Genomic DNA, 72,089 nt, shown 5'->3' on the forward strand with positions numbered 1-72,089 from the left:
GGGTTTTAAAATACTATTTTCTTATTACGGTTTACCATTAAGTACTAATCCATCTCAGCTATTTTCATAATTCACTCATGGCGAAAAACCGCGTCAATAATATGGTTGAGACATTTAAATTTTTTATTTATCTTATTTAGTGAACAAAACTAAATATTCAAATGTGTGATAATAATATAATACAATTAGTGTTTAAAATAATATTTAAAATTAGTGTTAATTATAAAGCGGGATAATGAACAACTTATTAGCGAGATCATGAACAATTGAAAATGACTCGCAACATCTATTTTGACTCTATAACATATGCTATAATAAACAAGCATAGATATAAACACACTTAACATCACCACATTAATACTATGCTAAAGAAGCAGTGAAAATCCAATTACGCCTTTCGAAGAAAAAAAAAAAGATACATGCGGATACCTGAATCAAAAAGATAAAAATGTAATTACAAAAGTCTATTTGTATTTTTTTTTTCTTATTCTAAAGCATACTTTTACTAAGTTATTTTAATTTCATTAAAAAAAAAAAGTGTTCTTTCTATACATATATTTTCTTCATTATATAATTTACCTGAAAAAAAAAGAGGCATACGCCCCAATAGATTCACACTAATATATCTTCAGTATTTTCTGTTTTTGTAGGAAATTTTCATCACATATATATGAAAGGAATGTATGTAACTAGTCTCAATTATATAATTTAAAATGATATGATTACATTCATAAAATTAATTACATATTGTTTTGTGTAAATATTTGGTATAAATTTTTGTATGCATTCATATTTTTTTTACACATAATAAGTTTTTGTGACATTATATTAATATTGTTATGCAATCAAAATAGTGTTGTTATTTGGTACATTAAAGTGCTTAAGAGCACATAAGTGGTACTCTATTAGCGATATTCTATAATATTTATTAAATTTAAATATGTGAAACTAAATATTGAATTGCGCTGCTAAGAATAAGCTACCACCTTATATTATATTGGTTGGCTCGTTACCAATTCTGAAAAAAAAGCTACCACCTTATATTATATTGGTTGGCTCGTTACCAATTCTAAAAAAAGAATTTGCAAAAACAGCAGACCATAAGTTGGTAATTATCTCGAAAAGTAAGGGCAATTTGGAATTCCCATCTCTATAAAAGCAGCCACCTTCCCATTTATCCAATCCCCCAATTTTCCACTCATTAGTCAAATACACATATTACCCAAAACGGCAACCTTACCGTAAAACGTTTTTCGACGAAAGCTTCTCTTCTCTTTCGATTTCGAAATGACGACTACCGGATTCGCCAAATGCAGCAAAATCCGCCACATTGTCCGGCTCAGGCAAATGCTACGGCGGTGGCGCAACAAGGCCAGGATATCAGCCAACAAGACACCGTCCGATGTTCCGGCGGGACACGTGGCGGTTTGCGTGGGCAGCAGCTGCAGGAGATTTGTGGTACGCGCTTCGTACCTGAACCACCCGGTGTTCAAGAAGCTCTTGCACCAGGCCGAGGAAGTGTACGGGTTCGGCCAGCACGGCCCGCTCGCCATCCCCTGCGACGAGTCGCTCTTCGAAGATGTGCTCCGATACATTTCCCGATCTGAGTCGGGGAACGCTCCTAACTCGACTCGGTTTCTGAATCTCGAGGACTTTCAGAGATATTGCCACGTCGGCATCAGGTCAAACATCGATTACTGTGCCGATTCTCGGCCGTTGCTTCAGGGATTGACGGAGAAAACTATTTGGTGAGAGACCAGTTAATAAAATATTAATAATAATAATAATAAAGCCAACCCAATCTTAACTCAGTTGAGTTGGTTTTATTATATATAAATTGGTACCAAACACAAAACTTAAAAAAAAAAAAAAAAAAAGAATGATCTTGTTCTGACCCGGGTGACTCAGTCCGAGTTTGCTCGCTCGACGAATATGAAGGCCTCCTCCACCTCCATTACGGGATCAAAATCGAGTTCAGTTCAGGTGAACACACGCGACGGTTGATGAGCATATTTCCTTTACCAGTTTATATGTATTGGTAAAAGTGAATTATGGTTTTCTTTTTCAAATTTTATTATACATACAAATATTATTTGTTTCGGTTCTGGGCTGTGAGTTACTGAGCCGAGTGACCGAGTTACTAATAATAAGCTTCGACGAATGCTATGGAGATGGCAAAGCGAGTGGGGAAGTTATCCACCGAGTCGTCCCGGGTTCGAAGAAACGGAGATGAGGATGCGATCGGACCTTTTTTTTTTTTTTCTTCAGAGAAGTACATTACAAAGTACAAACAAGAAAGAGAAAGAAAATAATAATAATAATGACCCTTCTGTGTCATTTTTCTTTTTCTTTTTCTTTTTGTAAATCATGTAATTTATTGATTAATCAAGGAAAAAATATTGTAGAGAAAAAAAAACTATTCTTGTTTATTTTAACCAAAAATATATATATTTAAACAGGTAATATATGTATATTTTAATGCATTTTGAGTCCAGTATGTACTTTTATTTTTATTTTGATTTAATTTTTATGCATATCAATCCTTGAAGCCGTTGTGGGAAGTTATAACCCATGTGAACCAGTCAGTTTATACCAACTTGCTCAGTTTCACCAGTTTCGGTTTTGTCCTTTTACATGTTTATAACTATATTATTTAGAGAATTGTTAGGGGCAGTACATCCCCAATATGTGATGGATAAATTATCCCTCAAAATTTTGAAGAATCGTTACCCAAAGCATGCTCCATTGAATGTTATAAAATAGCTCTATAATTTAATTATGCTACAGTACATTTCTACATTTTAGAGATGAATTTTACTACCCTTCAAACATTTTTAACTATTTTTTTTTACTTTGCTTTTTGGTCTATCTCTTTCTCTCTCATTTTTTTATATTTAAATAATATTTTAAAATATAATATTTAAATATTGTTAAGAAAAAATATAAAGAATCGGATGTATGATGTAATGTAAAAATTTGAGTTAAAATAGAAAAAGTAGATTTTTTGTGAGATATTTTGAAAAATAGAGTAGAGTACCTATTGAGAGTGCTCAAGAATATAATTTTATTGGTGTAATCTAATATCGGGTTACACTTATTTGAATTTAATAAATATTATAGTGTATTATTAATCAATCATTAGTGTCACCTCACGTGGTATTAGATACCTTAAGTAGTGTTACCTCATGTGGTGTTGGACACCTTAAGCTTAAGCTGCCAGATATCAATGCTCTATTATTTATATGTGTGAGCTTATTTATACTTGGTCATCACTATTCCATCATTCATTCTTTATATTTGTGTGTAACTAAATTAACGATCAACATTAGTTTTAAACTAAAAAGAGGATTAAAAAAATGTTCATTAAGCAAGTATTGAAGCTTATTTTTTATTGGTACACTTGAGTTCAAGGAGTGGGTGAAAAATAATTGTAACTTGGAATATAAGGGGTGCAATTATCAGTATTGGGAATAATTAAAATATTCCTAGAAAGTTTGATAATTAAGCTGGTGGGTAACAACTTTTAGATGGGCCACACTTAAAAAAAGAGGTCAATCATAGCCGTTGACGTTTGACCATCCGCCTCTGGTTTTGTTGATCAGAATTCAGTACACCAAAATCAATCAATGGGGGGTTTTGTTTTGGCCACTCTTTCTAGTAAAATGCTTCAATATTGATTCTACAATATGAGTACAGTAAGATTTTTTCTCAGTACATTTAACCCAACCATTGTCTGATTGTCTCACCTTTATCTTTTTCCAATTATAGTAAATATAGATGGATTTGCTACGTGTGTCTGTTAATTTTATATTAAACATAATTATAATTATAATTATTATTATGATTATGGCTTGGCTTACTTATGAGTCAATTGAGATTTTAGTAAGTTTTACGATTTATGTGAATTTTGGTGAGCCTAAGGGTTATGCCAATTTAATATGGAATCTCATAAGAAGAAAAAGAAGCAAAACACAATTTCACACACATCAAGAAACTTACCTAATAAGGCTGGTCCCTTTGATGGAGATGGATTTTTCATTTAAATGAAACAGTTACTCATTTATTATTAGATTGCTCCATTCTCCCAATGATAATCGTGTAATTATTTCTGAATATTTGGTTACCTTCACTCATAAAAATTGGCCCCAAACACACTCCATTCGACTGCCATTTAAGGATCATATTGCAATATTTTCATTTCAAAAACAATTACTAATGAGTGGAGTGACTCACTATAATCATCTTCAAAATTTAATTTATAAAGAAATTTTCTTATTATACTTTGATGAAATTTTGATTTTGTGATCTTAATTCTTTTTTTGCATATAATCATTTTAATAATTTAATTTATTATTTTAAAATATATATATATAAGTAAACTAGTAAATGTTAACGCAAGAAAATCGTTTGCTAGATTTAGTGTATATAAAAATAGATATGATTAAACGACAAGTAGGATTTGTAAGAGAAGAGCAAGGTTAGATGACAAACCTTCCAACTTAAATAAACCACTCAAACCTAATAAAAAAATACAAAAAATGCAACTCGAATAACTTGATAAAAATTCAATAATTGGGCGGATTAAGAATTATATCAACCCGTCCAAATAACCCGAATAAACAAATTAAGAGTTTTTTTTCTTCCATTTATACATACATATATTACGTATATTATTACATATATTATATTTAATGTTAAATATTGTTTTTAAATTTTTAATAATGAATTCAGAATAATATTTTAAAATTTCAATTTAGAATAGTATATTTAAGTTTTGAAGATGAATACTATATTTTTAGTTTGTAGAATCTAATTAATTATTTGAACATTTAAAAAAAAACTTAAAATTGGCTACATTGTGTTAGAATGTGGAAAGTAGTCTGAAAGTAGAAAGTAGTACATGGTAAAAAACATGAGGTTCAATCTCAAAACTAATTAGTGATGAGTGGAGTAACACATGTTCTTATAAATTGTTGAATATACTCACATATTTCCATGTGGGATATTTTTTCTAACATCCTCTCTCAAGATGGTTGCTATTTTTGCTCACCAATCTTGGACGACTCGATCGTAAGTGGCTTTTTGGCTCACTATCCCCAAATCACAATGGCTCTTTGTGGCTATCTTTTTGGACCGATTTTGGATTTGGATCGTGTTTACTCGTTAGATTTTTCTTTGGCTCATGATGCCATAAAAGAATACGATCCCCTCCCTTTTTGTCTTTATTCGTTGATAATATATACATAGTATATACAACTATTATGCCTACAAGTTAGGCTAAGAAAGAGGAAATAGTTTGACTTTACAACATAATGATCTCGTAAATTAAATATACAATATTATATATATTTTATCAGTTGGAGTACATGGTAAGAAGCATGAGGTTCTTTATCAAAATCCATTGATGATGAGTGGAGTAACTCATGCTCTTATAAATTATTGAATATACTTACATACTTTCCATGTGGGATATTTTCTTTAACACATTGGACGACTATTTTTTTTTCTTAGTTAGATGAGTTATAATTGAACTTTTGCAACTCGATTTCTACATTGGGTTGATTAAAATATGTTATAACCCAACCAATAAACATTCCCTAGTTTGACATTGTCTTGCAAGGTAGCTAGCGTAGTAGTAACAGTGGTTGTATAATGAGAACAATGTTAGTAGAATCTTAAAGATTTGACACGTGTATGGTTGTGCATTTTCTTAAGGGAACACTTCTATTTTTGTAGGTAGGGATGTCAATTTAACCTGCAAGGTAGGATACCCTTAAAAAGGTGGGGGCAAAGGACATGAACTCCGTCCTGAACACGCCCTATTTACTTGATGCCCCTTGCTCTTCTCGCGAGTCATCGATCATTCCTATAGATAAACGAAGGCGGGAACGCTTGCAGAGATACTCTTCTCACAAATATTGTTTTACTTATGACGACATGTGGCTTTACTCGATTTTTTTTATTTATTATTTTATCAGAAACAACAAAATGGCCTTAGTCGAATTACTGCCCAAGAGTAAACTTTCCTATATTTTTAATACACTCTTATCATAAAACTCAATATTTCACTTTTTCTTTTTATCTTCTGTATTTTTAAGAATTGCAGATGAATTAATTTGGACTTCCATCATTTGTCTAATTTAACTATCTTTTTATTTATCTGTTCAAATAGTTTTAGACATTAATTATAAAATTGTAACATTTAACATACAATTTCTTCAATATGTTACATATATATTTTCTATATAAAAATTGTGTAGAAAATAAATTTTTTTAGTCTTAACGGTTTGTTTTTTTAAGGGTTTATACATTTTTTGACCCTGTGTTTTTTCCCATTACTTGTTTGGACCCTGTGTTTTGACAAATTACTTTTTGGACCCTATGTTTTGTAAAATGGTTAAAATAGAACCTTAAACTCGATTTTGGTCAATGTTTTCTCAACTAAAATTACAAATAATTTACCAAACTAACAATTCAGAATAAAAATAAAATCATTCTGCTTAAAAACTGTGTTGTTATATTCAATCTTTTCTTCATCAAAATTGAGTTTAGGGTTCTATTTTAACCATTTTACAAAACATAGGGTCCAAAAAGTAATTTGTCAAAACACAGGGTCCAAACAGGTAATGAGACAAAACACAGGGTCCAAAAATGTATAAACCTTTTTTTTAACTTTAACAAAATATTCTAAATGTTTAACTAAATATAATTTTAAAACTAATTAAAAATAAATATTTATTAATTATATTAATATAAATACAAACATTATAAAATATCATTATTCAGATGTTATAAAATATTATTATTATAATAATATATAATACAAGACAAGATATTTCATAATTATATTAATATAAATTTAAATGTTATAAAATATTATTATGATAATAATATATAATCCTAATTTTTTATTAATTATATTAATATGAATTCAAATATTATAAAATATTTTTATTATAATAATATTTGATACAAAATTATATAGTTAATACTTATATTATTATTAATATAAATTTAAATATTATTATTATAATAATATACAATATATATTCTTAATTTTTATTAAAATTATTATAATTTATGTTTAAAAATGTTATCATATTTTATATATATTTTAAAATTTATAAACAATGTTTTTGTTTAATTTTCTATTTAATATATTTATGTCATTCTTTTATATATAATATTATTTATTTATTTGAAATTTATATGACAATAATACAAATTTAATAAAAATAATTACAAAATTTATAAATAAAATTAAGTAAACATACTTTGCCGTTGCTTGTATTTAGTATATATATATATATATATATTGAATATGTTATAACTAAGTTGATCTTGTTATCTTGAACTAGTTGTTTCATACTTATCTTTTCTAATTATTATGGTTAGGAAGAAAAATTAGTTATTGAAATACTATTTGAGCACTAAACACAGTACCGTGCGATAAATCTTCGTTGAAAACGATAGGCCCAACTGATGCTAGTATAAATGGGTGTCACAATCAAAATTTGAAAACCTAATGCTTTGAATAAATATTATGAGATTTTTATTCATAGATAAATATTAATCAAAGATAATATATAAAAGACCTAAAAAGCTGGTTCAAGGATGGAGGAGAAAAGTTTGTGAACCAATATTTGTGGATGGTTGTCACTTTCTCTGGAAAAGAAACCAGACTTTTTGTTTGGGATATAAAATTGGAGGTCAATTTTTGGTTCATAAGTCAGGGAATGGAGATTTGGTCATTTGTTGAGTGAAATGAAATTATATGAATTAGGGAATGTGGGTGATGATGTTTCATTATATGAATTTGGTTGGAATCAGAAGAAGATTAGATTAGGGAGGATTTACCTTTATTATTATTTTCATTTGAGATTTTGATAAAGATGGGTTGGACGGTATGACAACAAGGACAGGTGTGGAACGTGTTCGTTGTTGTAAGTAAGTATGTATGTATAGTCATAGTCTAACTCACTCATTATTTCTCATTTCAGTGACCGAAGGAATAGACCCATCAATAAGGCCCAAATTCCTTCTTTATCAATGGGCTCTTGTCCCCAACTAGCGAAGTATAAGTGTAGGACTTGATGCTGACATTGCTGGGGAATTGATCTTCTTTATTGGGATTCTTTTTTTTTTATTTCTTTCTTTCAATAATATGGGAAAATTATTAATTTTTATATAAAAAATCAAATATACAAGAATTTGGAGAAAAATATGGAATGGTATTTTGAAACTAGTTGCTAGTTTTTTTTTTTTTTTTAAATAAATTAGTTACTATGTTACTAATATTTTTGCTAGGTTCCAAAGTTTTTACAAAAATAGTTACTTAGTTTTTTTAAAAAAAAAAACATGGTTAACATATTTATGATTGTTCGAAACTGATTAAGGAGTTTATGTGAGACCAATTATTAAAATTTAAAACAATGAATTACTAAATTTTGTGAAATTGGTTACTAGAATTTTGTAAAATTATTTACTATGGTTTTGTAAAATCAGTTACTAATAAGATTGTAGTTATACCGTGTACTCAAATCCTTCAATCGTCGCAACAACAATTAGAATCAAACACGTGAAATGATCTCCGTGTTTGGATTCGAAACCTTGAGCAATGACAATTATGAAAAAGAGAGAAGTCAAATTCATAAGACCTAAAAACACAGCGAACAAGAAAAGAGACCCCAAAGATGTCAATTTCTCAAAAACCTTTCCTAAGAAAAGACCACAGAGATGGAGAGAGTATGATCCACTTGTATTCCCACCCATTAGCTTATTCTTGTGATTCTTTTCAAACCTATGCATGCCAAGGTTTTGTGTCATCAAAATGCAACCTTCATTTCGAATGCACAGGCTCCTTGGCCCACATTTGGACCAACCAAACACCCAAAATGACAACAGTAATCATAACAAGAAGCAGAATCATGCAGACGTATGACACCTAGAAAATCCAAAATCCCATTTGATTCAGCCATGCAATGATGCCATGGGTGAAGGCAGTAATCACTGTATCCATAGAGACAACGATTTTCTATGCTAGGCGGTATGAGTTAGAGACGAAGGACATGAGGAAAATAGCAAGAAAAAAAAGAGAAATGATAATGAGCCGTGGATCAAATCGACTTGGAAAAACACAAACTTTGTAAGCTAATCCTATTAAGACGAAGAAGCAGGCATAGGCGAAAAATTGAACTATCTGAGAATGTTATTGACGCTGTGATTGAAGCTAGAGGAGAGAGATCGTGGTTGGTCTGGCAGGGAGGATGGTGTGCTCACAACTCGATTATAATTCGAATTCGAATTCGAATTTCGACTTGAACTCAAATGTGATTCTACTTTTCCTCTTTAGTTTGCATACATGTCATTGGGCGAAGCAGCAGATCTGCTTCGACGATGATCCGCGCTAATGAAATTGATGACGCTCTCTCACTATAAATTTTCATTGTTAGAATGTCGTACATGGAAAATGTATGGACATATTTAATCATTTATAAGAACATACTCTACTTCACTCGTTAATTTTAAAACTAAGCCAAACTACCACAGAGGGGGCAGCTCTCCTAGCGCAAAGATACTAGGATCTTTGAGCAACGCGACCACTTGGCTATAGAGTCACTAGACCATTACAAGCTCTAGCAGTATAAACAAACTAACAAAGAGTAAACAACCTTTAATAACATCCAGGACCAGCCCGTGAGCATTGGTGGCCCAAGAAATTTTTTTGTATTTTTACAATATTTATATATAAAATGATATTTTTGTAAAATTATGAGGTCGTTTTGTATAGAAAATATCTTTTTATTTGGAGGCCCTAGGCACAGACCTGACCTGACCTGACTATGCCAGTCGGCCTTGATAACATCTAAAAGCAAAAACAAGTATATATTTCATTCTCAATATCAAGGCTTGATGTAATTTTTTTTTTAATATGTGGATTTACTATTATTTAGTAATGTGAATTTACTCATTTAGTATTAAGTATTTTTTCAAAGTATCGTTTTGGTATTCTTTTTTTTCAATAATGCTCATATAGATCTTATATTTTAAAATCATACATATTTGATATCCTAGATTCAGATTTGATATATAAAATTTTATCAATATGGCAAAACTGTCATCGTAATTAAGTAATTAAATTTGAATTTGGAATTCATATAATTGAGAATAGTTTAATTCAATTTACAAAATTTTATTAATTAAATTTGAATTTATGGTATAATTATGTATGATTTCAAAATATAAGATATCAAATATGTATGATTTTAAAATATAAGGTACAAAATAAGTATTATTATAAACACAAGGTCCTAAAACAATACTTTAAAAAAACAAAAGACACAAAATGGTTACCTATTCTTTAATTGCAGTGATTTTTCAGTTTTATTCTTTACATATAAGAATTCATCAGCAAACACATGTTAGATCTCCTATCTATATGTACTGGAATGAGAAAATTCTTCTCTATGTTGTTCATTTTATGTGTTTCAATTTATTGGTTTTGTCCCGTATTATCGTACAGGATTATATTACAGGCAAGATTAAATTTGAAGCTAATTGCATGATTATATTATAGGCAAGATTAAATTTGAAGCAAATTCAAACAATACATTTATAGATATTTAATGGTGTCGCTGCAAAATGTTATTAAAATTATTAATTAAATCAGTCACTGAAAATGATAAAGATTATTATATCTACCATGTAATTTGCTGAATTGTTATATTATTATTATTTTCTTCAAAATATGGTATAAGGAGTCAATGTGATTAAATACTTGAAAACTATCAAGAGCCGAGGGGGAGCATCAATAGCAATACTTTTTGTTTTCGTTAGATGCTTTAACAAAACGACATGTCTCTTATATAACATTCATTTTATTTGGGAAATTTAACTTTTAATGTATTAAGTCGTACAACAAAATGATACCAAGCTAAAAAAACATCACATTTTTATTATAGTATTCTTTGGATTCCCAAAAATGCTCCTATCATAAATTCCCCACTCTTTTTCTCCCATTGTCTTCTCCCTCTCTATCTCTCACGTTTTCCTTCTCTATCTCTCAAGTTCTCGTACAAAAAAAAAATAATAATAAGGCAGCTTAATCTATACACATTTTCAAGCTTGGATTTCAGGGGCAAGTTGTGAATCATTTCAAGGCAAGAACTTCATTTTGGATTTCGGATAAAAATCATATGGTTAAGTATATATTTGTTATATGTAGGGAGGAAACTTGTTTATCAACATTGGTTTTGCTATTTCTAGCAGATCTGTGTATGCCTTCATGTTTTATTGTAATTTTTCACTGTCGGAATGGATTTCATTCCTTTCTTGGTTTTTTTCTGGGTTTTTTGTCTGTCTCAATAGGACTTGATGGTCCTCGATGGACCTCGATAAACCCTTATATGTTTATATTATTTGTCTACCTCGATATGCCTCAATGAGACTCGATGGTCCTCAATAGACCTTGTTAAAACCCTCACACATTAGGGAAAATTACTACCTCGATAAGACTCGATGGACCTCGATAAAACCCTCATATTAGGGGGGTTAATGTCTTCCTTGATGAGACTCGATGGTCCTCGATGGACTTCGATAAAAACCTCAGACTTTTAGGAACAATGGGTACCTCGATGAGACTCGATGGTCCTCGATGGACCTCGATAGAGGCATAGAACTTAATTTATGTAGTGTATGCCTCGATGAGACTTGATGGGCCTTGATGGGTTGACCTCGATAGTTTGATAGTTTGACCTCGATAGGTTGACCTCGATATGAATCAATCTTTTGCTGTTTGATGTTATAGGTTTAATTTTTGACCTATTTTTTTTGTTTTTTTGATACAGATTCATCTGTTTCCATATTTGTTGCATTCAATGGTGTTTGGGAATTGGAAAATAAGGATTGGATTTTAAGGGATGCTGTAAATCAAGTTCTGCTTTTGGAGAAGGGTGTGATGTATGAGCAACTGCTTGACATTCTGTACGATGAGCTTAAAGTGGATAAATGTGTGCATGACTTGAAAATTGAGGTCTCGTACACATGTCTATCACAATCCGTCAAACCTACCGTTATAAAAAATGATAGGCATGTGCATGCATTCATTGGGTTAGCATCGAAATCTATAGAGAAGCTGATTCCTCTATGTGTGACATTGGTTAAGAAGGGAGGTATAAGAAATGCATCGGCCTCTCCCAACGTTAATAAAGAAGTTCGATTTGAAGAGAACATTTCTCCCCCATGTCATGGTTTCAAAGGAACTCAAAGTGAGGTTGGAACATTTGTTCCCGAGACAAATCCAGACGTCATAGTCCATGATGATATCCCGATTAGAGATCCGCCATATTTGCATGACACAGCAGGTATGATCCCTATGGCTACGATCCTTATGTCAACGACGATCCTGTTGCTAATGCAACAGATCTTGGTGGACTAGATATTAGGGCAGATTTGCCAACACAGAGTTCAAATGTTATGGTAGCTGAGGAGCGCAAAATAGAAGATCGACAAACACCTGGGACCAGCAGTAGTCGTCTAGGTCCAAGTAGAACCGATAGTAGTTTTAGATGGAGTTCTCCATTGAACTTAGGTGAAGAGTGTAGAATTCAGCCCAAAATTCTTCGAGGTGTTCCCAAAATTCAGCCCGGTGACAAGGGCAAACTCTGCAATCCCAAATTTGCAAAGAATGTTGCCCAAGTAGAAGTGGCCCTCTTCAGCCTTCTTGCTTTCCACCTTCCGCAACATAAGCTGATGTAGCAGAACCCCAGAAAAACTAAACGACTTCGCCTTGAAGAACTATCCCAATGGGCATGCCTGTGTCCGTTCAATTAGCCCGTGCCTCTTAAATTGCTCTATAAGGGTTTCCAAGTAAGCACTACCTCTATAGGTGACACGACTAGGACAGTGCTTCTCCAATGGCACAATCAATTCAGGCATCTGAAGAAAAAAAGTTAAAAAATGTTAAAAATGTAAAAAAATCTAGTAACTATCAAGTCCTATCGAGGCATATTGAGACAGGTGTTAAAATCAGCCATATGCCTAAATATCATCGAGGCCTATCGAGTCCTATCGAAGCATCTCGAGGCAGATGCTAAAATCAGCCATATACCTAATATAATCGAGTCCTATCGAGGCAGAGGCAGATGCTAAAAATCATTCATATGCCTAATATCACCGAGTCCTATCGAGACCTATCGTGGCAGATGCTAAATCAGTCATATGCCAAATATCATCGAGTCCTATCAAGGTAGATGCTAAAATCAGTCATTAGTCTAATATCATCGAGCCTTATCGAGGCCTATCGAGGTAGATGCTAAAATAAGCTATATGCCTAAAATATCATTGAGTTCTATCGAATCCCATCGAGACCTATCGAGGCACAATCAAATCCAAAACCTAACATATATTATTGAGTCTTATCGAGTCATCTCGATTTCTATCGAGGTGCATAAAAAATCTAGAACAAAAAACCCAGATTTCTTCATTCCCTAGCCCCGATCTATCCTATGAACAAAAATCAACAGAAAAACCAGGCACATACACATATTGCAGATTAAAAAGGAAATCCCTCACCTTCGCTTTCTTTGGGGTTGTTTCCTCAAAGCTTTTTATGTTTGCTCGACGTTCTTCTCCTTTGCCTTCTCCGAACGTTAAATCCGAAAATATCCGAGCAACAGATGCTTGGTCGCGGTCGTGGAAGACAATGCTTCTCTAATTTGCTTGGGTTCTGACGGATTAAATTGGCTTTGAGGGTTTTTTTCCTTCGGAACTAAGAAAGTGAGAGAGAGACTGTGGGAAACAAATGTCAAGGGTATTTTGGGTACTAAGGTAAATAGTAGGACCAAAATGAGACTCATATAGTGATAGGTTATTTTTTAAATACAATCCCCTTATATGCATTAAAAGTCAAATTCCCTTTTATTTTCATAGGGCGACACTTAAAATACCGAGAAACATAAACAATCGATGAGGATCATATAAGTGAGAGGGAGGTACATTTTTTCTATGGGGAGCCCTTAATGAGGTGGGGGAATCTCCATTTAAATGGGGAACAAGACAGAGACAGGGATAATTTTCAATACCCGAATATTGAATGGGGCAGGGGTGGGATGGAACTCCCTGTCCCGACGTGCCCGTTTAAATTTTTATATATTTTTGTAATATTTTATATCCATATTTATGTGTTATTGTAATATATTAGTAACTTTTTAATATTTTAAATTATAAATATTGTGCAATATTTTAATTTAGATATAATTTACGATTTTTTATTTTAGAATTTATTTTTTTAAATAAATGGGTGTCCCGTGGGAACTCTTCACCCACCCTGTCCTATACAGAAAATAAGTGGGGATGGGACGGGGATGGAGATTAAAATTATAAATGGGAACAGAGATTGGGGGGCACTTCCCGCCAATTACCCGCCCCGTGTGCATCACTATGTGAGCGCAAGGTTGTTTGTGCTTGTTAGGATCATTTTAGGTTTAATTTTGAGATTGAACCTACGTTATGTTTTAGGAGTAATGATATGTGCACCAAAATTATATATCAAAATATTACACCAACTGACGTGACAGTTTCATTTAACTAATCAAATTTATTTCAGGCGGGACACACTATTTTAAAAAACAGTGCCACGTCAGTTGGTGTAATGTTTTGGTGCATAATTTTAGTGCACGTATCATTATTATTTAGGATCGTTTTGTGCAGATTTATGCTTGTTTGTTTCGTGTTTCAGGAGTAAATGGTAAAGAAGATGAGTTGGAGTGAAATGAGAAGAAATAGATTTGAAAAATGATAAAATTGGCAATTTTCAAGTGATCACATTCATGGGAGAGTTTACGAGTGTTTTTGAAAATTTTGAGTTGTTGTCTGTATTTTTATCATCAGACACGTGGCAACTAGGAGTAATTAACAAAGGAAAGACATGATGTCCTCGATGTGTGGATGTCTCCAGGTGAAGCCACTGTTAGGATTGATGCCCTAAAATCATGTAAAGACATTTTATTGGTTTTAAATAAAAGTACAATTTTATTATATTTGAATATTATAATTATTGTTTGAATTAATTATATAATAATATCAAGAAAATTCTCCATTCATTTATGAGATTATGATCTTGTATTAGTACGAGAGAATTAAGATCGTGTATAATGAATAAAATTGTCAGTAGCATATTAAAGTATGGAATCTTTAATGAATGGTTACTAGTACGGTTTGCTAAGCATACGAGATGCGAGTAATCTAGATTCAGATTATTGATTTGGATAGACATCTTAGTAAATGTGTTGTATATAATAGAGATTATACATGACAGGACCGATGAGAATTAATTATCTTTATAAACTTGTCGTTTAACATAAAGATTTAATTCTTATCATAATAGATGATCATTTATAGATCAGTCTAAATCCTGAGTATTCATGAACTCTTGTTTATGTTTATTGGATCTTTTGATTCACTTGTTAATGTCTCTTAGAATAATGAGGCTAAAGACTTTTGTTTTGGAAATTCAATATCATGAATGGCTAGGAACATGAATTACAATAATGGAATCCATGCTTTCCTAACATATCAAATATTGGTTCCCTTAAGGGTTAATTATAGAATTAAATAGTTATTGAGCTCAAATCTATAATTAGATTATAGATTAATTATTCGCTAGTGAATTAATGGTACTTAAGGATCAAGAGGTAATTAAAAGGGTAAAACGGTAATTTTGACCAGTTCTAATTAACGAACCAATAATGGAGGACAGAACTACATGTATTGATTATATTAATGGACTATAAGAGAAAACTCTGTAAACATAATTCTATAAATACTTAGAGTGCAATTCCATATTTATAGTGGAGTAATTATTGGGAGAGAGTGAGATAACACCACCATAAGAAATAGAATCTACATGAAATTTGGATTAACAGAGACTTAAAAAAGATTGAGAAAGAACTTGGAAACCCAACTAAAACAATGGTGTTCTTGAACTTTGATGAAGCTTCAAAACCTTAGGCAAGATCACCACTTTGAGTCAATCCTTTGAACAAACCAAACACAAACCAAGGCTTATACACGTTGCATAACTCTATCTTAATACTCTATTTCCCAGCCACCATTGATGCTTGAGGCCTTCTCTTGAGGAAATGAGGATTGAGATTGAACAAGCCTTCAACTCTCAAAGTCAAGCACTTTCTTGGAGAGTTATTGGAGAAAACTTATAAATTCTTGGAGCTAGAAAGAGAGGGGGTAGAGTGATCAGGTCTCCTAAAACACTATTTTTTATCCTTATATACAGCAGGCACCGTCATTATGTCTAACCAATAGAATTAGACTTGAAAAACACGTCATTTAGAGAATTTACGATATTTCATGTAATAGAGCAGACGACGCGTTGCCTGCTAGGGTTTCTGGAAAACCTAGCTTTTAGGCGATGTCTCACCTCTTGGGTGGCGACGTATCACCACCCTCTCTGACTTTGGACACTTCCAAAGGTCCCAAAATTGCTCTAAATGCCACCAAAATTTTTGGGAACCCTTAGATACTCCCATGTATCACTCTGGACCCAAATTTGCATTTTATAAGTGCCTACAATTGAAGATCAAATTCACATCTTCATTATGTGAACTCTACTAAGTGTTTATAACTTGCTTGTATTTTAACACTTATCATTTGTATTTAACCCATCATAACAGTAATGATGGAATTAATAAATAAGATTATTAGATTAAAGAGTTTAATTAATAATATGGTTTATTGGAGCTTCGTATTATAGGTCTATGGTCCCCAGATCTCATCTGTTCTACACTGTCAAAGGTAAGGATGTCAAAAGAAAGATTTGTAAAGAGACATGACTAAATTGAAAATGAATTAATTTTCCAAGGCAAGGAAATAATTATGTGATAATTATAGGTAATTGATTAATTGTGAATTAATTAATTATATAGTTTTTTAAAATTAATATTAATCTTATTTCAATTAATATGAAGAGAGAGAATAATAAATATATTATTTACAATATGAAATTTATTTATTTATTTTAAAACTGATATTTATGTTGGGATAAATATATTATCTTAAAGATTGATTAAACAAACAAATGAGAAAATTAATGAAACCTTGATTAGGTTGGGTGACACACACTGTGCAACACAATGTGTGGCGCCTAACTCAGGGGTTTTTATCCCTGTGATTTGAGTTTTAAATTTGAAATAATTTTGTTTAATCAGTTATTTAATTATTCTTTTTAAATATGATTTAAATAAATGTAAAAATTTGATCAGTTTTAATTTGAATTATATTTTTAATAAAATAAAGATTATTTAATTAGATTAAATATATTTATATAAGTCTAATAATATGTGACTTTTAGAATAAGCTTTATTATTATTTTTGAGAAAAAAAATATAAACTTTCTCTCTCTCTAAAGCGATAGTTTTCTTAAAACCTGAAAATTATTTTAAACCTTCTCTCTGTCAAACCTCTCTGGATCTCATGTGTTGAGTATATCTAGAGAGTCACATAAATCAACATTTTGAATCCTACGTGCCCACACACGTCTTTGTGTGTTTGAGAATTGGTTTGGAAGATCAGGGAGCTTTTAGATTGCTGGATTGGAAGATTGTTGATTTTATACAAAAAGATTTAAGGACACTTGATAGGCTACAAGAGGTAATCACTGATCTGTTTTATAAGTGATTTAATATTTATATATATATGATCATGACTGGTATTAATATTTGTTAAAATGAGTCTATATATTCTGCTGCGTACCTTTGATTTGATCATTTAATACCAACAGCCATTCCCTAAGGTGCGTCCTCGAGGTGTGGATGTCTCAAAGTGAGGTCACGCCTCGATGACCATTTTAGAGGTCCTCACACCTTCTTCAGTTAGTTGTCCTCCAGGTCTAGGATTTGCTCCTCAAGCGCTAGAAGAGCTGTTAGGTGTCAGTCACTGCGAATATGAATCACTAGAAGATAATCTAAAAGCATTTTGGAGAGTCTCGAGTAATGGTTTCGAGCCGTGCACTCAACAATCGGCATTTCCCACTACGCCGCCTGACACGGAGAAGCATGCAACCGCACCCTAACATTGTCAGAGGCATGTTCCCCATAAAGCTGGTAAACAACTTTCTGCAATGGGCCCCGTGCAATCTGCCTGGGCCGAAGTCTCTATTTAGTGCAACATTTTTTGTATTAATTCAGCATTTATACCCCAATAAGGGGGGAATTTGTATTAATAATACATGATTGATATTAATGACCTCAGTCTCTATAAATAGGGCTGTGGTATCTCCTTGTAAAATGTCTGAATTTTAGAGAGAGAAACTCTGTAACTTAGTTCAATATATATACTGTTTGAGAACCACCATTGAAGCTGGCTCAAACAAGCTTCAAGCTCACTAAATACCAGAGACTCGTGGACTATGACTCATTTATAGCCTAAACCACGTAAAATCCTTATGTTCTTTTCCATTATTTTCTTTAAACTTCCGGATTAAGTTGATAGCGAAAAAGACAGTCAACAAGAGCATTTTCATAGTCAAATTGAAGAACTTAGAGAAATAGAATTAGCGCCCCAGTGCTTGTTATTAGCGCTGCAACACTATTACAAACAGAGAGGAAATGTGCAGAATTAGCGCCCTAGTGCTATTTAGGGGGCGTTGCAACGCCATCAGTTCGTACAGTGCAAGAAATCTGATTTCATTAAGGGCAAGAAAGTCTTTTCACATAGAATCGTTAGGACTACTATAAAAGTGTAATTATGTGAGATTTTCTGGAGGACTTTTGGCGGCCGGTGGGACAAGAGAAACACATTGAAGCACTTTGAGATCAAGATTAGAGACTTCTACAAGAGTTTTTCTTCTCTTTTTCTTTGATTTCTTCTTTCTAGGTTATTATTATTATTATTATTATTATTATTATTATTATTATTCGATGGATGTTGTGGATATGAATATGAACTAATTTTACTTTCTAGGGCTTTAATGGAGTCTGTTGAAATTCTTTATTGATTTAATGCAATTTCTATGAATTCTTCTATATTGTGATTTGTTCAAGTTTATGCTTAATGTTTGTGATTGACCGAACATCTATTACATGTTTTATATTATTTTAATTCGAAATGTGAGAAGTGAGAGTTAATTATGTTGTAATTGAATAAACACAAATTTCGATATTGGACGAAAGTACGTGTATGATTTGTGTAGCTTTAAGATTATTGTGCTTAATACTTACTATGTGTTTGAATTTATCACAAAGTTTTAGAAAGTTCGCAAATAGGTTGAGATTTATATATCTTAGTAAGAATATAAATTCATTTCGTTAATCTGCTATCACAATAGAGAGAAGATTAGTAGAAATTGTATTGATGAAATATTAGAGTGAATAAAAGATGAAATTAATTGTCCTGGTTTTATATTCATCGAATTAATTCCTAAAAGTTATTTCTTGAGTTTACTAGTGTGAATCTCAGTTTTCGTTACTATTTTAATCAATTATTATAAGTCAACTAGAAATAAATATTAATCATTGGTAATGGGTAAACAATATTTGTGGGGATGATCTTAATCATCATTATTATTACTTGTCTACAATTGCGTATACTTGCGCACATAAATCTTATTTTATTCATTTCATCATTAAAATTGCTAAAATATTATTTGCTCGTACCTCCATAACCATTATTACTCTTTTTTTTTTCCACTTCAAATACTGTTTTACATTTTTATTTTATTTTATTGTAGAACTCTCACACTCCCATCTTACGTGAAGAAGGTGCGACCATCTTACAAAAAAACAAGCGATTCAGAAACGTAGGGCCTGATTGGTATACAATAAGGATTCTATTTTATGAATTTGGAAACAGAAATTCAGTGGCCCAACAAAAATATATGATTGGTTCAATGATTTCAAAAATTATTTTCAAATTTGAATCCAAAAATTAGGCCAAAAACTGAAAACGATAATATCACGTTTTCATTTTATCCAATCTCAAAATCCAAAAAACCCAAAATACCGTGTTTTCTTGCTTTTCTTCTTCTTCAGTACAACTTCATCAATGGAGATTCACAGTGCAAATGGATCGCAACACTAAAAGCAAAGAGCGAAAATTGTCTTTCGATTCCTCAGTCTTACTCTTGGGTTGTCCTAACCCTCCAATAGCTGGGTATCATTGTTATTTTTATTTTTGGGTGATTCTTTCACTAAATGGTCTCTTTTGAATTTGTCTATGGCTCATTCCGAATTTTTAATCACTAATTAAATGAATAAAAGCATTTTTTGGAACTTAAATTCAATGTTAAAGTAATTTTATAATTATTTATTAATTATAAAATAATATATTTGATTATAAATTAAAAAGATACAAAAAAAAAAATTTAGAGTTCGATGTGTAGATAATGTAAATTTTAAAAGATATAGGGATATTATTGATAATTAAAAGTAAGAATTTGAAAAGAATAATATATATATATAATTATTATTATATTTAAATGATATAAAGAAAATTTAGTTTGATAAATTAAAATTTAATATCATACAATATTTCTTTATAATTATTAAATTAGTTTTCAGATTAAACTGAACCAATCACATATTCTGATATTGTTATATTTTCAGATTTTCTATCAATCACAGATTCAACCTTTAAAAAATTAAAAATAATTTACGGGTTGTGAACCAATCATATATTCAGAAATATGTTTTCAGTCACATTATTTAGATTTTCATTTCAGAATAACAATTTTTAAAACTATTATTTTTCAATCACGAACCAATCAAACTCTTAAATATTTATCGGTAATCAATATTAACAGTAGAACAATCGTTAGGATATTGTTGGAGCATTACTTGTGGCGAAGTAATTGCCTTAATTATATATTTACATATTTATAACATTCTTCGTAAAGGTCACTTAATAACCTTTGTAACAATCATTAAATAATAATAATAATAATAATCAACAATTTTGAGTATCTACTATGAGTGGAGGGACGGAGTTATAAAAGTTAGAGGAGGGTGGCCTTGGCTCCCATAATTTTGAAAAGATAAAAAAAAAAATTATCCCTAATCTCTTTACAAATTGTATTTTTAGCCCCTCTTAAAATAATTAATATTTTTTGGCCCCCTAAAAAACATTCATGCCTCCTCCGTCCAGTCCATATTTGAATGCTCGTGGAATTATTATCTTGGCAAAAAATGTGTCAAAAACAATTAAAAGGTGTAAGAACTATGAATTAAAATAAGTTGGTAAATGGTAATTAATTTCATCCAACTTAAAAGAACCAAGTTGATAAGGTGTTTAATTGATCCATATGTTTTTCTTGTTACCAGAAAGTTTTGAGAAAAAAGGGGTGCTCTTGATGTGTCAATTATGGGTCTCTATTATTTTCTCCGAAAGAAGAGAAAGTTAACCAATGAAGAGCTCACATACCAAACCCAAACTAAATCTCAGTTTGGGCCCTTGCATTGGGCTTTAGAGACATAAATATATATATATATATATATTTATGGGAATTTTACACAATTTATTATAATTTTTTTTAATTACTATATTAATATCAATCAATATATTTTCATTTATATTTACAAATCTTAATAAATTTCTTATTTTAATTACTAAAATTTTCTTTATTATTTCTTATATTAATTTTGCCTAATTAAATGAGTTGTGTGATTTGGATATATATTTAAAACTTTCATTTTCAAAATATTTTCTCATTTTATTTTATTCAAAAACTTTTATGATCATATGTCATAATTAGTCTGCCATATACTAGTAGCTATTTATGTTTTCTCAAACCCAGCTTTTTTCTCCAATTTAAAAAACAAAAGCTCAAACATTTTCCTCTTTCCATTCCCAACTGAAAACCCATACCCATTTTTTTTCATCTTCCATTTCGATGGTCTCAACGAGGAGCACCGGTGACACTCTGTCCATTGATTCACCGGAGAAGGAAGAAGTGATGGAGGATGAGTCTAAAACCGAGGCCACTGACGATGAAAGAGAGTCACCACTGAGTGCGAAGATGCACGCTTCTCAGAAAAAGAGGAAAACTAGATCGCCCCCCTCTGTTAAATGGCGAACTAACAAGAATATGAAAATCATTGATGAGGCCGAGCTTGTTCAAGAATCGATGTCTGATTCCGACCCAATCCCCGAATCCCCATTGATAAAGGTTTGCTTTTTTTTTTTTTTTATATATAGCTTTTATTTGTTTTTCTGAAATAAACACCTTAAATTTTTTTTCAAATTTTGTATCATGTTTATTTTTTTTAGTTTTTGAACAACTAATTATTGTTTCTGTTTTTTTTTCCTTTATTTAAGAATTTGATGATCATAGAAAGTGATAGTGTTGAAAAAGAAAAATCCATTGCTGCTATTTGTACGCCCTAAATATCCACGGGTCATTAGCGAGCTGGAAAATGACATAATTCTATCAGCCACGTGGAAGCCACCCACCCGGAGCTTCTATTACAAGCCTCTACCTCTTTAGCTCGAGATAGCCAAAGGTTTAGCGAGATTACTAAGGCATCAGATCAGTAGTATGGACACCACGAGCTGAGACTACATTAAGCTCGGGGTACGAGCTGAAGCTGACACCTCCGACCCTTTATAAAGTCAACCACGCAATGTAAACGTGCATGTATCAGACATCACGTGTCTACCCCATTCCTTAATTCTCGGACACGCAGCATAAACGTGCGTGTTCAGGCACCCCACGACTGGTTTGGGCCATGCGGCCCATTATCCCCCTTACCTATTGATTAGACTACACTTCATTGTCAGGTTTTATGAATTAATTATGAACGTCACAGAAGTGATATGATGGATAAGAAGGTCACGGGATGACCTCCTTTGTCAACACCCAGGCATCCTCTCCCTATAAATATGGAGACCCTGAGAGTTGCAAAGGGTTGGCTTCTAATTTGTAAAGAAATACCCTGTAAAGAATATCAGAGATATATCAATAATATTGACTGGTGGACTAAAAAGATTTTAACCTTCGAACAACCTAAAAAAGATCTATTACGGTTCATCATGTAGCACTAATCCCTCTCCTTATTCATATAATTATCTGTTGCCGAAGAACCGCGTTAACACTATTAATACAGGTTTCAGTCATATTATTGGTATTATTTTGGTATAGTTCTTACAGACGGTTTTGTTTTGTATTTTTTTGCATTTGTTTATTATTTCATTTGTTAATAATTTCATTTATTTTTTAATTTTTAAATTTTGATTTAGTTTTATCTTTTGGGTTTTTAAATGTTGTTCATAGCAACCTTTTTTTTTATTAAATCATCTTTTTATGTTTTGTTTTATTTCTGAAATGTTTTTTTTTCTTATTTGATCTATGGTTTTTTTTTTTTTTTTCAGGATTTGAAACTTTTTTTCAAGCCTGAGAATAGACCATTCCCCCACACTTTGTGTGATTTGTAGTTGGGTATTGTTGAAACTTACCAGCAAAGGGTATATTGTTTCATCAAAATGCTTCTTATGTAGTTCCATGAAAAAGTTTACTGTGTCATCATCATCTATTATCATCGGTGGTAATACTAGATTTGGTTGAAATTTAATTTTACAGCAGTATTTTTACTTTGTACATTCATCTTTTTAGTGATCATTGTACTCAATTGTTGAAAAGTACAACGATTTATAAGTACACTGGGAAATCTTAACTAGTCACTAGGAATTAAGATGCCACTTACCTCAAAATTTTTATAAGTACAACGATTTTCCCAAATACCGTTGTAGTAAATGTAAACAGTTGTCATGTGTATCCTATTTTCATAAAATAAACAGTAAGACATATGTTAGACAATAACCCTTGTATTATTGACTCTTTTCATTTTTTTTTTCACACGATGTCGAAAAATAAACAAATGTATTTAACTTACACAGATGTGTTATAATTTTACATATTTTTTTATACAAAAATTTCTAAATAAATAAATAAAAAAGAATATAAGCACAATAGCAGTTTATTTGTTGTATAAAAATTTTTGTTAATTTTTTTATCAAAGATTTCTTTTATATAAAATACTTTTATGTTAAGATTTACAAAAGCATTGTTTATTTTTTTTCCTTAACATAGTTATATACTCTGTTGTCATATTTATGTATCATGTTTTCAAAAAATAAACAGTAACCTATATGTTAGATAATATCCCTTTAATAGCTGACCGATTTCATTTTCTTTCATCATGATATCGAAAATAAACAAGAGTTTTTAATTTACACTGATGTGTTATAATTTCACATATTCTTTTTTTTTAAAAAAAAACGTCTCTAAATAAATAAATGAAAATGAAAATATATCAATAGCAGGTTATAGTTATATAAAATTAAAAGTTTTTGTTAATTGTGTGCTCAAAGAGTCCTTTTATATTTAATAATTTTATGTTGAGATTTACAATAACACTATTGATTTTCTTTCTACATCATTGTTTATTTTCTTTTGTGTTTTGTTTAAATCGTTTTTTAAGTTCATATATTTATTCCTAACAATGCAACAAAGCATAATTGTTTGTTCATTTGAATGTCTTACTAAATAAACATATCAGTTTATTTTTTTAAAACGAATTAAATTGATAATTATATCTAAATGTGCTAATTGTACCCATTATTATTCAAATATTTCAGTTTTAAATTTAGTCGATTCTACAACAAAAGTACATAAACATATGTTATGCACATGACAATGTTAAATCAAACATATATATTTATATACACTTTGAAACAAAAATGAGATATAAATCATGTGAAAAGCTTACCTTGCCGAAAGAAATGGTGTCTCAAAATGGCAGATTCCTCTATCAAATTATAAACATTATACTTTAGATCAACACCCCCAATTCCTCTATCAAATTATAAATATATTATACATTTTTTTTTACGTTACTCACCACATTGTCAACAAATGCAGATTTGTTGAAAATATATATTAAAATTTTTTTGAAAATGGCGTCTGGTTATATATTATGATTAATTATTTCACATATTTATTGTGTATATTACTTTTTAATGGTTTGATTTATTCATTTATTTCTAAAAATACGTTTATGTTTATGTCTTTTATTTATGGAAAGTTACAAATTTCAAAATCCAAACATAGAAGGAAAGTGACTGAAGTTATGAGATTGCATTTTCATAATTTTATATATTAAAATGGTATAGATTATATATATTTCTGTAAATAGTTTAAGTGATGTTATTACAGTAATACTTTCAATCTTGTTGTATTTAAGTGAAAATTGCCCAATATAGATTTAAGAATGGAAATTTGAGTTATACTAAATAAATAAAAAAATGCTACCCTTTTAATCATTTTTAAAAAATGACAAATCTTTTAATAATACCCAAAATAATTTACCCATAATTTTTCCCATGAACTTCCTCTTCTCTCTTCCCTCTCTCTCCCTCAACCCATTCCTCTCAACTCTCTCTCTAGAAACAAAAATTCATGAGTAAGGTAAAATATAATAAAACTCAATGTAATGACAACTATTCCTCACTTAGGACACTAAAATATTACATTTCGAATAGATATGAGCATGATTTTTTGGTTTTTTTAGCAATTTTTTTTTAAATCTGAAACTTTGAAATCTGTAGAAAATTGACGTGGTTCGGTAGTGCTCGATGTCAGCTCGATTGGGTCTTCAAAATCAAGATTTTCATGAAAAAAATCGATATTGCTCGATAATGGTTCGATGTTGGTTCGATACGATTCTTGCAAGATACGTAATTTTTCACTCAGGTGTTTGTTTGGGGTGATATTTTTTTTTATTTAGGGAATTTTTTCAAAATCTACACGTTTGAGAAGTGTATATATACATTTGGGAAATGTAAATCTTGAAAAAAATGCAAAATGCAAAACATACCTCGTGTTCAAGATATATTTTGGTATGTTTTCAAGTTCTAGAGTTTGAAAATGTGTATGTGAACATCTAAAACGTGTACATATCGAAAAAATACCCAAAATCAAAAAACAAATCACTCCAAACGAACACCCGTGTGAAAAATTATGTCTCTTACAATAATTGCGTCGAACCACCATCAAACCACTATCGAGCAACTATCGAACCACCATCGAGCAACGTTGATTTTTTCATGAAAATCTTGATTTTAAAGGCCCCATCGAGCTAGTATCGAGCAATAATCGAGCAAAGTCAATTTTCTACAGATTTCAGAGTTTCAAATCTGAAAAATAACTCAAAAATCATGTCCAACTCGATGGTTGCTCGATGGTGTTCGATGCCAACTCAATGGGGTCTTCAAAATCAAGATTTTCATGAAAAAAATCGACGTTGCTTGATGGTTGTTCGATGTCGGTACGATACAATTATTATAAGATACATAATTTTTCACTCGGGTGTCTGTTTTGAATGATATTTTTTTTGGTATTTTTTGAGATATACACGTTTTAGATATTCACATACACATTTTCAAAGTTTAGAACTTGAAAACATACCAAAACATATGAGAAATTATAGGAAATGACCCAAAATAAAGCCATCAAGAAGTTAATGTCTTCATTTTTAAAATTGTAGATAAATGACCATTTTACATTGTTAATTACCTAAATTGTCATTTTTTACAATTTATTTATTTATTTAGGACTGTATGACTTTCATATAGTGGTATATGTATATTAGTTTTGTTTAATTAGTTTTTATTTTAAAGTTATATTGATTTTTTAAGTTTTTTATAGGTTGTTGGTATATTATTTTCCAATTAGTGTATATGTTTTTTGTGGTATGGTATATAATTTTTTTTTGTGATATTTAATTTCTCTTTTATTATACATAGTGGTAGTATATAATTTTGTATCATGGTATATACATTTTAATGGTAGTATATAACTTTGTTAGCATAGTATATACATTTTTTAGTAATAATTTTGTAAGTTTTGATGGTATATTATTTTTCAACTCAGTATATATATTTTGTGGTATGGTATATCATTCAACAACCCATAAAAAACGAAAAAAAATCAAAATAACTTTAAAATAAAAACTAATTAAACAAAACTAATATACATATACCATAATATTAAAATATTTAGAATAAAATAGTAATTTGTTAAAGGGTGTATTTGGTAATATGTGATATTAAATATATGATTAGGCTATTTTACTACAAAATTAAAAACATGGACATTTATTTACTTTCACACAACATTAAGGGTCATTTTGCACCATGTCCCCAAAACATATCTTGAACATGATGTATGTTTTGCATTTTGCATTTTTTTTCAAGATTTACATTTCTCAAATGTGTATATGCACATCTCAAACGTGTAGATCTTGAAAAAATAAAAAATAAAAAAATCATCCCAAACGGATACCAGAGTGAAAAATAATGTATCTTGCAAGAATCGCATTGAACTACCATCGAGCAACATCGATTTTTTTCATGAAAATCTTGATTTTAAAGGCCCCATCGAGCTGGCATCGAGCACCATCGAACCACATCGATTTTTTGCAGATTTCAAAGTTTCAGATTTAAAAAAAAATCGCAAAAGAAACTAAAAAATTATATCCAGATCTGTTCAAAATGCATTATTTTAGTATCCTAAGTGAAAAATATTTATTATTACATTGAGCTCTCTTATATTTTATCTTACCATGAATTTTTTTTCTAGAGAGAGTTGAGAGACATAAGTTGATGGAGAAAGAGGGAAGAGAGAAGGGGAAGTGGATGAGAAAAATTAGATATTATCAAAAGAATTGATGTTTTTTTGAAATGATCTAAATAACTATCATTTTTTGTTTGAGTATGAACCCTTAAGCATAAAAACTCAAATTTCGTTTTAAGAATAATAAGATGAATGAAGACGAAAAAAACGTCGGTCGTGGCAAAGAAAAACAAAAGAAAGAAAATGGCATTTGTGATGTGATTGCATGGGAGGGACATCATTAATCAACTCTGCCGGTTGTTGAGGATTTATGTTCACTTAATCATCAAACCTGCTGCCTCTTCTCTAGTTATTTATATCTTTAGTTTCGAGGATCCAATTCTATTTTGACCATACATTTTTTTTAAGCAGGTAGAATTTGTTTGAGAAAAAAGAAAGAAAGAGAAGTTGATATTCAGTTTAATTATTTAAGATATTGTTTAACTTAAATAAACTTTTTTGTTTTAAAAAAAATTTAATTAAAGTTGATCTCAATAATTCTTCAAACTGATTGATAAAATATTTTATTTCATTTTTATATTATTGAAATTATAAAATGTTTAGTGAATGTTTTAGCACAATAAAATAAAATAGCATATTCTCATCTAAGTGAGTATCCTAAAAAAGTTCTAAAATCTAAATTTTAGAGTAGTGTATAGATAATTATTTATTTATAAAATCACAATATATATTAATAAAATAATAATAATGATTATGCATGTAATAATTGTTAGATAATTAATCTTCATACCAAACAAGACAAATTTGCCAATATTTTTCATTCTTCTTCGTCCACCCATTTTTATCCTGGTGGCCAAACATAATCCTATATGGCACTGAGTAGTTGAGGTTGAGGGAGGCTCAGTCAGAGAGACCATGATCCAATCCAAAAGCAAAACAACAACAAAGAAGAGCCAAGTTATAGATATATAGGCGCATGCATGCTTATTTATTATGACAGCAGCGCTGGCCTTATTGGCTTGGATTTACATTATCAACTCTATAACCCAATCAGATTTTTGCATCAGACATGGACCACTGCCTTTTTTCATCTCATGCTTCTAAATGATTACCTATATTTGGGTTTTTATATATCTGCAAATTTTTATGGTATTATTCATTTCTACCCTCTTCTCTTCATCATCTTTCTCTTAATTTCACTGGAAAAGAAAAATGTCTTCATATATAGTAACGTTTGTATCCACACATTTATATATATATATATATATACACACACACATAGGTAGAAAATAATTAGATTAAAATAATAATAGTTTGTAAAATCATTCCTCGGAGGTGTGATATGATGAGTGGTGGTGATAAGGTGATTTGTGCTTAAAGCTACATATAAATTAAAGAATGTTTTCCTTATGTTCATTGGTTTTTGCTTTATTTAAGTTTATTGAGTCCTATCAACAACCAAATCTCCAACTAAAGTTAAAAGAATAATAGTTTATAGGTTCTTTTCAACATTTCCATGATCTTATTCTCTCTTTATGCCTAATTATTTGATTTTGGTTTTGTCTTAACACTTTTTGGTGGAGGAATATCGCTTTCATTCTATAGAGTAAAATTAGAGATACATAACATTTATATATAAGTACATTTATTAATTTAATATCAATTCGACATGATTTTTTTCTTCTTTCTAAACCACTCAGAAATATTTTGTAATTATAAGTGTTCATGACATATATATATTAATTATTGTGAATAAATATAAACAAAATCGAGAGTTTGGGTGCGAACAAGTTATGATTTGAGTTAATAATGAATATATATGACTAGGATCTATTTATTTATGAAATTAGCTATCTTTACATGGTTCTCCTTCTCCACCACTAGAAATTACACTTTAGAATTGGCTTTTGCACTAGTCAAAATCAGATAAAGAATGATTCTCTATGTCACTTGAAAGGTTGGTTTCTATTCTATTACTAATTTTTTTTTAGAGATTTAAAACTAATTTTAATTAATCGAACAAATTTATTTCCAAGAAGATAAAATTTCACTAACTTGGAAAAGAGACCTATGACCTTGTTCTTTGAATCAGCATTCTGAATTTGGACTTTTAAACTTAATCAGCGACTGACACGTAGATTTTTTTTCTTGTGTTTTTCTTTTTTTTATTTCATTAGGAATGTTTTACGTTACTAATAATAAATCAGAACCGTACTATTAAAAGAAAAATAAAAAAAATAAACTTTTTCTTTATCAAAGAAAGGGAGTTAAAGGATGACCTGAACGCTTGGTTTACACGTCATGGTAAGAGAACCACTATCTGCACCTAAGAATATGTCATAATGGGCCCTCATTTGTGTTAGAAGCAAAAACTCTGGGCCCAGTTTGTATCAAGATCAGATCGAAACCTTACATTACACAAGCAATATTATCCAAATGGATATCACAATTGGGCTCTGCCATTTTTTTAATCTTTACTTGGGCCCATTTCATTATGCAACAAATGAAGATAGTAATTAAATGGTCCCCCAATCCATCTCAATTACAGCTTTCTTTCGTCCCTCTTAATCATTCTAATTTCATTTCATTTTCATAACCCAATAAATTCCAAATTTTTTCCTTTGAGAACAAACACGGCAAAGCAATTATAAGAGGACTCTAAATCGAAAAAAATTGAGATAATAATAATAGTTATTATTATAGTGATGATGATGATGATCGCCATGGGAAAAAGCAAAAAAAAAAAAAAAAAAGAAGAAATAGGAAGAGGAAGTGGAAGTGGAAGAGAAAAAGTGTAAGAAATAGAGAAGTACCAAAGGGCAAATCGAATCCAAAGAAAAAGGGGGTTTTTTTAATTGGCATAGAAATAAGGAAATAGAAAGTATGGGGTTATGGGAAGAAGGTGGACTAAAGCTGTCTGTCTTGTGTAAGAGTGGGACCCCAAAAAAAATGGTATCATTTCATTTGGCTCTCTAAATAAATATACACAATTCCAAACTCTTAAAAGAAAAAAAAAAATTCTTTCGTCTTCACAAAGCAAAGTTGGGAATTTTCCCCAAAAGTTGAATCACATTTATATATGCTATGGATTTGCTAAATGACTCTCCACGTTATTTCTTAGCAATCATTCTAATTATCTCAGCCACGAGACTACCACCAATACCATTCTCTTCTTTTTCTCATCCGAAAATAAAAAATAAATGACAGAGAGAAACCCCACTATAAGATTTGATAAATTCTTTTAAAAACTTAAGTAATGTAATTAAACCTTTTTTTTAAATAATAATAATAATACAGACATAAAAGTGTATGTTCTATACATATCTAATAAGAATTATATTGAGCAATTATCTAATTGTATATTAACTTTGTTAAGTAAAATGTAAAAGATAGGTTAGGCTTAGGCAACTACATACCCAAATTGAATAGATTAACTTTGGCAAACTCATAAGATATCACCAATTACAATAAACAAACTAATTATACAACATTCTTCCTAATAACTTTTCAGTAAAGTCAAAATTATGAGAATTATGAAACAATTATCTCATTATATTGATTTTGCATGCTACATTAATTGTGAAAGATATTTCAATTGTCTAAATTGAATTGATTCACCTTGGCAAAGTTTAAAAGACCTATACATTTAAGTGATCGTAATGTGCAGTTTTTCAAAATTTTAATTATTAAATCAAAATTATTTTCATAAATATAAAAAATAACAAAAATTAATTATGTATATGATTAAATAAATTTTAAGAAAATATAATTTAAATATAATAAATATATATTGGGGTGTGATTAATAGTATTTAAAAGAAATCACCATTGTCCATTCTCTAGCTAATTTAGCCATTTCGATGGCAAATGCTAAGATTTGGTGGCCAAATTTATTTGGGTGTTCTACTTTATTCTTTAAAATATCTTCCCAAAATACTTTTTTTTTTATTTTACCTCTAAGTTTTACATTATACCATATGTAAGTTTCTCTATTTTTTTTCTCTATATCATTTGAATATTATATTTTTAAACATTTTTTATTCATTTCAAATATTTTCTAACATTATCAATAATATCTTTATATCTTTTAATATTTATAATATCATATAATTATATTATAATTTAAATTTATCCAAATTTATAAGATAAATTAAAATATCAATTAATCTAAAAAAATTACAAATAAGAAATTTTATTATTCTCATTTTGGAAGAATTCATTGGAAATATTGAAATATAATATAGTATTTTGAAAATAGAGAAAGGAAGGAGAAGTGAAAAATTAATAAAATATTGTTTTGAAGGATGAATAGAAAACATTAGATATAACTTTGTACCATAGATCAATCTAAAAATATTTGTAAAATGAATCATTCATTGTATGCCATTTTTACTTAGTTTTAGCTTTTTTTTCTTTTTTCAGTTTGGGTTAATATACCTCACCCATTGAAAGTGCTTTTAATAAAATTATTCTTTACACTCAAAAAAAAAAAAAATAGCATTGCACCCCCCAATATATAAGATAGGTAATGTTGGTAATTAAATAGATAATTTGCTCAAAAACTCTAATAACCCAATATGTTGAAAAAATTATAGTCCTTCAATAAATAAATGAAAACATATATTCTCAAATGATTTTAATTAAAACTATTAATATAGTGTATAACTAATTTCCAATTATTAATCACTTATTCCTTATATGGCATAGGGAAGGGACAACAATGCTACAGGAGCAAATAATTATGAACTTAAAACCTTTGATTGCATTTTAAGGAGGGAAACAACACAACATAAATAAAAATTCTCAGTGTTATGGATTTGGGTAATAAAGGAAAAATTAAAGAGAATAAGATAAGAAAGAATCATAAGGATGGAAATGACAGAAAAAAAGGTGTTGTCCATGTGAAAACATATCTTATCCAATAACCTCCTAAAGTAGAAAATTGAAAGAATTTCTCATTAATTGCCTATGTTTTCTTATTCATCATTCCTTCTTGGAATCGTTTAACTAATTTATTCTTAACTAGTGATTAATTATGTACTATGACAAATTTTATTCTAACTTTTAAGCATACATGACATTTTTCTCTAGGTACATTGTATTGTTATGTATCCTATAAAATACAAATGTTACAATAATTTATTATATTACTTAATCATCTATTCTTTTATCCCAATAAGGTGATTGCTGAAATATATATAGATATACATATTAATTTTGTTTTTTCTACTCTAATTTACATTTTTCACTTCTTGATTGGATTTGTCATGTGGGCATTGTCCTAGTTCCAAAATTTATTCATGGATTCGTTATATATGACTAATGAATCCAAAATTACTTTATATTAAAATTAAGTTAATTTATTTGTTTTCTTTTTATAAATTAATTTATTTGTTACCCTTTGATATAAATGATTAGACCATGTGTATCTTATAATATAGCCACTTTGCATGTGCGTGTAGCGTAATATAAAGAAAACAAATCCAAGATGTTCCCCCACATTACGATGCTCATCTTTATTACACGTCTTTTTACAATATATACACTTGATTAAAATATATATATATATATATACATTTATACATGCGTGCACACCATGTAAAGAATATATAATTTAACACTATTCAATACAATACCATATATTTTTTACTGGTGGATAATTTTGTTTTTCTTTACTTCTATTGGGAACCGAAAAAAAATGGAAGTAAAAAATTTGAATTAATTAATGAAAATTTGTTAGAAAAGTTTAAGATCGATAAACAACAAAGAAATTATATACTAATTAATTAATCTTATTATATCTGGCAAATTGAAACAAAATATTATAAATTCTCTAAACATAAGTACTTGTCATCTTGGCATGAGTCATCAACAAGAAGCTTCGGTTTTTTTCCCTACAAATAACTAGTGTATTTTTTTTAATTAATAATTGACATTTGTATTAAAATTGACAGCTAAACTATATTATTTTTTCTTCCACATACTAAACTACGTAGAGAGCCATAGATAAGGACAACAATTTAGAGAAGCAGTTGGAATAAATTTTATATGTATATATTTTAGAAGTTATTATATAATCAAAGGTCAATCTCATCAATAGTTTAGTCAGCTAATAGAATTGTTCAAACTATTCTTCATCGTATTAATTATTATTAGTTATTATCTACAACACATTTAATTATTGATTAATGCTGATGTTTTGGTTTATTCTAATTATACTTGTAGTCTTTGGTTATAAATCTATATATGGGTTTCTTTTTTTTTTTAACAATTAACTTTAAATTTGTTATATATTATAAATGTAGAATATATATGTATGTATATGCGGTTAAGGTTAAACAAAATTGTTGTTACCTTAATATTTCAATAATAAAAAAAGGATTAGTTGAATTGGCATCAAAGTTCAAACCATGCATGGGCTACAGCCACATTGAGACATGATTAATTAGCTTTGTTAAAATGTAACCAAAAGTTATAAAACAAGTGTCTGCCTCTCTTTTTTTATATTGTCATAAAAAAAAGGCTATATTGAGTCATTGACCACTAATTTGTTAATTAGTGGTTAATAATGTTCATTCAAGGCCGGTTGTTAACCTGTTGTTTTAATAGTAACAAGACTTGGTGCTGTCTAATCCAGTAGTCGTTCATTGGTGTTGTCTGTCAGTCCTAGTATGTATGAACCTATCACTTCAATTTCAAGGTCCTAATATTAATATAAAGCTAAATAATCTTGATTAAAAGAAATATAAAAATAATTATAATAACCAAAGGCTGAAATTGAAAAACTCATGGAAAAAAAGTCATGACTCATGAGTGGTAGTGCTACTTTTGTCTAATTTCCATTCATTATCTCTTATACTAATCTATTTTTAATATATATAGTTTTCTATCTGATATCTTTTATTCAAAAAAGTATAACAAGGACATTATACTGTCTTCCATCATTTTCACGTTCCAATTGTAATAAAGAAATGGCTCGAGTTTGGGGAAAAAAAAGAAAGAAAGAGAAAAATGAGCCATCTTGATAGCTAAGATAGTCCTTTCAAGACAAAGACAAAGTTGATTATATTTCTCATTTGTTAACTCAGAACTTGCCTACTTAAGAACTCATTACCTTCAAATAGTCAATGAATTAAAAAGGGTGTGTTGTTAATTGATCAATTTGTAGGAAACTTGTACAATAATGCAACCAAACATGATTAATATTTTATAACTATATATATATGCATTCGGTCCCTATTAATATAGAATACCTTTGTGGGCATTATATTAGCCCTACTTTTCATATACTTGAATGCACCAACTTGAGAAAAAATGGCAATTATATATGTGCCTAAAATATAGTGTAGGCCAAGAGGAAAGACACAAGTTTTTATTTCAAAACCCTATAGTTATGGAAACTTTCTTAAATGAATTACCAGGTGCCATAACTGGATTTGATTATATATGTAGTAGCCTTAATTGAGCATTACATATTTAACTGTTGTAGAGCTTAAATTAAATTAATTTAGAAAGCATCTTCTTATCCATAATAATAATAATAATAAGGAGAAGTTAGAAGAAGTGCATTGGATATTGTTATAAATTACAAAGGACAAATAGCATATATATGTTAAAATAGAGACTTGTGTACGTGTGAAGTTTTAATTAGTTGCATGTTTGACTAGGCAAAATCACACTAGCTAGATTTCTCTCACACGAAAATATTAACATTTTTTAAATCTCAAAACCTCCCTAGCTGTCATGGTTTCCATAATTCCACCAAAAAAAAAAACACATAAAAATATATGACAATTCTTCTATAGGAGTTTCACTTTAAGCTCTATTGGTGGGGCTCTCAGTGTTTCTCGACCCATGAACAGTTTTCGGCGTAATTTTTTTTTGACCGTGTATATTGTAACTATTTAGAGTATCCAGCAAATTTTCAGAAAATTCCGAATAGTTTACAGTACCAAAAACTAGGTTCAAACGTGTTGTTTTCCACGCGTATAAAAAAAATTAGTCACGCGTGCAACAACATATTTGAACTTAGTTTTCGATACTGTAAACTATTTGGAATTTTATGAAAATTTGTAGGATGTTCTAAATAGATACAATATACACGGTCATAAAAAAAATCGCGCCGAAAATTGTTCACGGGTCGAGAACACTGAGAATCCCACCGGTAAAACTTAAAGTGAAGCATCTATAAGAGAATTCCCCTAAAGATATAAATAATTAACAATATTTTTTTTGGCTTGTGTGTGCGTGTGAAAGGAACAACATTCATGAGCTTATTTGCTCCTAGCCATTTCTTTGATTATATATGTTAAATGTATAAGTTTTAGGTAGAAGCTAGATATGGAAATAATGTTTTTAAAATAATACGAATTTTTTTAAAATTGTATATTAGTGTATTTTATAGCTTAAGGCGAGTCGTAAGCCATAGGGTTGACTTTCAATCTAAGATTACTTTACAAAAAAGTCTTAATATATATATATATATAATTTATGTACAGATAATAATTTCCCGTGACAAAAATTAGGATGACAATAAATATTACTTAAAACATTTAGGGTTTGAGAGAGGGCTTGGAGAGAGAGAGAGTGGAGTAAATGTAGAAAGAGTGCGTAGTTGAGCTCCTTTTTATAGGTAAATTAAGTACAGAAGAATGCTCTTAACTGTTAGATCATTAGAACATCTAAAGATTAAGTCTAGGTCGTTGGATTAAGTTGATGGTAGCACTAAAGGAGGTAAAATGGAGGCTTCGCACTTTCTAAGGTAGATACTAGTTGTCATATACTCAAGTTACCATACTCAGATTTGACAAAACAAAGGTAGCGTGAGGCATTATTACCCGAAAGGAAGGCTCGAGGGTAGGGCCTATTGCGACAAAATGTTGTCGAAATAGGGTTATTGTCACGACATATCGTCACAAATAAGTCATTACTAAAAATGGCTATTGCAATGTCATTTTTTGTTGTTGCAATATGTTCAAGGTATTGTGATGAAATTCATCACTCAATACTATAAGTGTTTAATTTAAAAAAAATAAAAATACTCAATTGCGACATTGTCATCGTTATTACAATTGACGTTGCAATAAAGCAATAATGTTGTTACGATAACTTGGGCAATGTCGTTTAATTTAGCTGGTAAAAGTTAATAAATAATTTCTGAAAATCAAATTAATATAAAATAATATTTCTCTAAGTTTAACATTTGGTGAAATTTTTTAGCGCAATTTTTGTCGCCTAAATTTTTACCACCCTATAGCTACGATATTGTATTAAAAAAATCTCATTGTGACTATTGGTGTTTTTTTTATATTAAAAAATACATTAAATAATAATAGTATTACATTAAAATAAATAAACACTTAATTTTATAATAAAATAAAAATAATTTCTAATGTTTCATTGTCTTATGCTAGTCTATTGAGACGATATTTATTGCCCCAATAAATTCATTTTCTTGTAGTGATATTGGATCGTATGGATAGACCCAAAAGTCACCTAAGGCAAGAAGAAACTCAAGAACACGAACCCATGGGTCGATTATGTGTGAGGTTGAGCCAAAACAATGGGTTAGAGCTTGATCCGAGATCATGAGCACCTGAACCCAGCTCTTTGGTGTGAAAAACCACCAACAACACCTATTATATCATTTATTTGATAAAATGTTATTTAAATATACTCACAATAGTTCTTGTTTGACGAGTAAACTAAAGTAAATTGATTATTTACTGATAATAAATAAAGTATATATAATTATATAGGGAAATTGGGTGTCAGTTTATCCCCTATCGACAGGGGCGTTTCTATTTTCGACATTTAGATAAATTATAACACAAAATTTTTATATAACATTGTACATTGTAGTTATAATAGACATCATACTAGTTTTTGAGAACTTCTAAATAATTTATGATTGCCTTCAAACAGTTAATTGCACACATATTTTTTTTTATACACGTGCAATTAACAATTTTTAATTCCTGTTTTCAACATTGTAATGTATTCGTAATTTTTTGAAAACTAGTGTGATGCATGTTATAACTACAATATACACTGTCACATAAAAAAAATAGCTTATAATTTTTTCTAAATGTCGGAAACAGAGATGGTCCTACCAGTAGGAGCTAAACTGACACATCTACTATATAATTTCATTAATTATATAATTTTTAAAAAGTATATATAAAGATGAAAAATTAGATATAATAAAATTATTTCACCATACTAAAAAAAATTAATTAAATAATTTTTTAAATATATTATGATTCAAATTCATTATATAATCTTAGGGAACGACTATAATCCATCCTTTTTTTTGCAACATTGATGCATTCTTTTTCTATTTCAGTACCTGGATAGATACAATCCTAAATTTTTTTTATATGACGGTGTACATTGTAGGTATTTAGAACATCCTGCAAATTTTCAAGAAATTCTACATAGTTTACGAAGCCAAAAACAGAGTTCAAACTATCAAATTTTACACGCGTAGACAAAAAAACAGGCACACGTGCAACAGACAGTTTAGACCATGTTTCGGTACCATAATTTATTTAGAATTTCTTTAAAATTTGTAGAATGTTCTAAATAGCTATAATGTACACCATCATATAAAATAATTTGAGATTATGACTATTCAGGTGCTGAAATAAAAAAAGAAGGCACCAATATTGAAAAAAATGGGATGTATTGTAATTTTATTATACTTTCTAAATATTTCCAAACTGAACATAACAATGAGATCAGTTTTATATTATGTAAGTGTATACTTTATTAAGTCGAGTAGCTTTATATTTTATGTTTTTTTATTTATTTAGGTGTAATGAATAATTATTTAATATTTTTTGTAGTATATAATTTAAGTAACGTACATTACCACCATAAGTTATTATGTAATTATTAATGTAATTTAATATCAAATTTCGCATATTTTAATTCAATAACTATTATGAAAAACTACTAGTCACTCGTGAAGATAATATAGTGGTATTGTACACTATTATTGCATCGTATTTTAACAAAAGAAAACTATATTTATTCCGTCCGTTATCGTTGCAACGATTTGTGTGATCCTGTTTCGTTAAGATTATCATGTATATACATTTTAAGTTTGTTTGTATTATATGGCATAATGCCAAAACCTTTCATTTTTGTTTTATTAGTAGCTATAAATTCATGGAGAGACGAAGATTCAACAACCGAGGACTTAGAAGGCATTAAACACGATTATTGAGTGCATATTAAGGAAATTAAAAACAAAACAGAGATTTTATTAGAAAAATAAATTAATTAATCATTATAAAATGAAAACTCAAATCCAATTGCCATTCTATTATGTTCTTAGGTTTTGTTTTGCACTGTTTTAGGGTTATTATAATAATGAATCTCTGCCTTTAATTACTGTTTATCTTTTTTTTTTAAAAAAAAAAAAAAAGCTCTTCTTCTTTTTTTTACAAAAAAGTCTGCCGACGCTGTCAGCTTCGAGTGATTAAGGCATAAGCATCCGGTTTATACGAAACGTGGTCGCTTTCATTTGACACGTGTCAATGGTTCTCCTTTGAGGTGGGTCCCAATCATGTCCCTACCTGCTATACGTGTGGTGCGTGGGGACCACGTGTCTCCTTTTTCACCTCGTTGTCATTGGATGCTCCTCTACTGCTCCACTGATTTTATGGCGTTTTCTGCCTTTTCTTCTCTCCCACTACACGCGCTTCCTTCGTCATTTTATATTCACGCGCTCTGTTCTTCCACCTTTGGGTGTCTCCACGCCGACTCCTAGTCTTTACCGTACTTAATATTTATTCCTGTGAGAGAATTAAGACAAATACAATGTGGTAGCTATTGATTGGCTTGGCTTGTCCCCTCCTATCTATTTAAATCATATTTCAGATTTTTTATTTTTATATGAATACTTTTTGAGAAAATTGTTTCATTTATTTTAGTTTATATGGTTCATAATTTATGCTATTTCAATTTTGTTTTTAATGAGTTCAAGACATTTTTAGAAGAGTTACCTAAAGTACCATAAATTGTCTTAATTAAGCTGTCCAAATTTTGGATTCCTCCAACAAAGACCCTACTTTTTATTTATTTTTAATTTGCCTATTTGATCAAAACATATTAACTTAGGAACATTTGAATGGATGATACTATCATGATAGCAAGAGTTTCCACTCCTTACAGGTGTACTATTATTATTGTTATTAATATTATAAATTTATAGTTTGAACAAACAATCAAAGGAACAATCCAAGTATTGGCTGTGATTGGTTAAGATGTTTAATCACACTTATTTAAAATCCAATTTATGAGCCCAATAAGATATTGTTCAAGTTGATAAATTCAATCCCATGTCATATAATCTCATAACTATATTAGATTTCAATGCCAATGATATTTATTAATAATGTTCTATCTACTTATTATCGATGTTTTACTAGTTTTAAATCATTTGTATGTTATAGTCCTCGCAAATAATTTATTAAACTCATGAACTTTCATTAATATTTTAACCAGCTAAGAACATTAAATGTAATATCTTTCTTCATGAGACTAACCTTGTCATCTCACCAATCAAATTAAATTAAAATGTTATATTGTCCAATTGTCTTTCCATCTCACTAATGTTGATTTTGCATGTAATTCAAGAAAAATAATTTCTGATGTATTTATTACGAAATTAGTAGTCAATATAGTTACTTAAATCTTTATTTAATAGATATAATTACTTTATAATCTATTAAAAATATTTAACAAATCCCTTAAAAAGAGTTTAATAAATTGAGTCAAGTCAACATCTAAATTAATAACAATATATAAACTGTAATTTCCTACAAGTACTTATCTTTCTCGTTAATAAAAATATTCTTCCCTAAAAATATATATATAAAAACCGTAGTTACCATAGAAAATGTAACTATTACAAACTCTACAAATTCATTATTGTAACGTCTTAAATTCCCTAATAAGGCTTAGTGTCTTTATTAGGGGTCAGAAAGGCAATAACTGATTAATTGCATTATTATGTGATTTGATGCATGAATAAATGAATTATGTGAATTATATTATATTATGACTACATTTGCATGCATGTGGGCCGTTTCTTATTAGAAATGCATTTTTGTGATTTTGGCTCGTTGATGGCATATTTGAATATATATATGTATATATTGATTCAACTTTATTATGTGGGTATATTTGAGTTATTCGGCACGAAGCAGTCCTATGGAGCAAGTTAGTGGTCTAGTCATAACTAGGAATACACATTTTCCCCATGGGGACGGGGCCCCGCAGGGACTCGCCCCTAATGGGGCGAGGAATCCCCGTCTAAATGAGGAACGGGGCGTGGATGAGGATAACTTTCGATCCCGAATGTTAAATGGGGCGGGGACGGGGATAGCACTCCCCGCCCCGACGGGGCCCCGTTTAAATTTTTATATATTTTTGTAATATTTTATATTTTTTTTATGTGTTTTTGTAGTATAGTAATAACTTTTTTAATATTTTAAATTTTATTTAGAATAGTGTTTGATATTTTAAATAATAAATATTGTGCAATATTTTAATTTACATATAATTTATGATTTTTATTTTAAAATTTATTTTTTAAATAAATAGGTTCCCTATGGGGATTCCCCCCCCCCCATCCCCGACGGGGAATAAGCGGGGATGGGGCGAGGGCGGGGACGGGGATTATAAATATAAATGAGGACGGGGATGGGGGGAGCACCCCCCCACCAATTTCCCGCCTCGTGTGCATCACTAGTCATAACGGGATCAAATATCCGGTTCAGGGTGAGTCTAGGGGTATTTTGGTAATTTAGTACATTACTGAGATTTTGGCAGGTAATGGGAAATGGTTTAATGATTATTGGAGGATATTGGAAGTAACATGAATTACATGGCATTAATTATGATTAACGGGACATGTGACAAATGACCATTTTGCCCTTGGGGCATTTGATGAGTAAGTTAGTGGGCATGGGTATTTTAGACATTTATTGCCTAGAGAAGTGAAATACTCAGCAGCCCATAATAACACTCAAAATAGAACACTCTCAGCTCTCTCTCTCTCTCCTCTACGTTCTCTCATTCCTCTCACTAAGTTGGATTGGTTTTTGGAGAAAAACTAAGGGAATTCAAGGCTTGGAAGATTGAATTTGGGTGGTTTGATGTTCTTGAGGCTAGGATTGGGTTAGCTGCAGTTAGGAGGTCTTAATTCACAGTTGAGGTAAGCTGCAAATCCATGTTTGATTCATTTCTGTTTTGGTTCTTATGTGCTTTTGAGCTTTATGGAACAAGGTATTGATTTTGAGTTTTTGTGGAGTTTTGAGTGAGTTTAAGGCTGGGTTTTGTTGGTATTAATGTGTTGATGATGCTTGAGGGCTGAATTATGATTTTGGGAATTATTTGGGATAGATTTTGGTAAGAATAGGCTGAGGAAAAAGTTGGAGAGTGGGTTCGGAGGGTCGCACTGCGACCCTGTTCTTAGGGCGCCGCGACCCACGTGAACCTAGGGCCAGGGGTTCTCTAAATCTTGTAGGCGCGCCGCGACCCTTTACAATTGTGCCGCAGTGCGTGTCCCTGGGTTTCAACCAAGGGGGCTTCTGACTTGAGGCGCACTGCGACCCGTAAAGGGGCACCGCGGCGTGCATAGAAAGAAATGACCAAGTTAGGTTTTGAGTGACAGGAACTCAAACCTAAGGGCTCGGGAAGGATTCTACTACCCATGTTTAGTATGATTTGAGGTCCCGAAGACTAGGACTCTGTTCGAAAGTCTTTTATTTACTCGATATTAATGAATATAATTTATTATGGTTATGACTAGAGTACCGCTAGGGCTTGGGAAATGATCGTACTCGATGGTTGTTCATATTTAACTTGCGCTTGGACTAGTGCTAAGAAAATTACACCCAATACGTTATGTATGTGATTAGGGCTTGGCCCGGTTGTTAGATATAAATATGATTAGGGTTTGGGCACTAGTAAATGAGCATGATTATGATTATGCTTGTGATAATTTGATTAAGCATGTTGAATGCTCTGTATCTGGATAAATGTTATGTAATATATGCCTATGTAGCATTATTTGAGTGAGAAAGGCTTGACTTGTAAGTCAAAGACGGTAATATCATTGAGCGTTGGTCGAAGGCTTGACTTTTAAGTCAAGGGCGGCAATAGCGTACTGAGCACTGGTCGATATGGTTAGGTCTAATCAAGAGCGCATTATACGCTTATCCGACCCAATGGTCGTGGAAAATTAAGCATCAGGTACATTGGTCCATATTTAAGGCTAGTTATATAGAGGATGGGGGAATGAGCCCTAGGGTGACTTATTAGTCCCATATCCTAGGGCAGGGCCTCGGTATGACTTATTAGTCATCTAGTTAGGGCAATGGGCCCCTGTGTCACAATGTAGTTACTTATTTGCATAAAATGCATGCATGAGTAGGGTTATTACTGCTAGGCATGCTTATTATGAATCTATGATATATCATTAACTACTTATGAGAATGTTTAAGTTTCTTGCTAAGCCTTGGCTCACTGGTGCTATGTGGTGCAGGTAAGGGGAAAAGGAAGCTCGACGAGCCATGAGTTGGAGAGCTTCGGTAATGACGTATACATATGTGGCTGCTCGACCACCACGGGCGTGGGTTTCTCAGAGGAATTAAGGTTAAACCCTATTTTGCCGCTTAGGTCGGCTGGTTGTAACTTTTGAACTGTATTAGACCTTTTAAACGTTATATTGGGATCCCATATATGAATGTAAATATTTTTAATGAAATAGTTATTCCTTTTTTATCAAAAATTTTAATCATAAACCGTTAATCACGTTTAGTTACATATTTACGCCAAAAAGACTCGTTTAGAGAGTCTAACACCATTTAAAACACACAGTGTAACAATCTAGCTATCCAGGGCGTTGCAATTAAATTTATTTGTACTTTAACCCAATATTTTTTTGAAAAAAATTAGGAGCTTTTAATTATAAAAAATTACAATTTTTATTGTCCCCCAAAAAACTTAAATTTACATGGGAAGTAGTACAGGAGAGAAATACATTATATGGTACATTTGTACCAATTTTTTTTTTAAATTTTGTCAAAAGTTGTACATATTTTTTTATTCCCAGACAAATTTATTTTCGTCATAAAAAATAGTGTGAGTCGTTGGTCATGAATAGTTAAGTGATTATATAATTGAGAACAAAATATATATATATTTACGGTCAAATTTAATATTTTTGTCAAATATTACACTTTATTCTTTACTTCTCAGAAAAAAAAAAGTATACCAGATACAGTAGTGAGATCGATACATCAAATTCATGGAGTTTCACAAATGTTCTATAGCTCAATAAAACTGAACTTATACTCATGAGATTTAGCTAGATACTTTTCACATTTACATTAATTTTTTATTTATTTTATATAGTTAAATATATATGTAATAATTATTTTTAACAACTGAACTAATTAACTTATGCAATGTGTATCATGTCATTACTTAAGAAAGATACATATGTGTATAAAAAAAATATGAAATTACATTTTCTTAGCATAAATAAAGATTTATTGTTAAAATAAAAAACAACAATGATATAAGTGTAATAAATAATAAAATAACTTAGTTGTGGTAAATAATTTTTTTCAAATTTAAATTTAAATTTTACTTTTATTTTTGTTGTGTAAATGCGACTAGACAGGCAGATAAGCAAGTGACCTCACACGTGTTGGATCGTGTGTAGCCATGTGGACAGCCATAAATAAGGACAACGAGGACCATATATGTGTTGGGAAACTATACGTACAAAAAAATAACATCTTAAAATTAGAATCCAATACTACAGTGATGCTACAATAGATGAATGCCTACCATAAAAACCAAAACACATAACATAACCAATGAAATTGTGTCACCTCGACAATTCATTAGTATCAAAGTATATCAATACCACACCACTACAGATATAGGTGATAATATTTTTTATAATACTTAAGATGTCCAACACTCATTAGTTATAATATTTATTAAATTCAAATATATATATATTTATTAAATTCAAATAGTAAATAATATTTTTTATAGTTAGTTATATTTTATATCTACTTGTCTTATTGGACACTGCAGGTTTGGTTTAGACTATTTATAGATAACATAATACATGTGTCGCAATTTGTATGGTCGATGATGAAGGATGAAAAATAGTTGGTAATGCGGATGAAAACAAAACATTTAAGTATGAAAAACTATATATATATATTTTTTATGGTTATAATAAAAATAACGAAAATGCAAAAAAAAAAAAAAAAAAAACGACGGTGCTGACAGTGAGTCAAGTAGATATATTTACTGGTTTGATCTGGGCGTTTGACTTTCTCAGAAACGTAGTTCTTGTTATTGTCGTTGTAGGTGTAGGTGTAGGTGTAGGTGTACGTTGACACCTTTTATGGTACTGACCCACATTGTCCATCTCAACTCCCACACTTGTTACAACTGTACGACCTTTTATATGCGACTCTGTCCCACACTGCCAACTCATCTTTTCACCTGTCCTTCAATATCACTTTTCTTTTTTATTTATTTATTTCTTAATGGTAATATTATTAATTTCTGAACAAATCATTTTCCTTAACTATATAAGGGTAATTGTAAAATGTTGAAAAAGCCAATTATTATAGTATTACAAAATAATTTTTTTTTCATGCATGTAATTAAACTACAAACAAATACGAAAATGGAGTTTGTGTTATTATATATGAGTGGTTAAAGTCTCAAGCTCCCAAACAAAACACTATTTTTTTAAGCAAGACTAGTGAACCTTCCATTTTGTAATTTTATTGCTAAAACAAAATATTCTAAACAGCTATGTAAGGTTTAATCACGTTTGTTGTAAGTATTGACTGTACTTCGATATTGTAATTCATTAGTATATTAAAAAATATATTAATTTGATTATTTAATTACTTCTGTTAGTATAAAATAAGTTTTCCAGTTTTTCTATAGTATTTTTCTTAATTGATTACTTGCATGAGACTTCAATTGTATTAATGTCTCATACAATTATTTTATTTCTTATAAAATAATTAAATTATTTGCTATGAGTTATATATCTATTCCATATAAAAGAAAGTATAGATAATAAAATTTTTTAGTTTTAACAATTTATTTTGTTAATTTTAACAGAATATTATAAATATTTACATAATATAATTTTAAAACTAATTAAAAATAGATATTTATTAATTATATTAATATAATTAAAATTTAAATATTGTAAAATATCATTATTATAATAATATATAATATAATTTCTCAAAATATATAGACTAAATATTTAATAATTATATTAATATAAATTCAAATATTATTATTATAACAATAATTAATACAAGACTAGATATTTTAAAACTTATATTAATATAAATTTAAATATTATAAAATACCATTATAATAATATATAATAATCTAAATTTTTATTAAAAAAATTATCATTTATATTTAAAAAGGTTATCATATTATATATATTTAAAAAAAAATCATAAACAATGTTTTGGTTTAATTTTTTATTTAATATAGTTATGTTATTCTTTTATATATAATATTGTTTATTTATTTGAAATTTATATGATAATAATACAAATTTAATAAAAATAATTAATAAATTTTATAAATAAAACTAAGCAATCGTGCATTGTTCGTTGTTTGTATCTAACAACTAGATAGTGTATTAGCCCTTTTTATGCGCGTGTGAAACAATTTTAATATATATTTATATGAAATAAAATAAATTTGAATAAGATTCTGTGTGAGAATATTTAACATTATAAAATTGAGTAACTGAATATATGCTTAACAATTATATATAGATTATTAATAAATGTTAAAAATTTGAATATTTGACAATTAATAAGGATATAACATTATTAACTGAATATATGCTAACTATATTTAGAATATAATGTTAATTATTCATAATATTGATCATTATTAGAAATAATTATAGTTATTGACCATATAAATTATAGTTATTGACTATATAAATAGATTATTAGTATATGTTAAAAGTTAGAATAATATGAAATAAAAATAACCGCAAATTAAAAAAAAATAGAATGTTAGAAGGATAACTAGAATGACATAGATGTGAAAAGGGTCATGCTAGGCTAAATTCTTCGTGACATTTATTTTTACCACCTAAACACGGACACTATGTTAAGGTCTCCAATTGATTTAAAATTTATATATAATTTAATAAATTAAAATAAAATTCAAATGCTTGGTTGCTTATGTTTTTAAAAAAAATTATAAATTTTAATTATAGAATACACACTAAATTATTTATAAAAATTAGAGTTAATTACGCCTAAAATACTCAATGCTTATAAAATGTTGTACTTTTATACCTATTTTTTTGTGGTAAATATACTTAATATCTTCAAAATGTTTTACTTTTATAGAATTTTTTTTTTGCAGTAAATATACTCAATGTTTTTAAAATGTTGTACTTTTATTTTATTTATTTTTTTGTTATTTTAAGAAATAATAAGAAAGTGAATGGAAAATATAAGTTTTTTTATTATTTTATCTTTCTTATTCTTTCTCAAAATAACTATTTTAAATTAAAAATTAATAAAAGTGATTTAAAATAATAAAAACTTATATTTTCCTTTAATTTAAAATATAAGTTTTTTAAAAAAAAAGTCAAGGAAAATTATAAGTTTTAATTATTTTGAATAATTTAAAAATTGTAAATGATATTTTTTTATTATTTTGAGAAAAAATATGAAAGTGAAAATAATTAAAAATCTATATTTTTCTTTTAAATTTGTATTATTTCTTAAAATAATAATAAAAAATAAGTACAAACCTTTGAAAAAATTGAGTATATTTACCGCAAAAATAAAATCAGTATTAAAGTGCAATATTTTGAAGACATTGAATATATTTACTACAAAAAAATACTAAGTATACAAATGTAACTTTTAAAAAATATGGAATATTTTAGCTCCAATTTACTTTTTTTTTTTTTTTTTGAAAACAAGCTCCAATTTACTTTAAAAATTATAAACAACCAACTAATCAAATATTTAAATACACATAATTTAAATTTTTAATAATTATTTTCAATCCCAAAATTTTTGAACTAATATTTTAGCATTATTGGTTTGAAATTGAAAATAATCCATCCGAAAGAATAAGATGTAATCTTGTTCGGAGACCGGTTCCATTCATACATGAAATGAATTTTTTTTATACATATAATGTGATTTGTATATATGTAACAACTTGTATACATAATTCCTCATTACAGTTACAATATATATGTACACACCGCTACTCCCCCAAAACTGGAAAGAAGATTAATTATGAGTGTATAGCTTAGCCTACGCAGAGTCTAAGATTGTCAATAAATATTTATATGTACACACAACACACGTACAGTTATATAGGTATCTATATATATATATGTATATATTGACTAATGGAGTATTTGGTTGTCAATATTAATTTGCCATTTTGGCCGCACGTGCTTCTTTTACTTTACTAGTTAATGTTACTTACTTGGTATACGACTTTATGTAATATTGTGTACCAAAATTTCAGGCTTCTGTTTTGTACACATTCATTCCTCAATTTGTGGTTTATTTATGTCCATCTGACCCCTCTTTCCATTTTACCATTTTCTGCTGTGTGTTCCAACCCTTCTAGTTCCGGCAATGGATTGTATTTTACACTTGGTTTTTTTAGACACTGCTCTAGAAAAGAAATAATGTCATTGTTATTGTATGTGTACGGGGTTTGCAACGCTGTACATACCCAAAACAAAAATTAAAGAAAGAAATGTGAGAAGGAAAGTTAAAATTTGGACATTTTTGGTGGGTGCAGACGTATCTAGTTGCGGTAAATTTTGAGAAGTGTGTGGCATTTGTGACATGTATAGGTAACATGTGTTTGGTAATTGAAGGAAACGCATTAAAGCGCGCCTGACTCTGCAGAAAACGACTCTTCGGCTCGTGGAAAACGACACTATTGCCCTCCTTCTTAGATACTCGAAATCTAATCCAACGTCAATTTTAACAAATTCCCTCCAAATTTATTTTATATATTTATTTTTATAAATTTGCCATGTTTTGCTTTGGTTGAAAGAAAGAAATTTGCATTGATAATGTCCAACTCTGATGGATGATCTTATTTCCTTTAGCTGAAAAGGAAATGATATATGGATTATTATCATTGTGACGAGCTATAATTGTACTTTAAAAAATAGACCAAAACTTATATTAATCGAATAGCTTATGATATTGTCTAGTAGCCTATTAGCTAGGGGTATATTCATGGTGGTAGTGAAATCAATTTAAACATGTAAGTGTAACCAGCTCATAATTTGGAAGAAAAAAAACTAAAAACTAAAAACATTTAAACCACTCCATGTGGTAGATTTTTTTATTTTTACTTTTAAATGTTGAATTGATAACCAACTATAATTAATATTGATTGTAATACTATAGATATGTTTAAAATTTTAAGTTGGGCACTGTATATCTATAATAATTAACTTAATACAATACATTAAAAAACAATAATTAAGTAATAATAATTACCGTGCTTACAGGATTTATTTATGGCTGTGTATTCAAATATTAGTAATAAATAATTAATCAACAATTTTTTTTGTTTCTAAAAATATACACAAATATATAAAAATGGCTGGGTGCAGTTTTCTTTTCCCATACATTTTTATGACATAAGCAATTCCCGATCCTGAAAAAATGTCTTCGTACAATTTTCACAATTTTCAACTTTTGGACGGAATATTCATCATTTCAAGCCCTATTTTTGTCAAATCCAAAATCAAAGAAATGTAAAGAAAAGTTCACGTCGAGACAATTTTAAAGATTTTGGAATTTTAAATCTCCCAGTTTGAAATATAACATATGTGTCATTAATCATATTTAAAATACTTATTGATCATATGTTAATTTAATTTTACTTTAAACACCTTAAGTAATGAAGTATTGGACCTAAATAAATATGCTATAGTTGTTTTATTTTTCTCTTAAGTATTTGAAACTAAATTTTCATTATTAATTGATAATATTTAAATTTAAATATATTTTTATAAAATTTATGTGAAATAATATATTACTAAACACTCTTATTAAACTTTAAAAACAAGTTATGAAAAAAAAATTAGATAAAATTATCTTCTTACTTTTGACTTTTGTCCTATATTTTTTTTAATTTTTTATTCAAATGCTTTATAAATATCACAATGTTTACTCTTTTATCCCTTGTTTTGTCGATACCAATTTGCCTAAATTAACCACCTCTTGTCTTTATAACCAAGGGTGTGGGTTAGTAAAATTGACACTCTTTTTCCATGAGGCTATACTAAAGATGTGTTGTCAGGTTGTATTGGGATAAAAATTTATTTTGTAAATAAAATTAGGAATGATTAACAAGTTGTGTATACACATCATGCATGGTAAATATGTAATAATTAAAAAAAAAAGGAATTTACCTAAATTAAAAATTTAGCATTTATTCATAACAAAAATACATCGAAGGTGGAACAAATAAGGGTTTTGCAATTTGAATTAAAAAAAAAGATAAAAGAAAAAGGGAAATAAAATCATAGGTAAATTAACAATTTTTTGTTTGTTTTTAATGTGGAGTAGGAAAAAGTGAAAAGTTAATAGTAGAAAAAAGATTAGCAGTAAAAGTAAGGAAGAAGAGGAGTGAGAATGAAAGGAATGGGGGAGAAGAAAAGAAAATAGCCGCATTGGGCGAGGTTGGTAGTAGTAGTAGTATTATATTTTGTAGGAGAAGAGTAGCCATTAGTCAAAGCCAGCGAAGCAGGTCTAAGTGATGAGCTGGAAGCCTTGAGGTGAGGAGACGACACGGTGGTCCAATGTCCAATTTGGTAATTTTGATCATCTCAAAACCAAGCCATAAAAAATAAACAAAAACAAAAACGAATACCCATTCATTAGTACTGCCATTACCATACCACTTTTCCAATTATCGGATACAGCTCATCACCTCATCACCTCATCTCTCCCATCTCATCTTTCTTTTGCTTCTCCCACAAGCGTAAATTTTATATTATATTTTATATTCGCCATTTCTCAATTTCCACGGGGGTAAATTCGTCATTTCCTCTGACTCCATCTTAATAAATATCCCGGATTCTTATTTAATTACAAGCACACACCAAAAAAAGAAGAAAAAAAAAAGTAATATTTTTTTTTTCTTTTTCTTCTTTAATAAAAATAAAATAATAATAATAATATATTATTGTTTTTTATTTTTATTTTTATAATTTCGAACGTCCTTCCCTTTTAAGTGACACCTAAGTCCGAATATTTTCTCACTCAAGCCCAACCCACCAGCACCACCGGCACCACAGACTCCCGCTCCTCCGTCCTCATCTTCATATCTCTCTCTCTCTCTCTCTCTTTTCTTTTTTATTTATTTAATTTTCTTTTTCTTTTAATCGAAACTTGAAGGAGAAGACATAAATCTTCTTAATCTGGGATCTCCATTGTTGAATCTTCGAAGAGAACTCTCAGTCTACGTCTCTCTCACTACAGTTTCACCATCTCTATTACTCCAGCCTTTTCTTAGCTACTTACAATTTTTTTCTTCTCTGGTGAGCTGTTTTCTTCTGCATTTCGTCCTTTTCGTTTAGTGATGGTGTATATGATAAGATTTTGAGGAAAAAAAGAAGAAAGATTTTTTTTAAAAAATAATAATAAAATAAAAATGGTTCCGTTGTTTTAATTTATCGTTTGGTGTTTTCTGAACGCATGTTTTTGGATTTGGTGAGGTTTTGCTTAATCAGATTGGAGAATGGAGTTATCTTTTTTAATGCTTTTTGTCGGTGATGGTTCTGTTTCTGTATTCTTTCCATTTTTGTTCTTCTTTTTTTCTTGTTTGAATTAAATGGTGTGTATGTCATATTTGATTTCCAATAATGTCTGATTTTGAGCTTTGTGATATGGGTATCTCATTGTCGCTTCCATTTTTTTTTGGAGAATTGGGGAAGCAAATACACTATATTTCGATACTGATGCTCACTCTTCGTTCTGTTCACTTAGATTTTTAAAATTTGATCTATTAAGTTTATATGGTATTAAAATAAAAATTATATATTTTTCCTTTGTTTAGGTCTAAAATTTCCTTCAATAAAATTATTGTTTAAGTAATAGGATCTTGAGCAATAAAGAGGTGGATTTTTAGATCTTAGAACTTGATGTTTTCTGCAAATCATAGACTCCGTAGCATTGGTGTTTATTTAACTCAATGTGCCTTACCATTTAGTTATGAGCATAAAAAGTAAACCGTCTTCAATAAGTATGATTTTTCGTGGTCGGTATTTGAGCATTACCATTTGTAGTAATGGGATTTTTGCGTTTACTCTTTTGTTTTTTTCCTCAAAAAAAAAAAGAAAAGAAAAGAAAAAAAAAAGGGCGTTGCTGTTTAGAGTTTTGTTGAGTAAACCATAATTTTGCTATCTTGGATTAATCTATAGAATTCTATAGTGGATTAAATATGGGTACTCTGTTTGGTGTAGATATCACACTGTAGTTGAAAGAAATTTTAACGTATTTATTTATCTGTTTTCATTGTTGTTTGTTTGGCTTAATTCTTGTAAATTTCAGTAATTTCCCATGTTTTTCTCCCAACCCTGAACGAATAATTTGTTTTTGTAATAGTGTTTCATGATAATTGACGTGAATCTCAGAATACTGCCTGTGAAAAATTATAAAAGGGACAATAAAATAGCCTTGTTAATCTTCAAATGGTTTCTGGTATACATTTTCTCCGCACTGTGTGAAAAACTATTACTTTTCATTTTAATAGTGAAAATTTAGAACCTTACCGTGTTCCTATTTGTACACATGGTTTGCTTGAATTCTAGTAAATTTCTGAAATGATTTAATTGCGAAAATTGTTTGTCACGATGGGTTACATATTTTAAGATGTTACATGGAATAAATCTTTTTGTTTTGCTCATTTGAATAATTTAAGTTTATTTCTGCGCAGAAATCAGTCTAAATGGACCGGAGGAGTTGGCCCTGGAAGAAGAAATCATCGGACAAAGCTGCAGCTGAAAAAGCAGCCGCAGCAGCAGATGCAGCAGCTGCTTCTTTGGCTACAGTGGGGAGCCAGAATGAGGTATGTTTCATTTTGTAGAAAAGCCATCGATTTTTTATTTTTTTTTGTCTGACAGCTTGTAAATAGTAAATATGTGGTGTTTTATGCGTATTACAAAAGCTATTCTTGCATTTTCTCTACACTTTAACGCAAACGTTGTTAATATGTTGGGCAAGTTTTTATATGGATATGATATACTCGTTCTGATAATTTATGCGTCTCTAACCTTCTTATGATGCAATATCTTGTTCTCTTTGTGTGTGTTGTTTTTGGTTGAGTAACCTGCAAAGTGCTTTATATCTGTTGTGGGGATTAGCAGTTGTATTTCTTTCAGTGGAAACACTTTAAACCAAGTAAAAGGAATTACTAGTGCTATTTTCTTTTTTTTGCTTCTCTTATCAAGCACTGATTGTTATTTCCAGCTTCGTAGTTTACTTTAGGATTTGTGTTATTGGTACATTTAAATAATTCTCTCTTGTTTATTTTCTCTTTTGATGAGAACAGGAACCCTACAAAAAACCAAATTATGTTCAAATCTCGGTGGATCAATATTCACATCTGACGGGTTTGGAAGATCAAGTGAAGACATATGAGGAGCAAGTCAAGACATTGGATGATCAGATTACTGAATTGAATGAGAAGCTCACAGCAGCACAGACAGAGATGACTAACAAGGACAATCTGGTGAAACAGCATGCTAAAGTTGCTGAAGAAGCTGTCTCAGGTATGTTGTGCATCCAATCAAAATACTACAAAAATAATCAGGGTCTGGAAGACATGTTAGTAGCTTTTCAACTTGATATAAGTTTATCAATTTGAGAACTTCTGTTGTTCCAGGTTGGGAAAAGGCAGAAGCAGAAGCTGTTGCGTTAAAAACTCATCTGGAATCTGTGACTCTCGCAAAGCTCACAGTTGAAGATCGAGCATCACATTTGGATGGTGCTCTCAAAGAGTGCATGCGGCAGATACGAAATTTGAAGGAAGAACATGAGCAAAAGTTGCAAGATGTTATTCTTACAAAAAACAAACAATGTGAGAAGATTAAGCTTGAGCTGGAAGCAAAGTTAGAAAACTTAGATCAAGAACTCCGAAGGTCTGATGCTGAAAATGCTGCTATATCAAGGTCTTTACAAGAGCGTTCAAATATGCTCATGAAGATAAGTGAAGAGAAATCACAAGCTGAGGCAGATATTGAGCATTTGAAGGGTAACATTGAATCTTGTGAGAGGGAAATAAATTCATTGAAATACGAACTTCATGTTGCTTCTAGAGAGCTAGAAATTCGCAACGAAGAAAAGAACATGAGCATGAGGTCTGCAGAAGTAGCCAACAAGCAGCACATGGAAGGTGTCAAAAAGATAGCTAAGCTTGAAGCAGAGTGCCAGAGATTGCGCGGTCTTGTGCGGAAGAAGCTGCCAGGTCCTGCTGCACTTGCACAAATGAAGCTAGAGGTTGAGAGTTTAGGACGTGAGTCACGTGATTATGGCGACTCGCGTGTAAGAAGGTCTCCTGTTAAGCCTTCAAGTCCACACCTATCCCATGTGACTGAGTTTTCTCTTGACAATGTACAGAAATATCAGAAGGAAAATGAATTTCTCACTGAACGCTTATTAGGTATGGAAGAAGAAACAAAAATGCTGAAAGAAGCTTTGGCAAAACGCAATAGTGAATTGCAAGCTTCTAGAAGCATGTGTGCTAAGACTGCTAGCAAGCTTCAAAGTTTGGAAGCACAAATTCAAATCAGCAATCAACACAAAACTTCTCCGAAGTCTATTGTTCCAATAACCACTGAAGGTTCTTTCAGTCAGAACGCTAGCAACCCACCCAGCTTGACCTCCATGTCTGAAGATGGAAATGACGATGACAGAAGCTGTGCCGAGTCTTGGGCTACTGCATTGATCTCTGAGCTCTCTCATTTCAAGAAAGAGAAGAACAACGAAAAGTCAGACCAGGCTGATAAACCGAACCATTTAAATCTTATGGACGACTTTTTGGAAATGGAGAAATTGGCTTGTTTGTCCAATGATTCTAATGGAACCATCTCTGGATCAGATTCGACAAACAGTAAGATTTCTGGAGTTAACCGTGATGCTTCTGAAGTCATCGCCGACAAAGACATCCATTCAGAACAACAATGTAATTCAAATTCTTTGGAAAATCAACAACCTCCCTCTAATGTGGAATCATCTGATGAACAACAGCTGCCATTGATGAATCTCCGATCAAGAATTTCTGTACTATTGGAGTCTGTGTCAAAGGACACTGATGTGGGGACCATTTTGGAGGATATCAAATGTGCCATCCAGGAGACACGTGATACTCTTCCCCAGCACACTGTAAGTTGTATTTCTGAAGATGTTCATTGTTCAGATGCCAGATCTGATAGGCAGGTTAATCCAGAAGATGCTGGCTTAATTGCTGAAAAGGAAATTTCTCCTTCCCAGCCAGCCAGGGAAAGTGGGCAGATTAGCAAAGACTTAGCTGCTGCCATTTCTCAGATCCATGATTTTGTAACCTTTTTGGGCAAAGAAGCTATGGTAGTCCACGACACTTTCACAGCAGGCGATGGATTCAGCCAGAGGATTGAAGAATTCTCTGATACCTTTAATAAAGTCATGCACAGCAACCTAAGTTTACTTGATTTTGTTCTTGACCTTTCCCGTGTTTTAGCAAAAGCTAGTGAACTCAGGTTTAATGTTCTAGGTTTCAAAGGACATAAATCAGAAACTAACAGTCCTGATTGCATTGACAAGGTTGCACTACCAGAAAATAAGGTTGTTCTAAAGGATTCAAATGAAGTATACCAAAACGGCTGTGCCCACATATCTAATTCTGCTTCACACCCTGAGATTCCTGACGATGGAAATATTGTGTCTAGCTATGAGTCAAATGCTAATTCATGCAAAATCTCACTGGAGGAGTTTGAACAATTGAAGTCAGAGAAAAATAACCTTGCATTGGATCTAACAAGATGTACAGAAAATCTGGAGATGACCAAGTCTCAGTTGCAGGAAACCGAGCAGCTTCTTGCAGAAGCTAAATCACAATTGGCTTCTGTGCAGAATTCAAATAGCTTGTCTGAGACGCAGTTGAAGTGCATGGCAGAATCATACAGGTCACTTGAAACCAAGGCCCAGGAGTTGGAAATTGAGCTGAACCTGCTCCGGGTCAAGACGGACAGTATGGAAACTGAGCTTCAAGATGAAAAGAAGAATCATCAGGATGCGTTGGCAAGATGTAAAGAGCTTCAAGAGCAGTTACAAAGGTCAGTTTGGGCAATCGTAGATATAAATTCTTTCAAGTCTTACTAAATTAACTTAGCCATGATTAATCTGAAAGCTCTGTTTTTAATCCTCTTTCAGGAAGGAGAGCAGCTATGATAATGAAGTCGAGAACAGCCAGGTGATTTATTTGCCTTTATGCAAATCTCAAACTAACATTTATGGCCATTTTTTGAGAATATGAAAAAAGAAAATCATTAAAGTACAAAAGCTAAAAATGATTTCATGAACTTGTCTTCACAGGAGAAAGAGTTGGCAGCTGCAGCAGAAAAGCTAGCCGAGTGTCAAGAAACCATATTTCTTCTCGGTAAGCAGTTGAAAAATATGCGTCCTCAACCAGAGTTCATGGGATCTCCGTACAGTGAAAGGAGTCAAAAGGGTGAAGGTGAAGAGGAGCCTACTACTAGTGGCCTGAACTTGCTGGAGCCTGATCAGGCTGAGCTAGAAAGTGCTGCTTCTGCCACTCATAACAGAGTAGGAGCCGAGTCTCCCATTGACTTGTATAACTCCGCATGTAGCCCGTCTCACACAGAAGCAAACATCTTGAAATCACCAGTCAATTCAAAGAATCCTATAAACAAATCCCCCAAGTCAGGTTCCTCAACCTCATCTTCTTCAGCAACACCAGAGAAACATTCCCGCGGGTTCAGCAGATTCTTTTCCTCCAAAGGGAAGAATGGTCATTAGGCTTTTGTGTGGTTCCCGAGCCACGTTACACGGCGTTTTTTGTGGTTGGAACTCCATAAAGAAATAATTATAAGATGGACACAACACATTGTGTTTAGCCAGAATCCTTTATTGGGAAATTGCTGGCTGTGAAGCTCAATCTCAGAAGAAGATATTTGCGAAGTTGAGATTAATTTTGTAACTAAAATGGCTGTATATGATATCCAAATCTGTTCATTTGTTTCTTCCTCTGCTCCTCTGTAATTTGGTTAAATTGAAACATTACATAGTTCTATGAAGTATTTTTTAAAACTTTTAGTATATATTATATGTGATAATTATATGATTTCATTATTATGAGCAAAACTATGTGGAGGAAAGCCCCAAGATTCTGGATTTCTAGTTATGTTGTATTGTGGAGCTGATCCATCTTACGAAAATAATAATAATCTTTACAATAACTTTTTAAAATTTTTATTGGAACCCCACTTTGGGTTGCTCAATTGCTTTTGCCTTTTGTTTTCCTTTGTTTTTTTTTTTGATATTCATTACATGTTACACCATCATCTAAGCAACTTTTACAACTATGTTCTAATTATAATTATAATTAAAATTGATAGAAAATTTAATCAATTAATGATGATTTAATATTTATTGAAAATTAATAATATTTTACATTTATATATAATGCCAATAATAAATTAGATTCTAAAAATAATAATAAAATAATCATTAGTGACATTAAAGTAAATAAAAAAAGTATTTATTGATGATCAAAATTTGATTATTGTTATATTTTATGCTAAATTTGACACTTTTTAATTTCTAATTCTATGTACAACATAAATTCCTAACCATACACAACTAGGGCTGCAATTTTTGATACGACACGATAACACACATCGAAAACGATACGAAATGAATGAGTTTTGGTGACACGTTTAATAATCGTGTCGTGTTCGTGTTGGAATTTTCGACACGTTTAATAATTATGTCATATTCTTATTTAACTTAATCATGTCGTATCATAATCAGGTCGACACGATAACATGAATAATTATTACAAGTTTCATAATTTTATATAGTTATGATTAATTGTGTCAATTTCATGCTGTATCATGACACATTGATCGTGACATAATCGTGTTATCGTGTCGTGTGACCTGCTAAAATAATAGTGTCGTGTTTGCGTTTTCGACACGTTTAATAATTGTGTCGTATTTGTGTTTACCTTAATCGTGTCGTATCATATTTGTGTCGATATGAAAACGACACGATTACACGAATTGCCAACCTTGGACACAACCCACTAGAGGATATACTTATAGTGAATGCACAACTCATGTTTTTATCTTGATCTACAATTTTATTATCATTAGTATAACTTTGGCGGTACAACTAGAAAATGCCCATTTCGCGTTAGTTTCTAACTGATACTAAAAAGTTTTTGCGTTAGTAGTGAAATTGACGCAAACTCCAACAACGTAGTAACTACTGAATTTTGCGTCAGTTGCATGATGATGCAAATGGTCAGTTCATGTCTATGTGCCACTAACGTGAATGAACTATTTCACGTCGGTGTAACTGACCCAAAATGCATATTATATAATAAAAAAAATTATAGAGGGAGACCCACAAGCAGATTTAAAAACACATTTTATTTATTAGACGACAACCCAGCTGCGGACGTACATATTATGAACAAATAAAAAACAAATTCAAAGCAGCAAAATCCCTGAACCAGAAAAAAAATGAATCAAATTAATGCTTTGAAACTTCACATACATAACAGAACCAACAAAAAAAATTGATATAGTTTAAGTACAAGGCAGTTTCAAAATCCCAAAATTTATAAACTTAGCAACAATAGTTGAAATTTTTTTACAAATGTCGAGAACCCAATCCCTCTGCCATTCGATCCACCGCCACCATGAGCTACAACCACCATTGCTACGAATAGCTCGAGCTACCTCGCTACCAACTCGAACAACTTGCAAACAACAACTCAAGCAGAAAGAGAAAAAAAATATAAACGAACACAACCCAACATAATCAACCATTTATTAAAACTTCAAAAAAAGTGAAAGAAAGAAAGAAAGAAAAAGAAGAAAAAAAGTGTGGATTGAAATTGCACGTTCTTTATTTATTTCAATTCTGATTTTCGCCTCATGTTTATTATTTATTTAACTCATCTTTAAATTTTAAAAGAAATTTATTAAGATGAACAAAACAAAACAAAAAAAATCTAATCCGTTTACACTTTCATTCGAGATTTTACAACTTCACAAAATATTGAACAAGCAAGTTCTGAACCCGATCCCATCCCTCGTCGAGCCTTCGTCAAAATCCACCACCATCGAACCCAACCCTGAGCCCCCCGTGAGCACCAATACAGAATGAGAGAGCTACTAGTGCCATTTGTGTTGAGCCCCTCACATTATGCTACACCTGCACGCCCTTCGCATAATGCCAAACCTAAAAAACAAAAGGAAAGAGGGAGAGTGAGAGTGCGACTGAGAGAAAGGGAAAGGCATGGATGAGATTAAGATATGCGGTGTTCATAACCCACCCAATTCAACTAACAAAAACGGACAAAAATGCAACTCGAAAAATCCAATCACTTTTCTAACCCGCCCAATTCTTGTATTGGATGGGTTGTAAATCTATGCCAACTCGCCCAATATAACCCAACCCACCCAATTAAGCTTCTGTTTGTTATAGTTTATTTTTTAGTTTTTAACAGATTTAAAATTTATATTTATAAATTAGTTGGTGAGAAATTTAGAGACTATTATCATTGGACTTTAGATTTGATTGTGTGGTGTTTAAATTTTATTTAAATTAATATTTTAGAAAATTTCTCAAATAAATAAATACATTATAGGTTGAATTTTGTCTTCAATTAATTGATGATATTATATTTTTTTTATAATAAATCTAAACTATTTTATAGAAGAGATATATATTTTATTTTTAAATATATTTCCAAGTTTTTTAGTTACTCTTTAATATCTTCAAAGATACATTTGTAGTGAATTAGAACATTGAAATAATTTAATTAGAAATTTAGATTCTTTTAAAAAAAAAAAAAAAAAAAGAACTAGGCGAGTTAAATGTGTTAACCCGCCTGCTCTAAACATTGGACGGGTTGAATAATAATTTTGGATTAATTGGATGAGTTAGGTTTGTCATTTGCCAACCCAATTTTGAGATTGGAAGGGTAAAAAATTCCTCCAAACCGATTAACCCAACCAATGAACACCTCTAGCAGCTAGAGTTGATAAAGAGAGATTGCTTTGAGTTCATTTGTGAGGGTTTGGGTTAAATGAGTGGTTTGGGCTGATTGAGCCTTTATTTTGTATTTTTTTTAGGGGTTTTTTCAAAAATATGGCTTTTTAGCCATCAATGTGCAAAAATATGGGAGTTTAACCTTCTTTAATTTGTATGGGAAAATTTAATTAAGAAAACTTAGTTTATGGGAAAACTAATCCCATATTGGAAATCAAAATTAATCAAAACAAATGAGCAAAAGGAGGGGTACTATTTTTTTTCATTTTTATTCATTTATCTATTTTTTTTCTTTCATTTGTATTGTTTTGTTTTTTTTTCTTCATATTTTTTCAGTTTTTTTTTCATTTTATTTTTTCTTCATTTTTGTATTTATTATTTTCTCCTTTAATTTTTTTTTCTTTTTTCACACATATGAGCTTTTTTTTCTTCTTCCATTTATTTTTATTTTTTTCATTCATATTTTTTTTCTTTTCATTTTTCCATTATTTTTCTTCTTCTTCTTTTCATTCTTATTTATTATCTTTTTTTTTTTCATTCATCATTTCTTTTGTTTTTTTTCATATTTTTTTCATTTTTGTACTTATTCTTTTCTCATTCAATTTCTTTTTTTTCACACATATTAGTTAACATTACATAATTATTTTACTATTTTTATTTATTTATTATCTTTTATTATTGTAATTTTTTTTTATAGTTTTTCCACTATATGTAAAAAAAAATTCAAATCAATTTTTTCAACATTTTCTTTTTACTGTAACACTTATAGGAATACCAAAATTTGGAAAGAAAACTAATAAAAATCTGAAAACGTGAATAGGTAATTGGTTACCTTCACATTCTTTGTGTGTATATTTATGAGGGTAACTGGTTACTTTCACGTTCTGGTGTGTGTATATTTATGGTTTCTTTATGGTAACTAGTTACTTATGTTACTAAAATCATAGTTACTTATTCTTCATTTTTTAATGAAGTGTTCTTTCATTTTTTTCCTTCAAATTTGATGATTCTTTTCATTTTTAATATAAGTAACTCGTCACCCCTCTTAGGTAACTGGTTACCTCTCTTATGGCAGAAAGTTACCCATCTCAGAATAACTGATTACCCCTCCTGGTGCATATTATTTAACCTAGCTCTAAGAATTTTTTTTTTAGATCAATCAAGTAACTGGTTACCCTACCCAGAATTTGAAAAAAAAAGTGTACAACCTAAAAAAAAGGAAAAAAAATATTTACAATAAATAAAAAAATAATAAACACAATTCATATTACAAAAAAAAAAAAAAAAAATTTGCAAAACAACCATGGAAAAATTTAATATAAAAATAGTTATATAAAATTAATATAAAAAAATAATCAAATAAGCTAAAAAAAATAATCAAATTACAAACATACCCTTCCAAATTCATAAAACTTGATTAAGAGTGAAAATATGGCATAAACAAACTTTTATTACAAAAATATGGGAAACTAAACCCATAAAAGTGAAATTAAAACAAAAAAGCCATAGATTAACTTTTCTTGAAAAAAAATCCATATTTTTGCACAATCTATTAAAATTCCCATATAATATGTAATTTTCACTTTTTTTTATTTCTTTTATAAACAAGTTGTAGCGTCAATGGGTCACTAATGCTAATAGGGATTGTATTATGAGTGGCCAAACGACTATTTGAACCATATTTTCGGCACTGAAAATTATTGAAAACTAGTGGGATGCATGCTATAACTACAATGTACAGTGTTATATAAAAAAATTATATTATAATTTCTCCATATGCTGAAAACAAAAACATTGATGCTAAAAGTAAAAGTGGCTGCCCATAAAATTGTCCTATATATATGTTCGATATTTATTCAAATGGGACAATGCAATGCAGTGCCCAACCTTATGCTTAACTAAACCAAGGCCCAAACTTGTCGTATGAAACTCATAGTATAAGCCCAAGACTTCAACCCATAAACATAATCCATATTGTTAAGTACATATGATCCATACTCTTCCATTAATTGTGAGGTTTCTTCCTTAAGTTTGACAATAACTAAAAAGTGCTAAAGTTAAGAAAGAAAATATAAACATCTCCCATAAAAGACAGTGTCATAATTTTTTTTACCTAATTAAGAAGACAGAGTTCCGGTGTAATCCTCTTTGCAACGACGACCAAACTCCATTCCGATGTGAAAAGGTGTAGCAGGCTTAATAATATTATTGAGATACCATATGATACCTAATATTATATGATGTGGCAATCTGTAATATGTGTAATTTAGTATTGTGTCATATGTATTTTATTTTAAATTTAAATGGATTAGACCTAATATAAAAATGCATCAATTATGATTTGTCGCATTTTGTAGTATTAGACATCTTAAGGCGTCATACACTAACACTCAAATAAAAGAAACGTAATAGATTACTCAAGAAAAGAGGAAGAAAAAAAAGCGTGCCTACAATACTCACGAGTGTGGCTGAAACATGGTGGGAATTGATCAGAGAATGTTTTCCCTATCCTCATTTAAGCCCTCGTTATTATCTCGTCCTATCTAATCCTAAGTGGGAAATCCTCATTGAGGTTGGATTCCCCATAGGATACCATTTATGTAAAAAAAGAATAATAATAGTAAATAAAATTAATTTTAAAAAAAAAACTAAAACAACACAAAATATACACATATTAATAAAATACCACAAATTTAACTCATAATATGAATAAATATACCTAGTATATATATATATTTTTTAAAATTGTTTATTAAAATATGCTTACAAATAATAAATAAATAATTCTAAATAAAAATAAGATAGGGCCAGAATTGCACCCATCCTTGTCCCAACCCAGCATGAGGATGAGGATGGGGCATATAGCCCCATTTAAACGGGAATCACCACTCCATACTAATCAGCAAAAATTATTCCTACTTGTCAACCTATTTTTTTTTTAATCTGAAAGCAAAATGCTTATATATCAACCCACTTGAATTTAAAAGTTGGGTATGTAGCCTTTGTCTTGGGTTATTTTTGACCAAAAGGCCCTTTTCTTATTGATCTTCATTTCCTTTTGAACTCTTTATTTCTTTTGATAGTAAATAGGTTTTGGTGGTGGCGTTGTTAGTATTGATTAATATATATACTTTCTCTCATTCTTTGTAGCCACGGATAATATATATATATATATATATTACGTAAAAAATATGTAGATAACGGAAATTTTTTGTTTTAACAGTTTTTTTTTTCGATTAACTTTAACAAAATATTCTTATATTTAACAGAATATTCTTATATTTAATGGTAGATTGCAAACATGACTTAAACTTACGTAAAATTAATTAAATAAATTAAAATGAGATATTTTTTAGATATTTTATAATAATAATTATTTAAAAATAATAAAATCATACGTTTTATAAATTAAATAAAATTTAATTAAACTTCATATATTAGAATAATATCATATTAAACATATAATATAATATAATCTACTATTAACTAACAACAAACTTCTTCTAAAAAAAAAACTAGCGACTGAAATTTAATTAAAATTCATATATAATATATATATATATATACTATTAATACCATATTAATATGATTAATATATATATATATAATAAAATTCAAATAGCGGAAAATTTAACAACAACGTTAAGTTCATTAATTATTATATATAATTTTAGTGTCATATGTATATACATGTTTTAATATTAACATACGTTTTATAACTTAAATAAAATTCAATTAAACTTCACATGTTAGAATAATATCATATTAAACATATAATATAATATAATCTACTATCAACTAGCAACAAATTTTTTTTCAAAAATAAAATAAAATAAAAAATAGCAACAAACATAAATTTAAAATTCATGTATAATATTAATATTATATTAAACATGTAATATATAATCTCTTGTTATTACTGTCAAATTTAATAATTAGAACAAACATAAACTTAACAAAACTAAATTAATTAAAATAGGACACTTTTAAGATATTTTATGATAATTTAAATAATTAAATCATCTTTATTTAAAAATAATAAACCATACATATCATTTTTTTTATTTTATAAATTTGTGTAACAGTTTGTTTTTTTTTTTTTTTATCAAGAAAAGAGGTAATTTATTGATCAAAACAGACTGAATACAACCAGAAAACAACCAGAGCAAACAAAGCTCTCAAACACACTGATTACAACCAGAAAACAAGCAGAGTAAACACAGCTCTCAATCAATACAGTCTAGACAGAAATTGATTCATTTGAATAGCTCTAGAAGTCCTAGCCTTAGAACGAAGCTTTAAGCCAATTAATCTAGCTGAAACAGAGGTTTTAATGAGACTAGAAACAGTAGAAACTAAAAAACAGCTGCTGTCAAAATAGCATTTGTTCCGAGTAAGCCAAATGTAATACACTGAAGCTGCTAGAGCTGCAATAGTGATCTGGTCTGTAATGTTCTTCCTATCAGCCTCCAGCCAGCTGCACCAGTCTGTGTAGATAGGAGGCCATCGGAGCCCTTGCAACCAGTCAAAAACATCCTGCAAAACTCTCCTAGAAAAAACACACTCAAAAAATAAATGAGAGTGATTTTCAGGCAGGAGGTCACAAATCGGGCACAATATGGAGGGAAGGGGTATATGACAGTTGCTAAGTAGATCTCTAGTTGCCAGTTTTTGAAGGACCGCTTGCCAAAGGATGAATTTGTGATTAGGCACTGAAGTAGAACACCAAACTGAATTCATGATAGGCTTTGGGCTGCTGGACAAAATCAGCTGATACAATCTAGACAAGATCAGCTTCCCATTAGCTGAAGCAGAAACCAGCAAAGAAAAAGAGAAATCTTTGCTAATCTTAATCAATTTTTTCCAATACCAACTAGCATCCGGATGCACCTTGTAATCCCAAATCTAAATCCCTTTCAAGTAGATACAGTTAACCCATTTTACCCAGAGCAAGTCCTGCTTAGAAGAGATAGCCCAAATGAATTTAGATAATAGCAATCTATTCCAAAGAGGCCCCTCCTTGAAACCTAATCCACCATGACTCTTAGGGCAGCAAACTAACTCCCAAGAAGTAAGATGAAATTTGCTCCTATTTCCTTTACCTCCCCAAAGAAATAATCTGCAAAGATGATCAATCTCCTTGAGGACACTTTGAGGTAAAAGGAAGATGCTCATCCAGTAGTTCCTAATACCCAACAAAACAGATTGGATCAACTGCACCCGCCCTGCATAGGAAAGGTTCCTACTCGCCCAAACACAAAGTCTCTGTCTAACCTTCTTTAGAATTATATCACAGTCCATTGCCTTCCACTTCGTTGGTCTCAAAGGCAGACCAAGATAAGTCATGGGAAACTCACCTTCTTTCAGCTGAAAAATATTCAGTAAACCAGCTTTATCTTGGTCCGAAATTCCACCAAAGTAAACTCTGGATTTGCTTTTGTTAATAACTAGAACAGAGGCTGCTGAAAACTCCTCTAAAGAATGCTGAATAATTTGAATGGAGCTAGAGTTTGCTTTACACACAACAAGTAAGTCATCGGCGAAACACAGATTAATTAGATTTAAAGATTTACAAAGCGGATGGAATTTGAAACCTTTTCCTTTAGCTGCTTGAAGTAAGGAACGGGTGAGGTACTCCATAACTATAACAAAAAGTAACGGAGATATGGGATCGCCTTGGCGAAGACCTTTACCTCCTTGAAAGTTACCATGAAGACGACCATTCAACATAAGACAATAGGAAGCACCTCTCATACAAGTCATGATCCATCTTATGAAGCGATCAGGAAAATTAAAAGCTTTCAGCAAGTTTTCAAGAAAGTCCCAATCTATTGAGTCATAGGCTTTGCTCAAGTCAATCTTCAGTAAGCAACGAGGAGAGCTATACTTCCTGTTATAACCCTTTAAGAGATCTTGAAGAATTAAGACATTATGGGCAAGAGATCTGTCTTTTATAAACGCCCCTTGGTTTTGGTTAACCAACTTTGGAAGGATACCAGACACTCTATGACAAAGCATTTTGGAAATGCATTTGTAAAGAGTAGTGCAGTAGGCGATTGGTCTATAGTCAGCAGCTGTTTTCGGATGTTCCATCTTAGGAATAAGAGTTAGAATCGTGCTATTCATTGCTTTAGGGATAATCCTAGTATCAAAAAAATTCAAGAACAGCCTTAGAAATCTCCTTCCCCATGTCTTTCCATAAGCTTTTGAAGAATCCCGCCCCAAAACCATCTGGACCTGGGCTCTTAATAAAGCTGATACTAAACATAGCTGTTTTAACATCTTTGTTTGAGAAAGGTTTGATGAGAGCCAACTGGTCTTCAACACTCAAAACAGGTCCCAAATCAGATATAACATAATCGACTTTCCCTGAAGCTTTGATAGAACAACCCAGGACTGATTTAAAATGGTTAAGAAAGTGAGAAATAACCTTTGGATAACTGTCCTCAACTTTACCATCTTCAGATATATAATAAGCAATCCTATTAGCTCTCTTCCGTTGCTTTATATAGGCATGAAAGTATGAAGAATTTTCATTGCCAAATTGGATCCACTCCATCTTACTTTTTTGTCTAAGATAGCTGCCATAAACCTTTTCTTGTTGTTTAAATCTCTGAAAAGCAACTCTCTCTGCTGAAGCTAAAGTCTGATTCCGAGGGTCTGAGAAAAGATCATACCGAGCCTTTTGAAACTCAGTTTTACAGTCTTCATAGCTTCTGGCCACATCTCCAATTATTCTCCAGTTGAACTTTTTCAAATCATGCTTCAGACGCACAAGTTTCTAGAACACTTGATCAAGGCCACTTCCTTTGAGTCTAAGATCCCTGTTCCAGTTAGATAGGACAATAGAACTGAATTGAGGATGACTAGTCCACATATTATAAAATCGGAAGGGAATAAAACCCTCATTTGAGATACAACAATGCTTCAAAAAAATAGCACAGTGGTCAGAAGAAACCTCCCAACTAGCAACTGCAATAACAGATGGAAAGCCATCCAGCCAGTCCTCATTGACAAAAACTCTATCTAGTTTAGAGTAAATTCGTTTATCCCCTTCTTGATTATTGGACCAAGTGTAAAAAGTACCCAATAATTTCATTTCTTCCACCAGCCCATGATCAAGCCAATTTCTAGCATCTTCAAGCTCTTTATGCAGAATACACCTGCCACCTCTTCTATCATTAGGGTCAAAAGCAGCATTAAAATCTCCCATAATAAGCCAAGGTTTAATTGGAAGAGACAAAGAAGACAATTTAGACCAGAGCAGTTTCCTAGTATCCAATTGATTAGATCCATACACCACTGTGAAGCAAAATTCCTGACCAGTGATACAGAATTTAACTTTACAGTGAAGAAATTGATGATGGTCTTTAATGACTTCCACCTTGACCCAACTTTCCTTCCATATTAAAAGAATTCTACCCTCCACCCTTATACTGTTATGATAATTCCAGCCGTAAAAGCAAGTACCCATAGCATCCTTCAGTTTATCACCTTTTATTTTTGTTTCTAAGAGAGCTCCAATACCAATCTTATTAATTCAGCAGACTTCCAACACAGCCACCTGTTTATTCTTCTTATTTATACCCCTAACATTCCAACTCATTATGTTGAAATTGTCCATTCAGATTCAATAAAACTGAAGGGTCATTGAGAAATTTCTTCTGTTCCTGAAGAACACTAAATGCATTCTTACTATTCTGATCTAAGACAAGGGATTTCGACTTTACAGTACCTGGGTTTTTTGGGGTAGACCAACCTTGGTCCTTAGGAAGCTCCTCATGTTGTGGTATCTTCTCCTTTTTAGATGAGGAATGAGCTGAATTGTCCTGGTCTTGTTTCTGAAGGGTGCTACAATCTCCTAGAGCAGAACCTCCATCCGCCTGATTGACTGGAATTTCCTTCTTCCTCCAGCCCAATCCTTCACCAAATTTGCAAGTAGAAACAGTATGTCCTAACTTCTTACATTGAGGGCACTTTGTAGGCATCCATTCATATTCAATCACTTGGCGAGGCGGCGTAAGGTGGCGCAGAAGCTTGTTCAGGCAGACCCCCGCTCCGAGCTCCCTTCATCCACTGAATCCCTACCCACTGGTCCTTCGACTGTTGGGATAAGCGTGATCGAAGCTGATGAGAACACCTCTTCGGATGTTCCTGAGATTATACGTAAGGAAGAGGTTCCTGCTTCTCCGATGAAGCAATTTACGCCTGAGATGCGATCTCTTTCTTGGGGGGAGGAGGTAGAGAACAAATCGTTTCAAGAAGCTGCGAAGGATACCTGGTCTCGATTCAAAGAATCACTTCCGTTTCAAGGGGGATCCAAACTTGAATACAAGGAACCTCTGCAACAGGAAGGGCAAAAAATTGCTCAACAGGACCTAGAGGAAATTGCAGTTGAAGCTTCTTTCTGGAATTCGGCTTTGATTTGTGTAGTTATGGGAGCTAATCCACCATTGCCTGTCTTCGAAGGATTCATCAACCGGATTTGGGGGAAACTTGGGATTGAACGGGTAGCAAGGATGAATTCAGGTTTTACAATGGTCAAATTCAGAGATGAGGCTACTCTGACTTGGTCCTAGAATCAGGGGTAGTGCATTTTGATCGGAAGCCTGTCATCTTAAGGCCTTGGACTGCTGATATTGATTCCCTGAGAACTATTAATTCAGTGCCGGTTTGGATTCGTCTCCCAGGTCTTGGGTTACAGTATTGGGGCCCTAATTGCTTAAGTGCTCTGGTTAGCACTATTGGGAAGCCAATCATGATAGACAAGATCACTAAAGATAGGTCGATGATCAAATTTGCTAGGATATTAGTTGATATGGAAATCTCAGATTCTCTTCCTAAGTTTATCAGCTATATCAATGAGAGAGGTCAAGTAGTGGACCAACAGTTTGTTTTTTATTAAGTGATTAGAGGTATTTTTATTCATCATCAAATTCACCGAAGGATATTATGAAAAACATTAGAAACTAAAAAAATAGTTGATGCATGTATACTACTCCACACTATGACTTTTTCTATTCTTATTTTATTCTATTATTAATTTCCTTTTCAATATTATTGTAATTGATATATATGCCGTAGAGTCATGTAAATATATATCCATGTTAATGTTGTATTTAGATGTTATATATGTACAAATTATTCATATAAATATTTATATATATTATAGAACTGTAATTCATTCTATTATATATATTAATATATTAAAAAAAGTGAACCAACAGTTTTATTAAAATTATAGGCAATGATTTGCCCTAATATTTTTAATACATTTATGTCATGCATTACATTAAACATCTTTTATTTATTTTTATAATATTGTTTGTTTATTTATTTATAATTTATATGATAATTAAAAAATATATAATAAAAATAAATACATATTTAAATAAGCATATTTACAATTTTAAAACTAAGCAAACGTGCATTGCATGTTTCTACCTAATATATTTATATGGTTGTTTGCACCATAAAATTAGTACATTAATTAATTTGAATGAAAATTGTAAAAAGAGAGAAGAGACTCAACCAATACTTCACAGTGTGACCATGATGAGTAGGCTTGTATTATCAATTGGAATAATTTTGCCTCAAACATTGCTAGCTATTTCATTTTTTCTTTTCTATTTTTTATGATTTCAAATACAAAATTATTTTAAGTTGAAAATATTTCATTTAATGTAATGCAAAATTTTAGTTTTGGACAAAAGCTTGATAAATATGTAAGTAGGAAAAAAAATAGGAAAAATTACGCATAGTACTGTATATTTCAAAAAATTTACAAAAATACGGATAACTGTTTGTAACAATTTTATAGTCACCTGTTACAATTTTGTATTTAGTCTGTAAATATTATTTACAAAATTGTAACATATGGTTACAAACTTGTAAAGTTTAGTTACAAATTTATAACTTTTTGTTACAAAAAAAGACTGTATTGTTACAAATTTGTAAACTTTATTTACAAAGTAAAAAAACTCCGTATTTATGATTATGCCCTCCATATTTTTGTAATGTTTTCCAGATTTCATATTTTTAGTATTTTTTTTTGAAATCTTAGGTAGTTTTGTAAATTTAAAAAAAATATATGAAATTACATTTTATATGGCTTTTTTAAGAAAATTTTCAAAATATGGCTTTTTTTTACAAGTATTATTTTATGGGTTTTGATACATTTTATTCACTTTATGGGTTTTTTTCCCATATTTTCGTATTAAGTTATCATTATGCCATATTTTGATTACTAATGATATTTTATAAAAGTAAAAGGGTAATCATGTAATTCCTTGTTATATTAAGTATTTTAAATTGGCTATTTAGTAAAAAAAAAAAAAAGTTAGTGTTTAGTATTTTACAATTTTTTAAACTTTTTAATTGAATTTATATTATTTTATATATTAAAACATTTACATTTTGTTTTTATTTACTTTTTACAAAACCGACTATTTCACTTCTTCTTTTCATTTACTTTTTACAAAAGCTTCATACCCATATGTGGCAATTTGAGGTTTTCTGCAACATTGAGGAAATCCGGCCACAGGCTTGAAGGCGGGCGACCGTCGGAGTTGAGTGCAGGCGAACGGAGGTCGGTGAATGGAGGCAAGCTGTGGTCTTCATAGTCGTCGATCGGAGCTGACTTACTTCGGCGTACAGAGTGCTGCAGCTTCAGAGAATGGAGATTTCGAGTGGCAAACGACGAACAATGGACTACGATCAGAGGTTTGTTTATTTGAATAGTGAGTTTGAATTTTTACAGTCAAGGGGGGAGAGAATAACATTTCATGGTTTTTGACAAATTCTAGTACTAGATTATTATGGTTGTTGTGGTTGAGGTTTAGCCAACTAGATTTTTTTTGGTAAATTTATTTAGTTTTTAAAGTAGAAATAATGTTGATCATACTTTAGTAAATATATATAGTTGTGTTTCTTAAACTATCTACATTATTCGGGTGATGCAGTTACACTGAATTTATACACATATTTTCCATTAAGTTAAGAACTCAGTGCTTCAAAATCTATAAAGCTAGAAGTTATATCATGTATGTTGTTTCAATGTTGTTTTTTTTTATGTGTTTTGTGTTTTTGTAGAAATGGTTCAAAAGGGAGGGGATGATGGCCCTTGTAACTCCACTGATGAGGCTAGACCGTCAGTAAAATTGCGACGTTCTCCTCGAAGTCTTGGGGGAGGGTTGAAGCCCTGTGCACCTGTGATTATCGATGAGAGTAACAATGTAACACCTTGGGTAACAAAGATCGTTACACTGTGTATTTGAAATAGTGCAAGACTTGCTAATCAAGTCGTTTGAACAAAATGTGATCTTAAGGTCAATCATCAGGTTAGGGTTAAAAGATTTTGATCATAAACGGTTAATTTTCATTAAAACGGATGTTTAATACATGGGATCCCAAAAATAGGGTATGAGTGGTAATTTACAATCCCCAAAAATTACTACAACAAAAGCCAGACTAATTGCAAAATACAAATTTTAGAGCTCTGTCCCTACAACTATTCCTCGGCCGTGGCGGTCAAGCAGTTGACTGTGTACACTTCGCCCCCAGAGCTCTCCAACTCATGGTTGGTCCAGCTTCCCTTTGCCCTTACCTACACCACATGGCACCCGTGAACCAATGCCCAACAAAAAAACCATAAACAACAAGCATATATAACAACAGTAGTATTCAATCAATCTTAACTCAACTAGTTCAATTTTTTTACAGAATACGAGCATCAAACTAACCAATGGTAAACATATAATCTCAATTTCATATCTTAGCCAGTTACACAAATGTTCAAGGTTGGCATGCTTAGGCCAAGCCCTTTGTTTATCTAGCTGACCCCGGCTCGCTTAGGCCGAGTTGCGTTCAGTATGCTTATCATCAGCCCCGACACCCTTAGACTATTCATTCTCATATATCATAACAATCGTACAATCACATAGTACACGTATTCAAATATTGGGAACCTCAGTCCCATTCACAACCACAAGGGTGCAGTTTTCTTACCTCGAATCCCGAGCAGAGAATTAAAAGGACGGTCCCGAGCACAATCCTCAG

At 30.6% G+C, this 72,089-nt stretch overlaps 4 protein-coding genes across 4 annotated transcripts; 2 read left to right on the forward strand and 2 right to left on the reverse strand.

Annotated features, from left to right (window-relative positions):
• The first annotated feature begins 1,201 nt into the window (after positions 1-1,201).
• On the forward strand, positions 1,202-2,546 carry LOC133803917 (auxin-induced protein 6B-like). Its single transcript, XM_062242062.1, has one exon. It carries the CDS (start codon positions 1,288-1,290, stop codon positions 1,750-1,752), a length of 465 nt encoding a protein of 154 aa, XP_062098046.1. The 5' UTR covers positions 1,202-1,287; the 3' UTR covers positions 1,753-2,546.
• Positions 2,547-50,963: 48,417 nt separating this feature from the next.
• LOC133805145 (filament-like plant protein 4) lies at positions 50,964-57,098 on the forward strand. The gene is made up of 6 exons (XM_062243251.1): positions 50,964-51,289; positions 52,687-52,818; positions 53,302-53,521; positions 53,635-56,062; positions 56,160-56,199; positions 56,322-57,098. Exons 2-6 carry the CDS (start codon positions 52,699-52,701, stop codon positions 56,763-56,765), a joined length of 3,252 nt encoding a protein of 1,083 aa, XP_062099235.1. The 5' UTR covers positions 50,964-51,289; positions 52,687-52,698; the 3' UTR covers positions 56,766-57,098.
• A 7,164-nt stretch (positions 57,099-64,262) lies between these two features.
• LOC133806637 (uncharacterized) lies at positions 64,263-66,158 on the reverse strand. Its single transcript, XM_062244730.1, has 3 exons — positions 64,961-66,158; positions 64,720-64,837; positions 64,263-64,581 (listed from the first exon to the last, which is right to left on the reverse strand). The coding sequence occupies exons 1-3, from the start codon at positions 66,156-66,158 to the stop codon at positions 64,263-64,265; spliced, it is 1,635 nt and encodes a 544-aa protein (XP_062100714.1).
• Positions 66,159-66,180: 22 nt separating this feature from the next.
• LOC133806638 (uncharacterized) lies at positions 66,181-67,506 on the reverse strand. The gene is made up of 2 exons (XM_062244732.1): positions 66,991-67,506; positions 66,181-66,795 (listed from the first exon to the last, which is right to left on the reverse strand). Exons 1-2 carry the CDS (start codon positions 67,504-67,506, stop codon positions 66,181-66,183), a joined length of 1,131 nt encoding a protein of 376 aa, XP_062100716.1.
• Positions 67,507-72,089: the final 4,583 nt, after the last annotated feature.

The sequence above is a fragment of the Humulus lupulus genome, chromosome X, assembly GCF_963169125.1.
Source record: "Humulus lupulus chromosome X, drHumLupu1.1, whole genome shotgun sequence".
Lineage (NCBI taxonomy): Eukaryota > Viridiplantae > Streptophyta > Magnoliopsida > Rosales > Cannabaceae > Humulus > Humulus lupulus.

Bases quoted from the DNA above. Each gene is read 5' to 3' on its own strand.
- LOC133806637 (XM_062244730.1), bottom strand. From the start codon at position 66,158: ATGAATAGCACGATTCTAACTCTTATTCCTAAGATGGAACATCCGAAA. The intron at 64,838-64,960 runs GTATCTACTTGA...TTTCTGCTTCAG, and splicing joins CTGGGTAAAATGGGTTAACT to CTAATGGGAAGCTGATCTTG. The intron at 64,582-64,719 runs GCAAGCGGTCCT...TGTTTTTTCTAG, and splicing joins AATCACAAATTCATCCTTTG to GAGAGTTTTGCAGGATGTTT.
- LOC133806638 (XM_062244732.1), bottom strand. From the start codon at position 67,506: ATGGGTACTTGCTTTTACGGCTGGAATTATCATAACAGTATAAGGGTG. The intron at 66,796-66,990 runs GTTTCTTCTGAC...GTGCGTCTGAAG, and splicing joins TTGCAGTTGCTAGTTGGGAG to CATGATTTGAAAAAGTTCAA.
- LOC133803917 (XM_062242062.1), top strand. From the start codon at position 1,288: ATGACGACTACCGGATTCGCCAAATGCAGCAAAATCCGCCACATTGTC.
- LOC133805145 (XM_062243251.1), top strand. From the start codon at position 52,699: ATGGACCGGAGGAGTTGGCCCTGGAAGAAGAAATCATCGGACAAAGCT. The intron at 52,819-53,301 runs GTATGTTTCATT...TGATGAGAACAG, and splicing joins CAGTGGGGAGCCAGAATGAG to GAACCCTACAAAAAACCAAA. The intron at 53,522-53,634 runs GTATGTTGTGCA...CTGTTGTTCCAG, and splicing joins TGCTGAAGAAGCTGTCTCAG to GTTGGGAAAAGGCAGAAGCA.